Genomic DNA, 72089 nt, shown 5'->3' on the forward strand with positions numbered 1-72089 from the left:
AGCGACCAGGCGATGGTTTGAATCTCCAAAAATTCGTGGGCTTTTTCACATTTTATAGTAAAAAAATCAAAACAAAAGTTTTGGCATTTGGACTTTGATAAATAACCCCCTGAGTGTTACAATCTCTGCCTAATAGAGTTGGATACAAGAGCATCAGAAAAAGAAAAATTGGACACTTTGATGAGCCGATTGATACAATGAAAATTAATAATATAAATATGTTTTTGGATATGTCGGGACGCAGGAGAGCAGAGAGACTGCCGTGTGTCTGGGGATATGTAATCTCTACAAGATGAATTTTCCTTTGAGTTCCCCCCATAGGGGAGTCATTGGCACAGCCGGCATGTTCTAATGTGACATTACAGGCACTTTCCCCCCAGGTATCAGCGATGGATTTCGGTAGCTGCTTCTGATCTGATGATGGGCCAATCATCTCAAATCCTTCATTAAAGGGAACTCGCCTGTGTCTGGCACAGATAATGTTCTGCAGCCTCGATGGACGGGTATTGAGCCCTGCATGGGTCCATATAACATTTTTAAAGGTAACAAACACCTTGTTGCCTGGATACAATAGAAAATAGGTACTGATGTAGGAAAACTTCTACCAGTTAATGTGACAGTGAAGGCTTCTGCTTGCTGCACTGGTGATCCTGACTCCTGAGGCTTATGGGTTCTACTCTATAAATATGCCCAAATAGAACAAATATATACTTTATATAAACCACTTTGAGCACTTCAACTACTCTTGTTACACATTGTTGGCTGCTGAAGGGCCCCAGGCATTTAGGAGCCACCGTGGATTCTTTATCGAGAAAGAATTTAAATATATGAATCAAAGAGCAGGTAATACCTCCCAATCAAATTATAATAAGTAGTAATTGTTATTATTACAACTCCCGGCACCCCAAGACAGGTGTGGGATGATCAGTTACTGGGCCCAACAGCAAATTAACTTTCAGGCCCCAACATATCCAAGGTTATCCTATTTTACCAATATATGTTGAAATTGCTCATTAATTAGGACCTCATGGGGCCCCTATACCTCCTGGGCCCCCTGCAGCCACAGGGTCTGCTTCCTCTCTAATTTTACCCCTGGGGATGATTTGATTAAGGACATTTAAATTAAATTTGAGCAAGTAGGAACTTGGAAGTAATCTAAACAATTCTGCAACTGGTTTTCAATTCTGGTGTACCGGGGTCTATGACCCTGGCAACAAAAAACTACATTTATTGTGAGGCTCCTATTCATCCTTCATCCTGACATGTGAATACTGGTTGCTAGGGTCATTGATTGATTTAACTGGAGAAACTCCACTGTGCATCTAGGGCAGTGGTTCCCAAGCTGTAGGGTTGGCCAGCTAAGAGGCCCAGAGCTGTTGTTTTGGGAAGACATCCTGAAGTCCATTTAGAGTAAGAGTTGGGTGAGAATGCTCTTTGCAATTCTAGATACTCTTGAAAGCCCAGCTTGAAGTGAGATTTGGGATGAACACATCTTAGCTGCCCTGTGTATGGCTGATAGTGTGGACAATAAAAGACGGCCTTTAACCAAAAAACTCTAAAGACCACTGCACTATAGGAAAGCCTTACTTCTTATGCTTCATTGGCTACATGTTGGGTTAATTTTGCAATTAAATATACTAGTAAGCCTAATAATACAAGCTGGTCTTGTCCTATAATGATTATAATGCTCTGATTACTACAGCTATATATGAGGCTCCAATTGCTCCAACTTGGATTAACCTTATGCATATTCTATTTTGGCTACAGCTTGGTCCAGCTCTACCAATGTCCTACTGCTTGGGTTGGCTACAGGTTGCTCAAGGTCGATAAATATGCTAATATTCAAATAAAGAAGAGTTATACTATACCATAAATATGACAATACTTTCAGTAGGCACTGGTTGGTCTAGTCTTGTCAATGTACTACTGCTTTGATATGGCTATAGGTTGCTCAAGGGCCAGGAATTTGTTACTATTTTACTTGTTACTGGTTGGTCTAGCAACCTGTCTATATCCTACTGCTTTGTTTGCCTACAGGTTGGTCAAGGTCCATGAATATGCTAATATGTTTACTAGTGGGTCTAGCCCTGTCAATGTCCTACTGCTCTGATGTGCTACAGGTTGCTCAAAGGCTGTGAAACTGTTACTACTTTTACTAGTTATTGATTGGTCTAGCCCTGTCAATGTCCTATGGCTTTGATTGGCTACAGATTGCTCAAGGGCCATGAATCTGTTACTACTTTTACTAGTTACTGGTTGTTCAAGCCTTGTCAATGCCCTGCTGCTTTGATTGGCTATAGGTTGATCAAGGTCTATAAATATGTTACTATTTTTACTAGGTACTGGTTGGTCTAGCCCTGTCAATGCCCTACTGCTTTAATTGGCTATAGGTTGGTCAAGGGCTATGAATCTGTTACTACTTTTACTAGTTACTTTTTGTTCTAGCCCTGTCAATGTCCTACTACTTTGATTGGCGATACGTTGGTCAAGGTCTATGTTAATATTTTAACTAGTTACTGGTTGATCTAGCCCTGTCAATATCCTACTGCTTTGATTGGCTAGAGGCTGGTCAAGGACCATGAATATATTAATAGGTTGATTGGTTGTCTAGGCATACCTACTTCAGACTTGGTTATACATAGACAGCAGACACAACAATGCCAAACACACACATGCAATAACCACAGTTTCTCATTTCTAAAAAGAGTGACATTTAACAATTACATTTTCTTTCCACCAGTCGGCTAATGGTTTTCCAGAGCAACTGGGCCGCTTTATTCAGGAAGGTACAAAACAAAACATGTCTCTGTAGATCCCTTTGAGATAATCTCAGAATACAGAATTCACAACACCGCCAATGATTCATAAAACTGAACAACTCTCGCGTGTTACTTATAAATACATGTATTAGGATTAATTTGCTCATATACATATGGAGGACCTGTGTCCACATTAAATATTTAAATATATATTGGGGCACCTTTGCTGTTACACGCTGTGCTGTGTTAAAATAAAATAAATATGGGATGCCTTGTGTTAAGCCAGTATGCCCAGTGTGGTTAGAAGGTGGTAGAAGGTTTCACAGGTGCCATCTAAATCCACAGTATATAGTATGAGTTAAGGGTGGACAACATCTTGATGATGTTGTCAGTGGGCCTCCATGGTGGTTACCCAGTTATGATGATCCTTTTGGGGCTTTGATGGTTACTCTTAAAAGAAAAATGTCTCAGTGAAGGCTCAGAATGACAGTAGGTTATATAAGGTGCAAAAATAGGTTGACTTAGATGGCCAAATATAATTGGACAATGTATTTCATGTATCTTAAGGATGTCATCCACCATAATGTAGGATGTAAGGCTGATTCAAGATAATCTCCAGCCTACCAATGGAATTGCACTTGGACAGTTTACATCTCATGTCACATATATTCCTAACCGTGCCTTGCCTTGATAAGCACAGAGTTGCCAGTCAAGACTACACGTAGACATGGAATGGAAAGACAAAGTAGGCATTCTGATTTATACCTCAATTCCACAGATTAACATATAAACACGAGTATGATCACAGACTCAAGCGTTACAGAAAAAATAGACTTCAGCCTGTTATAGTTCATCTACAGGAATCATCTCAGCAGAAACACCTGGAAGTCTCTATCCACCGCCCTTTGATGGTCCACATATTTCCACATGATCTATTATTCATGGATACACATCTTCACTGAATGATGTCCCAAAATGCATGATGCAGAACCCAGTGCACAGCACACGAATATATATATGTAATACATTGTGCTCGTTTTTTTTTTTGGTTGAGGATGATTATACTAGGTGAAGACATGTAGGGCTTCCCCTTTGAGTTCTGCTGCTTGGTCTGGTGCTGGTGTGGCCTTGTTCTCCAGGTACTGAGAAGAGGATCCATACTGTGGTCATCTATTCTCTTTGGAAAAATCTGAAACTGTGTCTCTCAGAGCTTGTCTGGCTGGTGATAAATCAGTGTATGAATTGTGCTGTGTGCAGAGTCCTGTCCTCAATTCTTCCCTGGGCCTGGCAGTGCCAGTACTGCGCTCTTGCTTGTGGAACCTCCCTTGTGGCACCTGCACTCCACTATATCTTGAGTTGATTGTCTTGGTCCGTCTAGTTGAGGATAGATATTGGCCCCTGTAATTAGCCAAGCCTAGAAACCACGCAGGAGGACAAACCCTCTTCAGCCATTCAGAAGATGGCTCCTCTTGTAAGGGTTTGAGGAGTTCTTAGAAGAGCAGGCGCTTAAGGGAAATTCTCATGTAGAGTACATTCAAATGGCAGAAGATTGCTTGATGCTGTGGAAACTAATCCGAGTGGGTGATGTGGGAATGGACATGGCACGGGCCACGCGAGCACGGATTGAATGCTTGTCCTGCCATCGGTGCCATCGCTTCCGGACTGCTGAGCGCACCTACAACAGCGAAAAAATGATAAAAATAGCGATAAGAAAAATAATGTAGCCCCAAGTGCAAAATGTAGGGTTGTTAGGGGGCAGCATAGAGTTTTTTTACCCTATAAAAGCATAAGGCTGCACACTCATGTATTATAAGGGATAATGTACCCCTTACTGTAAATGATAAGGATATTAGAAGTCACTGAGGGGTTGTTCTGTGACCATATAAAGACACAAGGCTGCAGGCTGAGTTATACAGGGAACTCTGAGTATCACTCATGTATTATAAGGGATAATGTACCCCCTACTGTAAATGATAAGGATATTAGAAGTCACTGAGGGGTTGTTCTGTGACCATATAGAGGCACAAGGCTGCAGGCTGAGTTATACAGGGAACTCTGAGTATCACTCATGTATTATAAGGGATAATGTACCCCCTACTGTAAATGATAAGGATATTAGAAGTTACTGAGGGGTTCTCTGATCATATAAAAGCACATGTGATATATAAAAGGCATATAGTATGTCCAATACATGTTTATGGTATTAGAGTACCAGTCTCACAAACAACAACATGGTCGATAAAAATTGAGTGGAGTGGAGTCTTACTGCCTGGAGGGGAATGTTTTATTTGCCTACTGACAAAAGTTTAATTGGCTGCTTGTCTCTTGTTTTCAGTAGCACTTCAGGATGGCACAATGATAAGGCTGCCCAATGTGACATATGAATGTACCCACCTCACTATTAAGGAAGCAGTAGAAAACTGAAACAAAGAAACCCTGTGGAGAAATAAAAAAGAGATTTGATGACAATTTTACTCCACAATTGAACTTTTGCACTAACATGAGAATACCTCAGTCACGCCGACTCTCTTACTTCTTAGACAAAGCCCCCAACACAATTGGTTGTGCAATAAATATGGCTACATTGGCATCGGATCCCAGAACAAACATGGCTTCATAAAAGTAATTTCAAACCAAACCCAAATATTATTATTCCATTCAAGGACCTCTATTGTTGAGCTATTTCTTTCTCCCACCAGAGGTGGAGCTAAAGGAGCTCCCAAATCCTAATTTCTGACTTTCCCCAGACCCCACCCACCTGAAAGGACTGCAGGAAAGAGTTGAAATAGATAAAGACGATACGTGAGATTTCATCCTCCCCGGGCGTCACAAAGAAAAGCATGTAGGTGATCCCAAGCAAAGGCAGGAGCACCAGGGTGGCTTTAACAGCTTTCCTGAAAGGTTTCAAAAGAAATATTAATTGAACCGTTCCACATACATCCAGGGATCCAAATGGCATTGGGAGGTAGAATCAACATGTTGCTAGACTGTACCAATTTGTAGGTTTTACAATCCAATAATTTATCAAATTTGTAAGGGGTAGCCACTCAAGTCCACTTAGATTAATATTTAGCAAAACATCCTATCTAAAGCCTTACGCATTTTGTGCATGAGACTCTTAAGGCTTTGCATAGAACGTTTTGCTGAATATCAAAGTGGGGGACAAGGACATATCTGGACCAAGAGGCTTTGAAAAACGTTTAGAATGCTCAAAATTCTACAAAAAAGCAACAGACCAGCCCAATTATCCCTTTTCATGGCCATTGTTTAGTATTCTATTCCCTGCAAGAAATATGGGATAATCAGTGGACTGCACTGTTGGCTTTTAGGCTGATTGCACAACAATTTGGTGCCTTATACAATGGTGAATGATGGCAGCTCTGTCAATGGCAAGTGCTTAGAGTAACACTTTCAAAAGATAATGGACACCTGAGCGTTATTAATCTCCCGCCCAACTAACACTAGATACAGTTCACAAAAGTCTTTTTTCTTTTCTTCTTAGAAAATAGTATAATATCAGAATTTAAAGTATAGAAATGGGGAAGCTGGAGGGACTAGCATTTATAGACTGGTGTAAAAGTTGGGTCCTTCAGTAGCTCCTTGAGATGGAAAGGGACATGTCCTTCAGCTACAATTTATTTTAATTTAGAACAATGAAAGCATGTGAAGAAGGAGCGTACATAAGGTGGGAAGGGGTGAGTGACAAGTTCAGTGGAGTGATGGCAGTAACTGGGATGGAAACCAAGAAATGTCTTAAGAAGAAAGGAGGCCAAGGATCGGCAACAGCAATGAGAGCCAAAGGACGAGTGAGGAAAAGGCAATGTTGTTGGAGTGAGAGCAAACACAACAGCTTACCTACCTGTACTGTATGGTCTCTGAAGTGGTGGAAGCTCTGAGCTTTGTCATCAGAATCCGTACAATGTTGAATAAAAATATGAAGTTGATCTGAAAGCAAACGGAATAAACCAGTTAGATGTTTGAATATGGTCTTTTTGAGTGCAGGCTCAGCAAGCATGAGGCATGAACATTGGTGGCAATGAATATTTCTCACTTTTTGGTCTTTGGACACGTGTCCAAGGACTCTAGAGGGGGCTCAGCCCCCCAAAAATCTGCTCTAGACATAAATGCTTTTAATCTTTAAAAAATTACATTGATATAAACATAAGAAACATGGTTCCTTGACCATCTGCAAGACTTTCCTCTCATCAGAAGATTCTGATACTAATTAGTCATGCATACAGGCTAGCCAATCACAAGCATGAATGCATCAACAGGCAGGAAGTCCTTCTGCTCCTTAATCTGCTTATTATTTGTTTTCTAGCTCCACTAACAAGAACTGGAGACTCTTCCCTTGCACTTACTTAGGCGCCCCAGCCACACAATAACCATTGCTAGTGGAAACACGTTCTTACCAGCAGCACAAGGATGACAGGTCCTTGGTAGATAAAATCTGTGTAGACTCCCGCTTTCTTCCCAAACCAGCACCTAGGAAAGATAAACACACATCCCATTTGGTGTCTTTCATATGACCCTTTGTGATCCTTTTTGTACTGGATTTTTTTAAAATTTGTGTAACCAGCACAGAAGAGAGCTTAAACCAAATCTGTAGTCAATCATAGGGCTCATCCAGCCTTTGGCCAATCAATGCATTACAAGTGTAATTGGGCTTATTCAACCTATAGCCAATTAAAGAATTCGAATGGTTATTGAGCTTCTCTATCCAACCAGTGAAATAAATAGAATGGTCATTTGGATATCCAACCTTTATTCAATCAAAGCACTAGAATGGCCACAGATCTTACTCAACCTATAGCCAATCAATGATTAGAATATTCATTGAGTGTATCCAAGGATAGTCACACACCTTACTCAACCTTTAGTCAACCAAAACAATAGAATGGCCATGGGGCTTACCCAACTGAGAGCGAGACAAAGTGCTGATAAGGGTTATTTTCGTAGACCGTCCTACTTTCCCACACTCCCTATACTGACTCTCCTTTATAGATCTCTCTCAGTCCCCAGAACAGAACCCAGTTTGCTCTTACTTTTCATTGTCGTAGTAAAGTTTGCCAATGGCCCAAGCCACAATGATGGGAAAGGGGATACCTGTAGAGAAGAGAGATACGAGTAAGGATTAAAGAAGGGTGCAAGATTCTAATAAAGATACAGACATGAAAGAAACTGTAAGATGAGGGATGAGCCAAACCCAGGGAATTTAGGGAAAAAAAATGCTACAGGTCTCCCCGTGACTCACACCAGCCAATACAGATGAACATCCATTTGCGCAGTTTGTCAGTTGAGTAGGTTAGAACAATGGCCGTGTGCAGGTAACAGCCCTCCCCAAACATCCAGAAGAAGTTGGTAACATAAAAATAATTGTGAGCGATGGTGACCAGGCGGCACCAAACCTAACAGAGAGAGACAGGAAAGAGGAATCTATATGAGCAATTATAATGGAACTCATTCTAACATATCTCTGTATGCTGGGACTGGCATGATCTATTTCATTGCCATTTCCTAGATTGCTACTTTGCTGTGCCACCCTGCAGGAAGCAGACTCCAAGGCTGCAGTCATATATCTTAAATCCCCAGCAAAATACATTTCTTGGACCCCCCTTCCAATTGAGTTAGGGTCTGGGGATCACTGAAAAGCTAAACAATTCATGTCACTATGCTGTGCTGCAGCAGTGCCATCCTATCGTCCATAACCCTGTGTGTCACCTTGTAGCCAAAGGCAGATATTTTGTTGTGTTACTGTACTGTACACACCTCAATTCCTCTGTTCAACCGTACTGTACAGAGCTGCATTCCCATGTATCACCCTACTGTACAGAGCTGCATTCCCTTGTACCACCCTACTGTACAGAGCTGCATTCCCATGTACCACCCTACTGTACAGAGCTGCATTCCCATGTGCCACCCTACTGTACAGAGCTGCATTCCCCTGCACCACCCTACTGTAAAGAGCTGCATTACCCTGTACCACCCTACTGTACAGAGCTGCATTCCCATGTACCACCCTACTGTACAGAGCTGCATTCCCATGTACCACCCTACTGTACAGAGCTGCATTCCCCTGTACCACCCTACTGTACAGAGCTGCATTCCCATGTACCACCCTACTCTACAGAGCTGCATTCCCTTGTACCACCCTACTGTACAGAGCTGCATTCCCTTGTACCACCCTACTGTACAGAGCTGCATTTCCATGTGCCACCCTACTGTACAGAGATGCATTCCCCTGCACCACCCTACTGTAGAGAGCTTTTTTTATCCTGTGCCATCCTGCTAGTAAAGGCAGATGCTGCTGTTTGTTACACAGAGCAAATGGACCAGGCTGGGTAATGATGGCAATGCCTTGTGTATATATGCTGGTCAATATGCTCTCTGCAGATAGATCCAGAGGAAGGAGATTGCTGAGTCAGATGGGCTGGTAGGGCTGAGTGCAGTGCCCCAAGCTTATGCTGCAGTGGAGATATCAGCAGCCGTCACTCATCAGACTCTTATTAAACTGCTCCTATCCTTGATTCACCCTAATCACAATGAATAAGTTAACTGTGCTCTTGTGGGAGCAAAAGGCAAGGCTGCTGCCAGGCACTGATATACAGATAAAAAACAGAGTAGGGATCATACTGTACATTCCTTCCACTGCAGTGCAACACAGAAGAAGAGATTTTCATATATTCATATATATATATATATATATATATATATATATATATATATATATATATATATATATATATATATATATATATATATATATATATATATATATATATATATATATATATATATATATATACATTCTGTATATATACTGTATATATATCAGTATCTCCCCTTTCAATGCAAGGGGCACCGACCAATGGAAAGCAGACAGAGGCCATCCCAATACAGAGTGCCAGGGCAATAAAGAATGGTGTATCTGCAGGAGGGAGCAATGGAATACAAATATGTCCCAGGGCCTGTATTCAGGGTGCTACTGGGTGTGTTCCATCTAATACAGTTTTCCCCTCCCACTGCAGGGCGACATATTGACTCTGCTATAGTGTGGCCCCTGCAACACATTACTCACCACATTGCTGTCGTGGGCTTCATGGCTGAGAGTGAGCTGCATCACAAACCAGGTTACATTACGCAGAATAAAAGCCGTGATCAGGTTCCAGTGGATGATATTACGTAGGCACCGGATGCTCCTGAAAAGATGGAAAGTCAGCGTAGGGCTCCTATTGATTATATACCTTGGCTTACTATATACAGGGCTGGCATCAGGGCATACGGGGGCATACAGACAGGGGCCTTATGACAGAGTTGGATTTGTGGGTGTAAAAACTCTGGGGCTTAGGGCGAGTAGGCTGTGTCTGGGTGGTGGTGGAATATAGTTTGCCATTTTTTTTGTAATGTATAGTACAGGTATAGGATCTGTTATCCGGAAACCCATTATCCAGAAAGCTCCGAATTTACGGAAAGGCAATTTCCCATAGACTCCATTTTATCCAAATAATCCGAATTTAAAAAAAATGATTCCCTTTTTCTGTGTAATAATAAAACAGTAGCGTGTACTTGATCCCAACTAAGATATAATTGAACCAGCCTATTGGCTTTATTTAATGTTTACATGATTTTTGAGTAGACTTAAGGTATGGAGATCCAAATTACGGAAAGATCCATTCTCTGGAAAGCCCTGGGTCCCGAGCATTCTGGATAACGGGTCCCATACCTGTAGGGAATTAGTTAGACATGGTTAAATAAAGCCCTCCTGATACTGGGCAGCACTCATGCAAAATTGAGTGCCTGCGTAAAAATGTCACAGCGAGATTAGTCTGCCATTTAAAAAGGCCATGGTGGAAAGATCAGCAGCCAACCCGCCCCCTATCCTTCTCTTCACCCTCTCCTCCTGCAAGTCCTCGGCATATTGACTGGAAGCATGTGACTGACTGCTGCGTTACTGCCTGCTCTAAAATACACAGCTGCCCAGAAATGTCAATTCTAAACAGTGTCGGAATGGGATGCCAGGGGCCCACCAGAAAACCTTAGTCCATGGGCTCATTCTTCAAAACTATTTCTCCTCTTCTTCACCTCACTCAACCTCTGTTCTTCAAGTCTCTTTTCTTTCTATTCTATTATTTATTATTCTATCTATTTAGCCTCTCTGTTCCCATACAGAAGTAGGTATTGACCATGAAACAGGCCAAATGGTTAGAAGCAGGAGGGCCTACTGACACTTGGGCCAACCAGGATTTTTCCTGTTATCCCAGTGGGCCAGTCCGACACTGATTCTAAGAAAGACCAGCAGGATTCTGCAAAATGTGCTATTTTAGGGGTGTGAACCTCCAATGGAAGCTTATAAGGATTTATCGTAATGTACTTCTTTATCTCCCTCCAAAACCTTTCCATCATAATCCTCTGGCAAGAAACATTCATAGGGATATGTGGCCGAAAAAATAAGCCAAGCTGCAACCCACTGTGACAGTAGATACCATAAATATCTAGCTAGGATTACAGATTCCCCTTTAAGTTTAGTTCACTTTCATGAACACTGAGAGGCAAAGCTTGCAAGATACATCAGTGGGTTGACTATGATGCCAAAATGAGTTGTATGACATCATTAGTAATAAGAAAGCCAACATTTTGAGACTGTTCTTTTTTAAGTGAGACTGCCCCCCCCCCCGACTCACACAGACAGTTTTGTATTAATTAAGCCTCTCCACTACTCATTAAGGGTAAGGCCAGACGAGGAGATTCGGGGAGATAGTCGCATAAAAGACGTGGCGATAAGTCGCCAGGCGACAAAATCTCCCCGAATCTCCTCGTCTGGCCTTACCCTTAGGCTGTCAATCACACAATAAGACTGCTCTTTCCCATTGAAACTTTCCTTCATTCCATAAATAAGATTCAATGACCAAAAGGTCTTGTTGGTAAATCTGGTCCTCACTCAGCATGACAGTTCTTTATAATCAATAAATAACTAAATGAGACTATCACCCAGTTATTAACACTATGATCCACTCAATAAGACTTAGTAGGGATATGCACTACTCAATAAATTACCCAATACTCAATAAGCTTGTTTCCTTCCCAATAAGACTATCCTTTACTTATTAGGACTGCCCCCTACTCAATAAGTGCTCCCTAATACTTGATAAGGTTGCCTCTAGTCAATAAACTTGTTTCCAACTCAATACAACTGTTCCCTTTTTAATAAGGCTGTTCCCAGTTTAGTTAGACTAGCCCCAACTACTCAATAAGACTGCTCCTACTCAATAAGCTTGTTTCCTACTCAAAACAACTGTTACCTTTTTAATAAGACTGTTCCCCATTCAATAAGACTGGCCCCTACTATGCAATCAGTCTGCTCCTACTCATTTAGTGTGTTTCATACTCAATAAAATGATCCCTTCTTTATTAATACTGCCCCCTATTCAATAAGACTAGCCCCTATTACTCAATAAGGTTGCCACAGTAAGCTTGCTTCCTACTCAATACAACTGTTCCCTTTTTAATAAGGCTATGATCCTTTCAATTACACTAGCCCCTACTACTCAATAAGACTGATCCTGCACAATAAGCTTGTTTCCTACTCAATACAACTGTTCCATTTTTAATAAGGCTGTTGCCCTTTCCATTACACTAGCCCCTACTACTCAATAAGACTGATCCTACTCAATAAGCTTGTTTCCTACCCAATAAAACCATCACTTCTTGATTAACACTGCCCCCTATTCAATAAGACTAGCCCCTATTACTCAATAAGGTTGCCACAGTAAGCTTATTTCCTACTCAATACAACTGTTCCCTTTTTAATAAGGCTATGGCCCTTTCAATTACACTACCCCCTACTACTCAATAAGACTGATCCTACTCAATAAGCTTGTTTCCTACTCAATACAACTGTTCCCTTTTTAATAAGGCTGTTGCCCTTCCAATTACACTAGCCTCTACTACTCAATAAGACTGATCCTACTCAATAAGCTTGTTTCTTTCCTACTCAATAAAACTGTCCCTTCTTTAATAAGACTTTTCCCTATTTAATTGGAGTGACACCAACTACTCAGTAAAACTGCGTGTACTCAATAAGCTTGTTTCCTACTCAGTAAGACTGTCCCCTACTTAATAAGACTGACTCCTACTCAATATGAAGGACCCCTACACATAAAGCTTGTTTCCTACTCAATAACACCAGCCCTACTCAATAAGCTTGTTCCTTACTCAATAAGACTGGCCTCTACTACTCAATAAGATCATCCTCTACTCAATATGGGGTTCCTTTGCTCATTACACCCAATAAAACCTTCTTTCAGTCATCATACAGTATATGCATCCTATGGTTCCAAGGACATTTACTGGACTACAACTCCCAGCATCCATAGCAGTTACCATCTGAGAAGTCATATACAGGTATTGGCCACTATTCCTTATTTAAGGATTCTACACTTACCTCAACCTCAAGAACAGGATAAAAGCCACCAGGAGAGCACAAAGGGAAATGGAGTGACCCAGGAAGTTAATCACGATGGCTATGTGATAATGAACTTTGGTTTTCTTCTGCAGGGGGAGAGGAAGAAAAAAAAATACAGCTCAATGTTGTGATAACACTTAAAGGGTCATAAACAATTATTGCCCTCTTCATTTTCTCTTATCCTACTGTCTGAGCTTGTAGATTCAGTCTTGCCTAACTGACATTGTCTTTCAGCCTGCCTAGTTGAAACCTTAGTTGCCACCTCCCATGAGACTCCTACTGTGTTACAATCACATAACAAGAAGCAAGGGGAGGACATGGTTTGGCAATGCGTAGAGTTTGGTCACACATCACCGGGTCTCTTCATAGCACTGAAAATTCCTAGGAAATTCCTAAGGGAGTCAGTTAGCATGTCATTATTGCAAAGGACTGAATACTTTTTAGGGGATTTAGTTACACTTTGATCATGTATTTATTTAAAGTCATATTTCATATTACACCAGTGGTTTGGCCCAGATCATCACTTTACCTCTTGCTTTAGAATCTCCTGGCATTGAGCGTAGTCTCCTCTCCCAGCCCAGCTGCCGTTCAGGTGACATTCTCTGTACACATTCCCTGGGAAGAAGAGCAAAGAGACCTAATGATATAGAAAACCCAGAACCAGTTCTGTGACGAGACTTCATTTCACAGGCAAAAAAGGCCCATCGGTCACGCAATGAGGTGATACCATTTGCCTGGACACAGAGGAGACAACGACGATCTCCCACAGTGAAGAACCATAATGGCAAACGTTATCCAAAATTTTTCTTGATCCAGTGACTCTGTAGAGAATTTATTGCTCTAAATGTCTGCTGGGGCAAAGTTACTCAACTGCACTCCCTAGCAATGTCTGTGCTGAATAATGTATTTTACCCATGATTAACTGCATGAGCTTGATTAAAAATAGAGGCTGGAGGACACATTTGGAGAGAACTTTCATCAGGTCTTCATTATTTTTTTGAAGTGGCCCATTGATTATATATCCCACAGGGTCCACTAACTACAGATGATTGCAGGGGAAATTCTGTGCAGGTAGTGGGGGTTTGACCCTCACCAGGAATAAGGTGCAGACAATTTCTAGTATTTGGGCCAGAGATAGAAAAGAGGCATCTCATCTACAAGCGGAGGATTTAAAACAAGATAACCTTGTGTCCATGAGAGGATAAGTGACGTAACTGAGTCCTGTGGAATCTGGTGCAACTTTTCCTTCGGAGTGCTCCCCAACTCATGTAGGCAATGTACCACAGCAGTGGCATAGGCTTCATAGAGTTATAGTAGGCTTACCAATGGGTGGGGAACATTGCTGGTTGATCCTGGTGCGTTGGCAGCCCTACTAGATACTCCATTGGGAGGACTATAACACACACAAGAGTTAAACTCGTTTATCAGCATAATCAAAGTTCTTTTTATGCAATCTTCTCTTCTGCCTAAATCTCTCCTCTTCATTCTCATTAGCGGTGCCCTAATTAGCAGGCTGCAATGAGCTGACAGTGAGATACACATTGCCAAGATTGACCTTGGATCCTCACACCTCCATCAGCAGTGAGGGGAGAGAGTGGGACATGTGAGAGGTCCATGGGAGGTTGGACAAGATCCTGCTACTCACACCTCCATCTCCTATATGACATGGTGATACAGTAACTAACGTAATGAAGAAATGCTGACATGTTGTGCATTCAGGGCTTTTTTTGGCTCTGTTTTTAATACTGGGACAGAAGCATTATGACCTCAGGCTTGTCGTGTACGTAGTAAAATTAAATTCTGATTAATAAAATAAATTACATAGTAAGTAACTTTGCAATATTTAAGGAATATTTACAATTATTACACACATTTAGTGGTAGCTTGATATTGGAACAAAATTTTTCTGTGCTTTCTTCTCTGGTGGTTGTGTAGGAATAAACAATGCCTATAGTAACAGTGGGATAATAGTCTCTGGGAAGGGAGTGTGACTGTGGGATAGTAGGTATAGTAGGGAGAGATGGTGCCTATAGTAACAGTGGGATAATAGTCTCTGGGAAGGGAGTGTGACTGTGGGATAGTAGGTATAGTAGGGAGAGATGGTGCCTATAGTAACAGTGGCTAATAGTCTCTGGGAAGGGAGTGTGACTGTGGGATAGCAGGTATAGTAGGGAGAGATGGTGTCTATAGTAACAGTGGATAATAGTCTCTGGGAAGGGAGTGTGACTGTGGGATAGCAGGTATAGTAGGGAGAGATGGTGCCTATAGTAACAGTGGGATAATAGTCTCTGGGAAGGGAGTGTGATTGTGGGATAGCAGGTATAGTAGGGAGAGATGGTGTCTATAGTAACAGTGGATAATAGTCTCTGGGAAGGGAGTGTGACTGTGGGATAGCAGGTATAGTAGGGAGAGATGGTGCCTATAGTAACAGTGGGATAATAGTCTCTGGGAGGGGAGTGTGACTGTGGGATAGCAGGTATAGTAGGGAGAGATGGTGCCTATGGTAACAGTGGATAATAGTCTCTGGGAAGGGAGTGTGACTGTGGGATAGCAGGTATAGTAGGGAGAGATGGTGTCTATAGTAACAGTGGATAATAGTCTCTGGGAAGGGAGTGTGACTGTGGGATAGCAGGTATAGTAGTGAGAGATGGTGCCTATAGTAACAGTGGGATAATAGTCTCTGGGAAGGGATTATGGAGGTGGGATAGCAGGTATAGTAGGGAGAGATGGTGCCTATAGTAACAGTGGGATAATAGTCTCTGGGAAGGGAGTGTGACTGTGGGATAGCAGGTATAGTAGGGAGAGATGGTGTCTATAGTAACAGTGGATAATAGTCTCTGGGAAGGGAGTGTGACTGTGGGATAGCAGGTATAGTAGGGAGAGATGGTGTCTATAGTAACAGTGGAATAATAGTCTCTGGGAAGGGAATGTGACTGTGGGATAGCAGGTATAGTAGGGAGAGATGGTGCCTATAGTAACAGTGGGATGATAGTCTCTGGGAAGGGAGTGTGACTGTGGGATAGCAGGTATAGTAGGGAGAGATGGTGTCTATAGTAACAGTGGGATAATAGTCTCTGGGAAGGGAGTGTGACTGTGGGATAGCAGGTATAGTAGGGAGAGATGGTGCCTATAGTAACAGTGGGATAATAGTCTCTGGGAAGGGAGTGTGACTGTGGGATAGCAGGTATAGTAGGGAGAGATGGTGCCTATAGTAACAGTGGGATGATAGTCTCTGGGAAGGGAGTGTGACTGTAGAATAGCAGGTATAGTAGGGAGAGATGGTGTCTATAGTAACAGTGGATAATAGTCTCTGGGAAGGGAGTGTGACTGTGGGATAGCAGGTATAGTAGGGAGAGATGGTGTCTATAGTAACAGTGGGATAATAGTCTCTGGGAAGGGAGTGTGACTGTGGGATAGCAGGTATAGTAGGGAGAGATGGTGCCTATAGTAACAGTGGGATAATAGTCTCTGGGAAGGGAGTGTGACTGTGGGATAGCAGGTATAGTAGGGAGAGATGGTGTCTATAGTAACAGTGGGATAATAGTCTCTGGGAAGGGAGTGTGACTGTAGAATAGCAGGTATAGTAGGGAGAGATGGTGTCTATAGTAACAGTGGATAATAGTCTCTGGGAAGGGAGTGTGACTGTGGGATAGCAGGTATAGTAGGGAGAGATGGTGCCTATAGTAACAGTGGGATAATAGTCTCTGGGAAGGGAGTGTGACTGTGGGATAGCAGGTATAGTAGGGAGAGATGGTGCCTATAGTAACAGTGGATAATAGTCTCTGGGAAGGGAGTGTAACTGTGGGATAGCAGGTATAGTAGGGAGAGATGGTGTCTATAGTAACAGTGGGATAATAGTCTCTGGGAAGGGAGTGTGACTGTGGGATAGCAGGTATAGTAGGGAGAGATGGTGTCTATAGTAACAGTGGATAATAGTCTCTGGGAAGGGAGTGTGACTGTGGGATAGCAGGTATAGTAGGGAGAGATGGTGTCTATAGTAACAGTGGGATAATAGTCTCTGGGAAGGGAGTGTGACTGTGGGATAGCAGGTATAGTAGGGAGAGATGGTGCCTATAGTAACAGTGAATAATAGTCTCTGGGAAGGGAGTGTGACTGTGGGATAGCAGGTATAGTAGGGAGAGATGGTGTCTATAGTAACAGTGGATAATAGTCTCTGGGAAGGGAGTGTGACTGTGGGATAGCAGGTATAGTAGGGAGAGATGGTGCCTATAGTAACAGTGGGATAATAGTCTCTGGGAAGGGAGTGTGACTGTGGGATAGCAGGTATAGTAGGGAGAGATGGTGCCTATAGTAACAGTGGATAATAGTCTCTGGGAAGGGAGTGTAACTGTGGGATAGCAGGTATAGTAGGGAGAGATGGTGTCTATAGTAACAGTGGGATAATAGTCTCTGGGAAGGGAGTGTGACTGTGGGATAGCAGGTATAGTAGGGAGAGATGGTGTCTATAGTAACAGTGGATAATAGTCTCTGGGAAGGGAGTGTGACTGTGGGATAGCAGGTATAGTAGGGAGAGATGGTGTCTATAGTAACAGTGGGATAATAGTCTCTGGGAAGGGAGTGTGACTGTGGGATAGCAGGTATAGTAGGGAGAGATGGTGCCTATAGTAACAGTGAATAATAGTCTCTGGGAAGGGAGTGTGACTGTGGGATAGCAGGTATAGTAGGGAGAGATGGTGTCTATAGTAACAGTGGATAATAGTCTCTGGGAAGGGAGTGTGACTGTGGGATAGCAGGTATAGTAGGGAGAGATGGTGCCTATAGTAACAGTGGATAATAGTCTCTGGGAAGGGAGTGTGACTGTGGGATAGCAGGTATAGTAGGGAGAGATGGTGCCTATAGTAACAGTGGATAATAGTCTCTGGGAAGGGAGTGTGACTGTGAGATAGCAGGTATAGTAGGGAGAGATGGTGTCTATAGTAACAGTGGGATGATAGTTTCTGGGAAGGAAGTGTGAGATAGCAGGTATAGTTGGGCATCATTTCATATTGATGTTCCTCAAGCTGTGTCCCATATGCCAAGTTACAGTTATAGTACAATAGTAGTAGTATTTTATATAAATAACATGACTCTTTGAGTCTGTATAGTACAATATCCATTAGTTTTCATATTACTTTGCTAGGAGTCAAGGGCAGGCTTTAAGCAGGGAGCTCCCTATCGTCTGTGCCACTGGTTATAGATCAGCACAAAAAGAGAATTGATTTCCAGCGGGTCCTGTGCTCCATCCCCAGTTATCCTCACTCCCCCCCTCCATCTAAGACCTGCAGGTTCCTACACAAAGAAAAGACAGAGGCAGTGACACCAGCAGATCGAGACCGCAGACTATTTGTGCTCGTTGGAGGGGGAGATTTAGGGGGACAGTGAGTCCTCAGTTTGACTGAAAGGGTGAAGACTCCATTATCCCACGGACGGGCATTATATGTAAAACAGAGCCTGGGAGTCCCACGTGGAGCGATTCTTACAGCACAAGGTCCATTTAATCCAGCGCAGCAGAATATACAGCAGTTTAATTGGATTTTCAGCTTGCCTTGCTTTCTCATTACTTGCAGACAAATCTATTTTGCCAACGGTTTGAGTTTGTGAAATGTGAAGCTGAAGGCGCCTCATTTTCTACCGGGTCAACAGGTCTTTCCGAATATAAAGAACCCAGAAATCCCTTTGAATCACGGCCAGGCAATTTGCACCACCAGATAAAAGCCGAGTGTGGGGGCTATAGAGGGATTGCAATCTGCTCGCTACAGATGTGTCCCCAAAATATTGATCTGTATAACTAATTATTGTGCTGAAAGGGATCCTGTCGTCGAAAAACACGTTTTTTTCAAAACACATCAGTTAATAGTGCTACTCCAGCAGAATTCTGCACTGAAATCCATTTCTCAAAAGAGCAAACAGATTTTTTTATATCCAATTTTGAAATCTGACATGGGGCTAGACATTTTGTCAATTTCCCAGCTGCCCCTGGTCATGTGACTTGTGCCTGCACTTTAGAAGAGAAATGCTTTCTGGTAGGCTGCTGTTTTTCCTTCTCAATGTAACTGAATGTGTCTCAGTGGGACCTGGATTTTACTATTGAGTGCTGTTCTTAGATCTACCAGGCAGCTGTTATCTTGTGTTAGGGAGCTGCTATCTGGTTACCTTCCCATTGTTCTTTTGTTTGGCTGCTGGGGGGGAAAAGGGAGGTGGGTGATATCACTCCAACTTGCAGTACAGCAGTAAAGAGTGATTGAAGCTTATCAGAGCACAAGTCACATGACTGGGGGCAGCTGGGAAATTGACAGATTTCAAAACTGAATATAAAAAAATCTCTTTGCTCCTTTGAGAAATGGATTTCAGTGCAGAATTCTGCTGGAGCAGCACTATTAACTGATTTTGAATTTTTTTTTCCCAAGCTACAGTGCTCTAATATATATATCCCCAGAATCTCTGCCTATTGGTTCTCATAGCTGCACCCCAGAAACCCTCTTGTATTTCCTTGACTCAGTTTATGTTGCTAAAACAGCAATAGCATGGGATCTTGAAATGCAGCTTTCGGAGAAATGTACCTGTTGTGTTGTATTGCACCCCATGGAAGTACTCGGGGCAGGGTCTGGCCACCATCTGTCCAGCTGCAGTACTGGGCCAGCAAGTGCCGATCATATCAATGGAAGCGTTGCAGGTAAAACCTGTAGGAGAAGAGGAAACAATCTCATGTGTATATAGGGGGCAAAATATGTCTTTATATTTAGGATCAAGGAGGCCTCATGGGTTCTTACCTGTGAAGTTAGAATTGTGCTGCAGGGTTTCACATTGGTCCTGGAGAGAGGTGAGGGCAAAACTGATTCCAGCAGCGATCACCTAGAAGAGTAACAAAGGGGTCCTAATTCACATCTGAAGGGAACCGGAAGGCAGAATAAGAGCAAATGAATAGGGGGCAAAATCCAAACCTCAAATCCTCATATTTTATCCTGTAACCCTTCATGGTTAATGTAAACTGAGCAATCAGCCTCAAACAACTCCAAATACCTGACCCTCTTATCATCTGTCCAACTGGTTTGCCCAGATTTGTGTTGAGGTCACAAAGGCCCAGGCCTAGGGTGCAAGATTTAAAGGGCATGTAAAATCCCATTTTTACTTTCTTTAATGAAAAAGAAACCTATCTCCAATATACTTTAATTAAAAAATGTGTACTGTTTTTATAAGAAACCTGACTGTATGCAGTGAAATTCTCCCTTCATTTACTGCTGTGGATAGGAATTGTCAGACGGTCCCTAACTGCTCTGCAGGGAAACAATCATACTTATGAACAGCAGGGGGAGCCCCCGCCTTACTTCCCAGCCATGCAGAACTCAAGCAGCTTTGTTTGTTTCCCTGTAGAGCAGTCGGTGACTGTGTAGAGATTTGTATTGGATTTTATTTTTGCCTTTACATCCCCTTTACTGTTTCCAACTCCAGCTGCAGGGACAAAGATCATGGAGCCAGATTTAAACAGATAAACTGGGATTCTATTTGGAGGATTATTTTGCTGCAGCCACTGGTTCTGCAGAGTTGGAGAAAGTTTGTATTAAACAATACAAAAACTATAAAATCCACATTAGATTACATGACAACACAGGACCCAGTGCAGTCTGTATATTCTGATTATTAATCAGTCTTGCTGTATCGGCTTCTGGCAGATATTATTTGACTTGTGCTGTTTTGATCATTTATAACGATCCCTAAGCAGCCCAGACCACACTGAGCATGTGCACAGTCTTGGTCTTGCAAAGATGTATAACAAAGTTACAAGATGACAGCCCCCTGTGGCCAACTTTGAAAGCATAAATCATTTGTTTGATTAGGCTTGTGGTGCAGTTAGTTCATGTTTATGTTTAGTATACAAAATACAGCATTTCTAGCCTTATTCTATTTTACACTATATTCCCCCTTGAAGGGCAGCATGCCACCCAACCATAATCTGAGGAGCACTGGGGACACATATTCCCATACGCATAATTCCCAGTACTCCGGTGCATGGAGGGTGTGTGCTTGTGAGGGTGTCAGGCACAGGGACCCAGTGGCCTAGGAATGCCCAAGGCCAAAATCCAGGCCTTGCTCCACTCATTTGGGGAGGTTGGCAAAAGAGCAGATTTTTCCCCTGATATGCGCACCTTGGGAGGCGAGGGCCACATCAACTAGATGATCAACACCTGCCCCCATACATGGGAAGATGATACCAAATCAGTCTAAAGGGCTTGAATCGTCATGTTAAATGTGGCCACCTTAATTCTGACTCTTGCTCTGAAATCTCACCCATAATCTGATGAGGCCCATCCCACTTGGATCCACACGGTTAAATTTGGACTATGGGGAGACTGTTATACAATATGCATTAAGAGGTGCAAACGCATTCTTATCCTGATTGACACCTTCAACCTGGGAGTCTGACAATGGATACGACGTTGGCTGCCGACCCTACAGTTAGAGAGCAAGTACGGGGGAAGCTGAATTAATATATACTGCTAGTGATGAAGTGGGGTACAGGGGTTCCTATTTAAGTGCAAGAAGAAAAAACACAATAGCTGAAGTATCATTTCTATAGTTGATTGAAGCTGCTCAGATGCTTCCAACAGAAGGTGACAATCACGGTGGGGGGGGGGATCTAAACAGTCGCAGGGAGAGCGGGAGATAAAGACAACGAACACAATGAGATTCAGCAGGTTTGACAGCAAATTGCCGGTGTGATGTCAACGAAGGAATCATTTCCAGGGAATTAATGGCGAGCGCATTGTTATAGGTTGTCTATAGGCAGGAGGCGTTGGCGGAGCTGAAACTGCTGACGATTTCAAGCTGAAATGATTCCATTATTATCCGCAATCATATTGTTACCCTTAAAGTATGGCTCATGATTATATACTGGCCTTAAAGGGGTTGTTCACCTTCAAATTCTCTTTTAGTAGGATGTAGAGATTAATTGGTTTTCAATTTTTATCTCTTGTGGTTTTTGAGTTATTTAGCTTTTTATTCAGCAGCTCTCCAGTTTGTTATTTCAGCCATCTGGTTGCTAGGGCCCAAAGTAGGGATGCACCGAACCCAGGATTCGGCCTTTATCGGCAGGATTTGGATTCGGCTGAATCCGTCTGCCCAGCTGAACCGAATACGATATTTTGACGCAAAACAAGCAAGTAAAAAATGTTTTCCCCTTCCCACCCCTAATTTGCATATGCAAATTAGGATTAGCATTCGATTTGGTATTCGGCCGAATCCAAAATAGTGGATTCAGATGGTGCATTCCTAGTCCAAACTACCCTAGCAAAGAAGCATTGACTTAAATAAGACATTGCAATGCGAATACGAAAGGAAAGAGTAATAAAAATTAGCAATGACAATACACTTGTAGCTTTACAGAACATTTGTTTGTTTTTTAAGATGGGGTCAGTGACCCCCATTTGAAAATTGGAAAGAGTCAGGAGAAGGGAAAATAATTAAAAAAAACTAGATGAAAAGTTGCTTAGAATTAGCAATTCTATAACAGAATAAAACATAACTTAAAGGTGAATCATCCCTTTCAAGTATTTCCTCTTCCTTGTTGATCGTAAGCTCCTATGGTGCAGGGACCTCATTTGAACTGTGCGTTGTTCTGGTTATCTTATTGGATTCTGTTACTAGACCGGCCTCAAGCCATGTTTCATCGCATTACCCCCATGTTTTACTGAACAGCCATTTTTTCATACTTTTTTTTTAGGGTTATCAAGAGGGGGGATCAACGTATAAACATTATACTGTAATTAATCGCCCAAATATTTGTTACATTGGACACCTATCCCAGAAGTTGGATGTTCAACCAAAAGTGGGGCCAGATGCCTCCCTCCTGCCTGACAGTTTCCCCCTACTGTCAGTCCTGTGGCTGCTTTGTTTATATTGTTTCACTGCAGCAGGACTGGGTGACTTGCAGCAGGAGGGTCTCATTAGATGGGATATTAAAGTGCAGCCCATATTGGTATCTGAGTGTCTTATTAAATGATATTCTGTGTATCCTACGGCTCTGAGTGTTGTCACAACCTCCGCTCTGCTTGTCCCCGCGTAGCTTTCCCCTGTGTTCTCTGACACTAACGGCTTCTAGAGGGATTCAGAGGATCACAATACTGTGACATCCATCTCCGTTACTCCATTAAGCCTTATTATTTATGGCTCTAATTGAGCTCACAGACAACAGGAGGACGGGGCCCGAGTAATAAGTTGCCGTCTCCTTCCCAACAGCACAATGTATTGCATCTCGGTGTGTGTGTATCAAGCCATGAGTTAAGCACATAATTAACCAGTTAGTAATATCTCCCTGTATTTAATTATATGTCATTAGCACTGAGCCCATTGCAAGTCGGTTATGGGCTGGAGTGCAGCGATGGGCGAATTTGTCCCGTCAATTTTGACTCCCGCAACCGGCGTCCAAATAATGTTGACGCGTGACAGTTTTGACGCTAGCGACTATTCCAATGCGCGTCCAAATTTTCGCTGGCCCATTTTCAGCGCAGCTCGGAATCGGAATCTCGGAAATTCGCAGCTGAATTTATTCGCCCATCACTAGGAGGCAGCATATTCAGATGATTACTTCGCTTGTTTAACCTCAGGTTACTGAAATCTTGCTGGACTAAAACTCTCAGCAAACCTCAAAACATTATCGGTTATCACTAAGGCAGTTGGGGGTTATGCTGTAGCCTCGGTGTAATATTATAGTGGGGTGAGCCAAAAACGGACAGTAATAGAATGCTACAGCCATAAAATGTGTAGAAATCCCACAGTTTGCTCATAGGCTTTATGAAGGGGATGCCAGAAAACTCTACTAGTGTATGCATTCCCCTGTACTAAGCATGATTCAGCAGGAACAGCCCCTTTAGTTTGTGTATAGCCTATATAGTGTGATACAGCATAGGTATTGTCCCATACTAAGCTCAGTTCAACAGGAATAGCCCCTTTCATTTTCTTGTAGAATGTACAGAGAGATCCTATACAACTATGGCAGCATAGGTATTCCCTGTACTAAGCACAATTCAGCAGGAACAGCCCCTAAGTTTGCTCATAGTCTGTACAAAGAGACCCAATAAAACTATGGCTGCATAGGTATTCCCTGTACTAAGCACAATTCAGCAGGAACAGCCCCTAAGTTTGCTCATAGTCTGTACAGAGAGATCCCATAAAACTATGGCAGCATAGGTATTCCTCTGTACTAAGCACAATTCAGCAGGAACAGCCCCTAAGTTTGCTCATAGTCTGTACAAAGAGACCCAATAAAACTATGGCTGCATAGGTATTCCCTGTACTAAACACAATTCAGCAGGAACAGTCCCCTAAATTTGCTGATAGAGATCCCATAAAATTATTAATATATATACATATATAACACTGGATTATGTGGTGTGTGCCATGCCAAGCAGCAAGGGTTAATCTCAGCCATCGGCATCATGCATGGATTCAGCATCCTATTCCAAATCTGCCAATCACTTCCATAGATATCCACTCGCACGCAATAGGGGCCCGTGACGCGTCTCCTCTCATCAGATCCAGTGACGCCAAAGAAACACAATTTGCCTTTTATTCTCAGACAGAGATAGATGAGCAGATTTGCGCTGTATGAATATGGATGTGCTGCCACTGAGGTGCTGTTGTTGGACTGAAATCCCAGCCGCTGGGAAGTTTAACCACATGTACTGGGGCACAAGCTGCCCCCCAATATTAGAGACCACCCCATAGGCAAAATGTACAGTATATAATGTGTGTATGGGTGAATGTCTATGTGGTTTCTGTAACTACAGTAAATGAAGGGCCCTGTATAGACTTTCCATATAAATATATATCATGTGTCACTTTCGGACGATTGTTGTCGTCACATAAAACCCCCATAACTTATGTTTATCGCTGCCGAAAGCTCCCAATATGGATTCCAGCACATAAAAAAGCCAGGCTGTAATTACCTTAGGTACAGAGCACAATAGAACCAGTCACAGTGGGTTTTGCTCTATGGCCGCCCCCGCAAGCAAATAACAATCTTTAGTTAACACTTAACTTGTTCCCCAGTCCAGTAACTCGTTCACTCATGGGCTTCTGTATAGAACTAAGGATTTTATCATTTATACAGGTATCCGATCCATTATCCGGAAACCCATTATCCAGAAAGCTCAGAATAAAGCAAAGGCCATCTAGCATAGACTCCATTTTATTTCTATATAATCCAAATGTTTAAAAATAATTTCCTTTTTCTGTGTAATAATAAAACAGTAACTTGTACTTGATCCCAACTAAGATATAATTAATCCTTATTGGAGGCAAAACCAGCCTATTAGGTTTATTTAATTTTTACAGGATTTTCTAGTAGACTTAAGGTATAAAGATCCAAATTACAGAAACATCCATTATCCGGAAAACCCTGGTCCTGAGCATTCTGGATAACAGGTCCCATACCTGTATATAGAAGCCATGAATAACCTGTCAAATATATAGTGAATAAAATACCCCCTATTGTAAAATATAAGGATATTATAAGTCACCGAGGAGTTCCATGACCGTATTAAACGACTTTATTTATTATAATACACAAGTTTTAGTTAGTCGCGTGACAAAAATGACATCACTACTCACCGTTTATAACTGATGACATCACTAGTCACCATTTATAAGGATATAATTTACAAGAGATTCATGGCTTTTGTGTATTATACCCCTATAAACCGTGTTTAGGGAAGCCATTGCCGGTGCATTTTAATCACTTGGGTCACATGACTCACCAAAATGTGTGTATTTTATATGATAAATATGACAAAGGGTGCAAGGTTTTCTACTGGTCTAATAACCCCTAACAGTAGTGTCTACTGGTCAGCTCTGTCACCGGAGCATCTGATTGGTTGCTATAAGTTACTAGACCCAGGTAGTGATGGGCGAATTTTGCGTGTTTAGATTCGCCTCGTTTTTGATGCCGGCATCCGTTTTTTGCTGTGGTTTCATAAATATATTCGTGGGAATACGCTGCAAATTTGTGCCTGGCGAGTATATTCCCACATCAGTGCCCTCCCCCACGGGCCCCCTAACCCAGCCATAACCCCCTCTGTCCCACCAGCGTGTACCTGAGCGTGTCAGTTCCTCATGCAGTCGGGCGCATGTGGGGGTCAGTAGCTAGGGTTGCCACCTTTTCTGGAAAAAAATACCGGCCGTCCTATATTCTTGCAGTTTTTTCCTATCAATAATATTGGCATCAACCATCATTTTCACCGGGCCAGGTGGCAACCCTATGCACAGCTAACTGCTGTCTTTGTGGAGCGGGTCTGGGCCTATAAGTGCTGAGGCCCACCAGGTTTTTTCCCAGCGTCCCACCGGCCCAGTCCGACCCTGAATGCTGGAAAACCTACAGAACTGGTGGTTCTCTGTCTGGAAAACACTGTAGTGGGCATTGGGCGTGGGTTGGTTGATGCATTTTTCCATTGAATAAAATGTGCTGCTGGAGGAAACTCCCCTTTAAGGTGGCCATAGACATAGAGGTCCGATGACGCCAAATGAGCGGATCTCTCCCCGATATGCCCACATTGAAGTGAGCGATATTGGGCTGATCCGATTGTGGGCCCTAGGGTCCAACGATCGGTTCATGATGGATCCGATACGGGCGGTGGGATCGTGGGACCTCATAGACGTACAGATGCGGCTGCGAACCAACAGGATTTTTTAACCTGCCCGATTGAGATCTGCCCGACTTTCGGACAGATATCGATCAGGGAAGCCCATTGGATGGCCCCACACAAGGGCCGCTAAGCTGATGACTCGGTCTGTATGGGGGCCTTGTCTCAAGCCCAGTCTCAAGCCCAGTGTTGGACTGGCCCAGGTGTCAGTGGTCTTCTTGCTTCTGACCATTTGGCCTATTTCATGGTCATTCTCTGTTTCTTTATGGGAACAAAGTGGCTTAATAATAGAAGAATAGAATATAGTATGTATGGAAAGAGACTAGGAGAATAAAGAGATTGAGTGAGGAGAGGAGTTATAATAGCTTGGAAAGTGGGCCCTCAGCCTTAGGTTTTCTGGTGGGGCATCCCAGTCCGGCACTGCTCAAGCCTAAGTGCAAAGAACAGATTTTGGGTGGCTATCTCCTTTAAGCTTTAGTCCTGGCACTTGGAGACAATAAGCTACAGCTGTCCAGGGTGCTCTGCATCTGAGGTACCTACTGGGTGGCTTAAACAGGCAGCTTCGGACTGAGGGGTCCAGGGCCCGCCGGAGCTGCCTCTTCTCTCTGGGCCCCACACACAGGGCAGGGTGGAGCTCAGAAGGACCAGGGCCCACCGGGTTTTTTCCTGGTGTCCTGCTGATCAATCCAACCCTGTACACAGGTCCATATCGTGTATACAAGGACCTTTATGTGCATTCAGCAGGGGGATCAAATACCTTGTCTGCTATAAAGCTGAAGGGAAGTGTTTTACTCTTTTAACTCTGAGCAGAGAAGAAAGTCTGAGGGCTGGCATGCTAACTCCTTCACCCCTGCTCCAGCTGACAGTTAGAAAGCTCAGGAGTCAGATACAGTGACTAGGCAGCATGCTGAGGATTCCGCAGCACGGAGAGCTGGAGCAATCAGTCGTACCTTTAAAATTGGGCCCAATGCCACGCAGAGAACACGCCAGCTCCCATCTGGAAAGACCTGGGTGTCTGCCAGCACCTACTGCATCTTAACAAGGGAGGTGGTGGGGGGGAATCATCTACTCAAACCCCCAAGGGCTCCGGTGCAGATAAACAGAGTATTTTATCAACTCTCTTTTCCTTAAAGATGAAGCCGGTTCCTTATTGTGCCGTAATTGTGATATATATTTAATTAAGCCAATGTAACAAGAGGACTGTTCCGGCCGCAGGCTTTTAAGCGTAAAAATAGAGGGAGGACTCTCCCAGGCGGTACGGACGCAAAAAAGATCAGGAATGATCTGTGCCTTTAACGAGGGGTTTTGTGTTCTAGCAGCTATCTGGTTGCTAGGGTTCACTATACCTTAGCAACCAGGCAGTGGTGTGAATGAGTGATAAAAAGTAACAATAACATTAGATCCTCACAGAGCAATATTTTTTGGCTGCCGGGGTCAGTGACCCTCATTTGAAAGCTGGCAAAAGGCAAAAGAGGAAAGCAAATAATATATTACAGAATAAAGACCAAAGGAAAAGTTGCTAAGAATAAAGCTTTGCCCTCAGACCCACCCTGATGCCCATTTTTAAAACCATTTTTAGAGCAGGATGCAACGTTTGAAACAGGTCTTGTAACCCACGGCAACCTAGCAAATGTTTTTTTATTATATTCTCCCAATGGTCTGACCAGACTTGAATCAACGTATAACTTAAAATGTTCTATAGATTGAGCCGAGTTACGCCTCAAAGTATATGTTCCATTCTAACATTTCGGAAAATTCTTCCATATAGCAGCAGTCTGTATTTCAGGGACAATGGCCTTTTATTTGTTTGTTCTGTTGCAGCAATTTGAAAGCACTTACATTATGTTCCAGTACAGTGGCAGCCTATAATTAACCCAGCAGCACCGCTAAGGAAAGTGGTGCATTTAAAATAAATATTGAGGTCCCCTCTCTGTGTCTGAATAACAAGCACTAAACATGCTCCCTGAAACAGGCACATCTTTACTTTATTGTGGACGGACCCAATCTATGTGCCGTTTATATACTGTATGGAATGAACCGTAGCATCAACGAGAACTGCACTGAAAGCAGAAACCTGGGGATGCTGTAGTCAACAGCATAGAGGCTTTTAGGTTGGATAGCCCTGCCCTCCTTTAGAGAACTGTATTATGTGCAGTCCTGCAGTAACATGGCTTATTTGTGTTCATAGACTCTACAGAAAGATGCCATTAAACTATGCCTACATAAATATCCTCTATACTAAGCATAATTCTGCAGGAACAGTCCCTAAGTTTGCTCATAGTCTGTACAGAGAGATCCCATGAAACTATGGCAGCATAGGTATTCCCCTGTACTAAGCACAATTCAGCAGGAACAGTCCCTAAATTTGTTCATAGTCTGTACAGAGAGATCCCATAAAACTATGGCAGCATAGGTATTCCCTGTACTAAGCACAATTCAGCAGGAACAGTCCCTAAATTTGCTCATAGTCTGTACAGAGAGATCCCATAAAACTATGGCAGCATAGGTATTCCCTGTACTAAGCACAATTCAGCAGGAACAGTCCCTAAATTTGTTCATAGTCTGTACAGAGAGATCCCATAAAACTATGGCAGCATAGGTATTCCCTGTACTAAGCACAATTCAGCAGGAACAGTCCCCTAAGTTTGCTCATAGTCTGTACAGAGAGGTCCCATAAAACTATAGCAGCATAGGTATTCCCTGTACTAAGCACAATTCAGCAGGAACAACCACTAAGTTTGCTCATAGTCTGTACAGAGAGATCCCATAAAACTATGGCAGCATAGTTATTCCCTGTACTAAGCACAATTCAGCAGGAACAACCTCTTAGTTTGCTCATAGTCTGTATAGAGAGATCCCATAAAACTATGGCAGCATAGTTATTCCCTGTACTAAGCACAATTCAGCAGGAACAACCCCTAAGTTTGCTCATAGTCTGTACAGAGAGATCCCATAAAACTATGGCAGCATAGGTATTCCCTGTACTAAGCACAATTCTGCAGGAACAGTCCCTAAATGTGCTCATAGTCTGTACAGAGAGATCCCATGAAACTATAGCAGCATAGGTATTCCCTGTACTAAGCACAATTCAGCAGGAACAGTCCCTAAATTTGCTCATAGTCTGTACAGAGAGATCCCATAAAACTATGGCAGCATAGGTATTCCCTGTACTAAGCACAATTCAGCAGGAACAGTCCCTAAATTTGCTCATAGTCTGTACAGAGAGATCCCATAAAACTATGGCAGCATAGGTATTCCCCTGTACTAAGCACAATTCAGCAGGAACAGTCCCCTATGTTTGCTCATAGTCTGTACAGAGAGGTCCCATAAAACTATAGCAGCATAGGTATTCCCTGTACTAAACACAATTCAGCAGGAACAACCCCTAAGTTTGCTCATAGTCTGTACAGAGAGATCCCATAAAACTATGGCAGCATAGGTATTCCCTGTACTAAGCACAATTCAGCATGAACAGCCCCTAAGTTTGCTCATAGTCTGTACAGAGAGGTCCCATTAAACTATGGCAGCATAGGTATTCCCTGTACTAAGCACAATTCAGCAGGAACAACCTCTTAGTTTGCTCATAGTCTGTATAGAGAGATCCCATAAAACTATGGCAGCATAGTTATTCCCTGTACTAAGCACAATTCAGCAGGAACAGTCCCCTAAGTTTGCTCATAGTCTGTACAGAGAGATCCCATAAAACTATGGCAGCATAGGTATTCCCCTGTACTAAGCACAATTCAGCAGGAACAACCCCCTAAATGTGCTCATAGTCTGTACAGAGAGATCCCATAAAACTATGGCAGCAAAGGTATTCCCTGTACTAAGCCCAATTCAGCAGGAACAGCCCCTAAATTTGCTCATAGTCTGTACAGAGAGATCCCATAAAACTATGGCAGCATAGGTATTCCCTGTACTAAGCACAATTCAGCAGGAACAGCCCCCTAAGTTTACTCATAGTTTGTATACAGAGATCCCATAAAACTATGGCAGCATCGGTATTCCCTGTACTAAACTCAATCCAGTAAGAACAGCCCCCTAAGTTTGCTCATAGATATTCCCCTGTACTAAGCACAATTCAGCAGGAACAACCCCCTAAATTTGCTCATAGTCTGTACAGAGAGATCCCATAAAACTATGGCAGCATAGGTATTCCCTGTACTAAGCACAATTCAGCAGGAACAGTCCCCTAAGTTTGCTCATAGTCTGTACACAGAGATCCCATAAAACTATGGCAGCATAGGTATCCCCTGTACTAAGCACAATTCAGCAGGAACAGTCCCTAAGTTTGCTCATAGTCTGTACAGAGAGATCCCATAAAACTATGGCAGCATAGGTATTCCCTGTACTAAGCACATTTCAACAGGAACAGTCCCCTAAGTTTGCTCATAGTCTGTACAGAGAGATCCCATAAAACTATTGCAGCATAGGTATTCCCTGTACTAAGCACAATTCAGCAGGAACAGTCCCCTAAGTTTTCTCAAAGCCTGTATAGAAAGAAAAAAATTACTCTAATTACACTTATATATATAAGAACAAGCAGAACAAAAATGATATTTTCCTGACTCAGACTGTGTTTTTTTTGCAGTTCAACTCTTTTCTGTAATTTCCATGATCAATTGTATTTGTCCGATTCTGTGGGATACGGCACATGAATGAACGATCAATAGCACAAAGCTGTGTGTGTAAGCTGTATTCATGGAACGCCGATGGGGCCCAGTGCAGTCTCATTTAGCTAATCAGATCACGGCAGAGGAAAGGTAGCGCTCCTTCTCTTATGTCTGTGTAACCCATCACGTGGCACCCGACTGAACAGGACTGACAGATAGATTGGTTGGACCCTTAGCAGACACATTTGGAGGAAGGATTAGAGGAGGAACTATAACTCTCAACACATTCACTTTCCCAAAAACATCTTGGGCACCAGTGGCTGTTAAGGTGGCCATACACAGAGAGATCCTCTAGTTGTTTTCAAATGGGCTGATCTCTCCCTGATATGTCCACCTTGAGGTGGGCGATCATAGGGGGGGGCAGCAATTGCTCTCTCTGCACTAGCGGAGCCAAAATTCCTATTTAAAAAACAGAATTTTGGCTCTTAAAGTAAATGGACTACCTCATGGCAGCAGCTCCCCTGTGTGTACCAAAACCCTTATGGCCACAGACTATGTTTCTAGGTAAACCCAGGCCATACGATTTGGCACCACAGCTCATAGGATCCTTGGACCAAGGCCCTGCCTATGTGAATATTAGACTGGGGATGGGACAGGCTTTCCAACTGACACCGGCCCTTTTCTCATAAAAATAGGAATGTATAAGTTTCATTTTAACAAGACTGTTAGCCGTCAGCATGTTCCGTTATATGACTCTGGATTTACTGCCCCGTCGTGCCATTAAACCAGGCGCAGTTTTAGATGCAGAAAGGGACATAAAATGAGTGATTTAGATGTTTCACTCAGCTCCGCCAGAGAGGCTTATCGTTTTATTTTTGATTTTGTGATGTGTACAGCTGGAGCCAACGATAAGATCTTCAGGTTTAGGAAGGCCTTAACTTTAAGGAGGAGATAAATAAATGTTCTGTAGTTGTGTTGTGCTACACATGTTTTGGTGGACTATAAATTCCCAGAACACAAACCATGATGGGGACCGGAGTTCAAGTGCAATTGGCAAACTCGCAAAGAATCGCCCCTGTGTAAGGTGCACGTCTTTCTGTGTTCTCCAAGGACAAAACCTGCATTGGACTGGACCTCCAAGGCTCCACCAGTTAACTTGACATAGACAACCCAGTCGTACACCAACCACTTAAAGACATTGCTAATTGTAAGTGTGGTCATATATATAGACATATATATATATATATATGAGTGCACAATTCAGTCTCAGCTAGACCCACCATGCTATCTCCTGGACTTCACCTACAACCTCTAGGTCCTCTATCTCTATTATGATACCACATTCCCTAGGCATAACTGGGTATTAACTGATTAACACAGGACCCACATTCTGATATAACCTCCCCCCTGCCTTATACCACAGACAATGCTGCCCCAAAGAACTCACCTCCTGAGGATAAAGACATTATGGACCAGCTCTACCATTACTCTGCCGTCTCTCCTAGACAGGACCTATGTACTTGCTTTCTATTAATACACAGGTCAGACACAACAAGCACTAAATTGTTAATAAAAAGGGCTCCTACGGAAGCTCCAGAGAGGACTGTGGGTTAATGAGTGGTGGCTCTGGAGATTAGGGCTGTGATGGATCATGCACAAGCAGCAGATGTTCCAACGATTAAGGGGGATAATGCAAATTTGCTAAGGGGCAGCTGCAGAGAGGCCTCCCACGTGTACAGCTCATGGATATGAAACCCCTGCTGACATATCATATCTCCCTGTTATTATTTGCTGTATTAATAGCTGCTCCCGTATTAATCCTTTCACCCGCAGCCAGGTCTGTGTATATGGGCCTAGCCCACTTGCCCACTGATATTGCTGTCTTTGGCTTTCCCCATGACTAAATGTAGGCGGTTTCTACAGGTTCTATGTGCTTATTCCAAGAGGACTAGTGGTAGTTTTAAAAGTTTCTGTAAGGATAAGATAGAAATGTACAGCCTCTGACCACCATCCGTTTATGAACTATAACTCACAAACTCCACAAGTGTTTTGCTATCAAAAGTAATAGGACAACATTTGGACAGATGCAAGAGGGACTTGCCTGAGAAAATCATTCATCCACTGTGTGATTAAGGGCTCCCATGCCAAGAACCAGACATCCTAGGTCCAAGTCACACTTAAAGGGATGCTAAGGACCAGAGGCATGTATTCAAGTGACATGGCCACCTACCCCAAATAACTGGCAATCTACCCCAATCTTGCTTAAGTATGCAGTGGCCCACATGCATCAAAAGGCTAGGGTGCAACAGCATCAAGGTGTACCCCAGCTCATTGAGACTGTGGCAAGGGTTGTCACCTCTTCAAAGGGATTGCACTTGATTGCACCTTCTTGATCATGCCATCCCCAATGTCACTATACACCCTGCAAAGTCATCAACCTGCACCCTTTGTCCAAGTGTTGGCCCCAGCAAGGTGGCAACCCTACTGCAGTCAGCATGTTGGGGCCAACACTTGGACAAAGGGGACATGTTGATGCCTTTGCAGGGTGTGTAGTGACATTGGGGATGGGGCATGACTGTAGGCACAGGGGTCTCAGTGCAAATGCGGTGCCCTAGGCCCGTAGTGGTCTCGTTTTTCAGTGCTTTCATTCTCTAGATTGCAGGAGACTAATCATAACGATGGGTTGACATCGGTGACTGCACTGGTTTAGCACCTCCAGTAGTTCAGCAACTCAATGTTTCCACTCTGGCCCCCTATCCAATTGCTGTTTCATCCATTTTTTAAAGGGCAAATAAAGATTTACAGTGACAAGCATGGCATTTATCCCCCCACTTTGCTCAGAGCAAGGTCAGGCAGATCACTTACAGAAATGCAGCGTCATTTTAAGCTTTCTTGCTTCTCAAAAGAAGTCCAATTTCACCATCAAATCAGGCCCTGAGCCCCTTTAGACACAAACAGAGCAAAGCTCTTCCTATATTTACTCTGGTCATTTTTAATTCTTAATTCTTTCCAGGCTTGATGCCAACACCTAGGGGCTTATGCACAAATGAGGAGTAAAGTAATAGAGGAGTAAGGAAGCTTAATGGCATAGTATTGGGGTAACTGGATCTCATAATCCACTGTATTGTCTATCAATATCTGGGAGACCAAAGCTGGTAGGATGTGCTGCTCTAGATTTCTTCATTATTTACATGGTGTTTTTATTGTGCTCTATTTGTGACATTAGCAGATCCAATAGCTAGCGAGCGAAATATATCATATATCCTTCCATGTTGTACCTCTGAATTAATATCCACATGCACATCCACATTGCATGTCACGGGCACATTAAAGAGCTAAGGGAGAAACAAGTATTCCAGGGAAGCTCATCTGCATAATGACATAGGAGTGATGATAATGAGCTCTGAGTGCAGCGGTGCATTAGCTTATGAACTCCAGTGTTTCACAGGAATATAGGAAAGTGTAATGCATTAGAGAAACATTCATTATTAAAAGAGGTGACTCCTCAGTTAACAGAGCAAAATAAATTCATTGTCTCCAGCTGCTTAGTTTCTTGCTATGCTCCCTGGTTATTTTTTAGAGGGGTTGGAGGCAGAGTAGAAGGGCTTTTTGGACAAAGTATGTTTGAGCAGCAACATTCAACTTGTTGGGAGTTGTACTGGCAGTTGGTTACCATAACTCCCTACGATACCTGCATTATTCCATTGTTACTATAGGCAAAACTCTCCCTACTATACCTGTTATCCCATAGTCACACTCCCTGCCCAGAGACTATTATCCACTGTTACTATAGGCACCATCTCTCCCTACTATACCTGTTATCCCACAGTCACACTCCCTTCCCAGAGACTATTATCCACTGTTACTATAGGCACCATCTCTCCCTACTATACCTGCTATCCCACAGTCACACTCCCTTCCCAGAGACTATTATCCACTGTTACTATAGGTACCATCTCTCCCTACTATACCTGTTATCCCATAGTCACACTCCCTGCCCAGAGACTATTATCCACTGTTACTATAGGTACCATCTCTCCCTACTATACCTGCTATCCCACAGTCACACTCCCTTCCCAGAGACTATTATCCACTGTTACTATAGGTACCATCTCTCCCTACTATACCTGTTATCCCATAGTCACACTCCCTGCCCAGAGACTATTATCCACTGTTACTATAGGTACCATCTCTCCCTACTATACCTGCTATCCCACAGTCACACTCCCTTCCCAGAGACTATTATCCACTGTTACTATAGACACCATCTCTCCCTACTATACCTGTTATCCCATAGTCACACTCCCTGCCAAGAGACTATTATCCCACTGTTACTATAGGCACCATCTCTCCCTACTACACCTGCTATCCCACAGTCACACTCCCTTCCCAGAGACTATTATCCACTGTTACTATAGACACCATCTCTCCCTACTATACCTGCTATCCCACAGTCACACTCCCTTCCCAGAGACTATTATCCACTGTTACTATAGGCACCATCTCTCCCTACTATACCTGTTATCCCATAGTCACACTCCCTGCCCAGAGACTATTATCCCACTGTTACTATAGGCAATATCTCTCCTTACTATACCTGCTATCCCACAGTCACACTCCCTTCCCAGAGACTATTATCCACTGTTACTATAGACACATCTCTCCCTACTATACCTGCTATCCCACAGTCACGCTCCCTTCCTAGAGACTAGTATCCACTGTTACTATAGGCACCATCTCTCCCTACTATACCTGCTATCCCACAGTCACATTCCCTTCCCAGAGACTATTATCCACTGTTACTATAGGCACCATCTCTCCCTACTATACCTGCTATCCCACAGTCACACTCCCTCCCCAATCCCAACATTGTTGTTATAAGGAATTATTTGCTTTTGCCCATACTTGTAGTAAAGAAGAAAATATGTTTAACTAAATAATTCTTTTGAACACACATTTCAAAAACCCCTTTTGTAATTAAATTATTAACCCAACTCATTCACATTTCCCATTCAGCTGACAAACAGCAAATGACAAAATCCTCTCTGATGAAATGTCCTCAGAAAATGACCAGAAAAGCTTACACTCTATTGAGAAGTGTTCTTACATGTAGTGAAAGCCAAGTAGCTTCAGGGTTTACAATTGAAAGTACAACACTTTCACCCAGGGAGTGTATAATTTTAGTGATACTCAATGCAGGGAAATGGACTGGTTCAGAACCTTTTATATGTGTAATAGGAGTCAGTAGCATCACTAGTCTTATCCAGGGCTGCAGAAGGAACATTAAATGAAAAGCCACACAGATAAGAGCCTGTAATAGCTATGTGTGCTGACCAAGTGCCCATAATGGCTCGGTGCTTTAATAGAGCTTTCCAGTGATGCGCCGTCACATTCTAAAAAAGCCAATGCACTTATTTTTGTTTAAAACAGTATCAAGCTCATCATCCCATAAGTGATATACAATGCAGATAAATGTTCTCACTGAACAAGCTAGAAATGTATTACAGCGTATGTAGGTTAATAGGGGGAGAACTTGAGAGGATAGGGATTTCTGTAAGAATCCTCAGTAAATGCAGATGAGCCGAGAAGATGGGAGAAAAATGCAGTAAAAACATAAAAGAGCTTGAGCAGGAATTCAGGAACCATGAAGATGCCCCATTCTGACTCAGGAACCACAAACGAGTGACAGAATTGGCAATAATTGATTTGTGGTGAGCAACATGACGTTTATAATGGCGACATGAAAATTCCCTACAGGTTGTGCGGTTGGTCTTTACCTTAATCTGCGGCTACAGGGAAGCTTTAACTCCTGGATTTGGTCATGGAAATAAAGATCAAAATTAATGTTATTAGAATATATGACCTCTCACCAATGATTTCAACCTGCGGTCACTTCAGAAGTCATATATATATATATTTCAACGTACCCCAGCAAATGCATTTTACTATCAGTTTTTCCACAAGCCACTAGTCCTGACAAACTCCATGTCTTGGTATTTAAAGGTTGAGTTGTCCACCTTCCCCTTGCATACATTTCAGCTCAAATATTTCATCTAAATTGCACCTGCAACCTGGTAGGGCAGGGTCACCCAATGGGGCAAAACCGATTCTGACCTCTCAGCTCTTAAGAAACAGAGTCAGACTGGGCCGGTAGGACACCAGGAAAAAGCCCAGTTGGCCATGGCTCTTGTGGGCCCCACAGGCCTATACCCGCTCCTTGCCCAAATCTGCGACTGCTTCCCCTGACCTTCCTGTCTTGCCCCAGTCACCAAAAGAAGAAAGGTACACACATATGAGCAAGGGAGGGAGGGGCAGTCAGGCTGAAGGTAGGTTGTGGCAGGGGCGTGGGGCTCAGAGGGGGGCCCCTGAGACAGCAGCCCTGGTGGGTCCTGGGCCCCCCCAGTCTGACTCTGTCGAGGAACAACAACTAGAACTGAACATCTGAAGTCCTACAAGTTGGATAACACTGATATGAAGCAGCTCTGTGGTTATCTCGCTCTATACATGACATTTTGCCCTTACCATTTAGCTCTTTCTCATAGCCAGGATTTCCCAGAATTCCCTTTTGTACAGAAAAAAAATAAATAAATGCAGCTGGAGTTAATGAATGTAACCTTATCAAAATGTCATTTTCTTCATTCGTTCCATCCCCCAGGGCCCTATGGAATACGCATGCCATCTGTAACACAACTCTTTGAAACATGCTCAACCCTCATCATACCTTCATCGTCTTGGCCAGTGCCCAAATGCACAGTCGTCATTCCAGCCACTGCCTAGTTGCTAGGGTCATTGGGACCCAAACAACCAATTAGTTTAACCTCCACTAACCAATTAAAACAGCAAATATAGAATTATAGCCCATTGCATATTGTATTACATTGCCAGCATCATGTAAATGTTAATTTAAGGTGAATATGCCCTTTAACTCACAGACTTAAAGGCTTTTCATTTCTCAAGGTCTTTAGTTCATTCAATCCATCTTCTTAATTGCCTTTATTTCCTGGCATCCGTAACCCATCCTTCTACTGGAACTGCCAATTCCTCAGCAACTTTAGCAGCGCCACTTCCTTGTCTCTACTGCTCTGTTATCTCTTGCCCGAAGGCTTCATGGGGGCCACCATGAGTTAAATTAAACGAGTTTGCATATGAATTTGGAAACAGCTAGTGGGATAAATGCAAACTTATTGATGGAAATGGTAAGTGGTTGCATTTTGGAGCACAGAAACTCATATTGCATTTTGCTAAGTTATTTTATATACAGTATATATGTAAGCAATGATCCCAATAACAGTGGGAGCCAAATGGTAGATTTTGATCTATCAGTAGTTTTTGAACTAATGACTAGTAGATTGGAAAATACTGCAGCTGGTGCTCAGTTTGAGATCCTTTCGGAGAGGAAGTCAATTTGCTCTTCTGCATTAACCTGGAAGCCCAGCAGTAAGGGTAAGAGTTAGGCATAATGTCCATTTGTTCTCCTCGATACACCTGAAAGACCAGTTTGATGGACATTTAGGGCAAGATTTAGGGATGATGCTATTTGCTCTCCTAGATACACATGAAAAACATCTTGATGGTCATTTAGGGCAAGATTTAGGGATAATGTTTATTTGCTCTCCTAGATACACATGAAAAACATCTTGATGGTGAATTGTTGCAAGTTTTAGAGATAATGCCTATTTGCTCTCCTTGATACACCTAAAAGACCAGCTGATGGTCAGGGGCCTGGGGTCCGCCTGAAGGACTGTAATGGCAAGTTACACCTGGTAGCTCAGCTTAACATTAAGTTAGGGCAAGGTTTGCTCCTCTAGATAATTTTGGAATTATGACTGAATAGCTGATACACCAATAACTTCCTTATCAGGAAATTGTTATGCTGCAAGCCATATTCTTCTTCTGCTAACATAATACTTGCAAACACATTATTAGTCATATCTTCTTCTACTCCTATTTAAACAATCTCCAAAATTTTGTAAATCCTTTCCTCTGTGGATGACTACACCATTTACTATATTGTTTTTGGACCATCAATCAAGAATCCTACTGAAGCCCTCTACTATGCTAACATCTTCATAACCCTCAAGCTCCAAGATCATTTCCATCTATGCAATTGTATTTGAGCCCTAGCTCCTGTTTTTGGTGTGAACATACAAATGTGTCACAGGCACTAGACAACTCACAACCCCTTGTATCAGCAGGCTTCTCACTTACTCCTGTAAGTATCTCACACCAGTAGGATTCATCCTCCCCTCATAAAAGCAAACGTGTTTCATTTGCACCTTCACCCCCTAACAGATTTTACAACAACCCTCTGAACATTAACTTAGCATGAGATGATGGCACCAGCCATGACACCAGTCAAATAAAGGAGGTAAAGTAAAATTAAAGAAGGAAAGATGAATGGAGTTAAAAGAAGAAAAATATAAAACCAAAACAACTTTGGGACTAGCCCTACTTCGAATCTACCCTAGTCTCCCAGGCAGATAATAAATATACCAGATGGGAGGATTCTCAGTATTAGCCCTTAGCCAGGATATAATACATGACAGCAGAGCACTTTGAAAGCCCATAAAACATCTGGTGTTGGTATTCCGAGAATAGAGCCTAAGCCAATATATATTAGGTTACTCTCAGCATACGGCCTCATTAACACTACAGACTAGGAGCCAACTCAGTTGGACCAATTCCAGCAGCACACAAATCAGATTGTACTGGATCTGAATGCAATTGCATGTGGAACTCAAGTCAAGTCAAAAACATGTGCAAATTATGATTTTGGATGCAAATCTCCATGTCATAGTTCCAAGGTACTTAAACCATGCTGTTAGTTGTGTCAAGATGTTAAGATGGGTGCAGGTTGTATCTAGCATTTTCAGAGTGACAGTTGAGTGACTTCTGAAGCACTCACTCAAGGTGGCATTTGCATCCAATTGACTGGGTGTAAGTTTGGTACATTTACAGAGGAAACTCTTTGTGGGAACCCAGACCCAGGGTGGTAGTAGCTCCAAGGTTGCATTGCGTCAGGAGACACAGTTGGGCATCATTTATGAGAAGAGGCAAGATGGCCACATTCTAGTTCCTTAATGAATTGCAGTTCATAGAAAAGCCCATCGTGGGCTTTGATTTTTATAGTAAAATTCTTAGATTTAAAATAACCTTCACCTACTCAGCAGGGATATCTTTTGCCAACCTTATTTATGCAAAGAAGGATTTCCCAACCCATGGTCCTTCATCACTTGTTGCTTCTTCATCATCATAACAAAAGAGGAGAATGTGGTCAAGTGCACAAGATGCCACCAAGAGCTCTGGCACAACTAAAAAAGCTAAACATGGCATTATACAGTCATGGTTTCAACAGGAACAGCTTCTTGTAGGCTAGACACAGTTCTGCAGGAACAGCCCTCTGAATTTACTCAACTGAGAAACAGCATGTGACTGCCTACTCAACTGAGAAACAGCATGTGACTGCCTACTCAACTGAGAAACAGCATGTGACTGCCTAGGTATTTCCTAGTACTACCCCACTCATAAACGGGATATAATTACTCTATTTCATCCCCTGGATAATTTCACACAATCAGGTAATTAACATTAATTGAAGGCTATTGGAAACCACATCCCTTTGAAAAATGAACCTCAGTTAAGCATTATTTAAAAACAGGCAGTCGCTCTAATGATAAATAATAATCAGACAAGCTATTTGCCTAGACCTCATTAACTCCGCTCCCTCATGTCTCCCCTACTGTCTCTACGGCAGTTTCATCAGCAGAGATGGCAAATATTTGAGAAGCGCTTCAGTAGATACAGATAGCAGCAGTGCCTGCAGTCATTGATATTGGTTCAGAAAAGGAAATTAGCACTTGAAAACGGTCAGGATATTTTTATACCTGTACTGTGATGAAAGAAATCCGTAAATATAGGGTATAACCTAATGCTAAAAGGGGTCGTGTCTTTACATATTCATCCCCCTTTTAATAATCTCATTTAATCTGAAACATATGTTAGTGCTGTATTAATTGCTTTGGCATTAGAGATTTCCAATGTTTATTAATGTTGAAGGGTAATGGAACACAGTGTACTTTCAAGTAGCTTATAAATGTGGTGCCATATTGACCCCTATTGAATAGCCTTAAACTTGCTTAAAAGCGTCTTTGCCAGTGTTTGCCTGTTGACATTTTTCGGCTGTTTTGGTGCCTGAGATATCAATAGGCAAATTGTCCAACAACTATTATAACCAAATTAAGCTGGCACTCATGGTCTACCATTTAGTCAAGAGTAGTATCAATACCAAGTATTGTAATGACCAATGAAATGAAAAATGAAAGAAACCAACCAGTAAAGGATTAGTCTCTTGTAATTTTTATTTACATTGGTCGTTCAGATGGTAAATGGGCCTTCTATATGGGTTTATTCAGCCTATGACTATGTGCAATAGAAGTACGATCCTTTATGTATGTAACCACTTCACGGTTATGTGTTAATAATGTGTTAACCAATCAGTAAAGGATTAGTCTCACAATTTTTCTTTTCATTGGTCAATCAGGCTGAAAATGGGTAGTTTGTTCAGCCTATGACTATGTACAATACAAGTGGGAAATGCGTAAGGCTGTGTTTCTTTTATGTGTTAATAATGTGTTGACCGACCAGTAAAGGACTGTCTCTCACAATTTGTATTTTCATTGGCCAATCAGGCTGCAAATGGGTATTCTGCATGAGTTCATTCAGCCTATGACTATGTACAATACAAGTGTGAAATGCGTAAGGCTGTGTTTCTTTTATGTGTTAATAATGTGTTGACCAACCAGTAAAGGATTGGTCTCTCACAATTTGTATTTTCATTGGCCGATCAGGCTGCAAATGGGTCTTCTGTATGAGTTTATTCAGCCTGTGACTATTTACAATACAAGTGTGAAGCGCGTAAGGCTGTGTTCCTTTATGTGTTAATAATATGTTGAATCCAAAAAACAATTCTTACTCAGCTGCTGCAGTCTATAAAGGCCTGTCAAAAAAGGGCCAAAAAGATGCTGGAATATAGCCCCCAACTCAAAAGGGCACCCAAGTCAAAAATCCAAAGATATATTCCAAATCAATTCTCTCAAAGTTAAAAAGTCACTCTTTATTCAGCATAAATATTAAAAACTAGGCATACAGACCAATTGATACTCCGCCTTACGCGTTTCGCACCCACTGGCACTTAATCTTATGCCTATGAATAAGTGCCTGTGGGTGCGAAACGCGTAAGGCGGAGTATCAATTGGTCTGTATGCCTACTTTTTAATATTTATGCTGAATAAAGAGTGACTTTTTAACTTTGAGAGAATTGATTTGGAATATATCTTTGGATTTTTAATAATATGTTGACCAACCAGTAAAGGATTAGTGCCTTTGTATTTTCATTGGTCAATCAGGCTTCAAAAGGATATTCTGCATGAGTTTATTCAGCCTATGACACATGTACAATAGAAGTGTGAAACGCGTAAGACTGCATTCCTTTTTTACATGTTAATAAATTACTTTGTTTTGATAGTAAGTCTGACCACGTCCTCGACTTGGTTTATATTCTTGGTCATTACCGTTTGCTGAAGGTCTGGTGCCTAGAAAGGGGCAGCCTTAGCAACGCAACAGGCAGGAAAGGAAAAGGTTTTCTGTCAGAAGTTATGGTGGTCAACTCCATTCTGGATGGAGCGCGAAATGGGACAAGGTTTATTTGGACAAATATATGATATTATAGAAGAAGGTGTGGAATACTTCCTGTTTAGGGATGTAGCGAACTGTTCGCCGGCGAACTTGTTCGCGCGAACTTCGACCGTTCGCGTCCGCCTAATGTTCGCGAACGTTTGGGAACGTTCGCATTTTGAGTTCGCGTTCGATTCGAATACAAATCGTTCGACCATTCGACCGCTAAAATCGAACTATTTCCATTCTTTCGAACGATTTCCATTCGTTCGAACGATTTCCATTCGTTCGAACGATTAAAATCCTTCGAACGTTCGATTCGAATGAAAAATCCTTCGAACGTTCGAATCGAACGATTTTAGCGGGTGTTCGAAGTTCGCGAACTGTTCGCGAACGTTCGCATTTTTTGCCGGTGTTCGCGAACGGCGTTCGCGAACACCAAATCGGCAGTTCGCTACATCCCTATTCCTGTTTTGAGGGATTATCCCAGGGGTTATTTATGGTAAAAAAGCCGTCTGGAGATGAGGTGCTATATTATCCTGGATTATCTTTTATCGTCTACAGAGAAATGAGCCCAAGTGTGTCTGGGAAAAAATGACAGTAGAAGGTGGGTTAACGGTGCCACCAGTCCTTCCATACTTTCTTTTTAATGCCAGTATCCCTTGAGCCGTCCAGGAATATTCTAATTCTCCTACCCTGTACATAGTAAACTTATGCATAGGACCTGTGCAATAATGCAATCTTTGCGTCTCCGTTATTTGAATTTAATACAGCCATTCACTTTGAACTCGGTTTAATAAAATGACATCCCAAATAAGAAGCACAACGAGAAAATCTGCTTACCCAGCTTGTAAAAAAAGCCTACATCTAATGTGCTATTAAGAATGAAAGGTTCCACACATTTATCTACAGGGAAGGTCACGTCTGCTAAGAAGAAAGGTGAATATGGAGCCTCGGGCAGCAATATCCCGTTGGGCAGAAAATTGCTTCCAGCATTATATAGAATATCTCAGTTCTTTAGTTACATGCCCTCCCTGCAGAATGTGCAGAATATATGAACCAGTCACCGGGTCCGGTTGTAGACCACTTAGCAAAGTCAGCAGTCAGAACTACTGAATGTTATAGGCATCAGCTTGCTGAATGTATCCTGATCCATGGAAAGCATCAATATAAGAATGGGAGGCCACATGCTGATGGTGTTATTAAGCAGCTTGTACACAGAGCAATGTGGCTGGGCAATTGGTCAACAGCTTAGACCATTGAGCAGTAGTTGTTGAACTTCTCCAGTTCTAGCCCACCCTCTGAGGTCTAACCTTTAGATTAAAACAAAAAATGGAAGAGGAACTCCAGCAGGATAATTGCAAATGATTTATTCCAGGTTGTGGTTACACGACATGTTTTGGGTCAAGTGTACACTTGATAAAGGGTCTTGACCCGAAACGTGTTGTGTAACCACAACCTGGAATAAAGAATTTGCAGTTATCCTGCTGGAGTTCCTCTTCCATTTTTTGTTTTGATTTACTGGTACAGCGGAGTTGATGAACAGCACAGTCGAAGTCGAACACAACACTTTAATCATATTGTAAAGACCACCAACAACGTCTTTTATAGATCTAACCTTTACACAGGGGCCCCACTCAGCTCTTAATTATTTTATTGATATAGGAAGGCATTGGTGCAGCCATTGAGCCAGGCCAACATGTTGACAACCACTGAGCACTGTCCCATTTGAAGTCCCGGGACTATTTGCACTTCTGTTTTCTCCTTAATGCTCTCAAGTACTCTAACAAGGGAAACCCTAACAAGGGAACGGAACAAAGACCTTTCCAACTCAACATTTTTAAACTACAGAACCTGGTATAATTTGGGGTGATTTAAAAATTGCATAACAGGGTGCAAAGGCCAAAAAAGTGAGCCATGTTTTCTTTTGACGCTTGTGCACTGCTTTGCACTTTTTTGTGCTCCAAAATTAGGGATGCACCGAATCCACTATTTTGGATTCGGCCGAACCCCCTGAATCCTTTGCGAAAGATTTGGCCGAATACCGAACCAAATCCTAATTTGCATATGCAAAATATGGGTGGAAGGGGAAACATTTTTTAATTCCTTGTTTTGTGACAAAAAGTCACATGATTTCCTCCCAGTCCCTAATTTGCATATGCAAATTAGGATTCGGTTTTGGTTCGGCCAGGCAGAAGGATTCAGCCGAATCCGAATCCTGCCAAAAAAGGCTGAATCCTTGCCGAATCCCGAACCAAATCCTGGATTTGGTGCATCCCTATCCAAAATGGAAAGTAGAGACCTGCAACTTGTACGTCATTTGGACATGCATTGATGGGCACAGGCTGCAATGGACAGTATTGGATAGGAATAGTAGGACACTAGTGCAGTAATGTAACTAGACGGGGGTGAGCCCTGGTGCGGGAAGTGCAGCCAGCTGGTGGTGCATTTTAGCAAGTGCTTATGGAATAAATATTAGGGAGCACACTTTTGCACCAGGTCTTAGGAAATAACCCCCAGTGTGTCGATGGTTGAAAACCGCCTAAAGGAAACCTGAAACAACCATCAGGTCCAGACGTCTGGTTTTAATCCCCAGGGTTCCCTGGAATTCTTGTAAAATGCTAAGGAGCACATATAGACTCAAGCGCCTTGTGAATAGGGTTAAACCTTGTGTGTGTAAATGAGCCCTGTATTAAGTCACCAGGCCACAAGTCACAGGTTCTCAGCAAAATGGTCTTCACTTAGAGTTAATGCATTCCATAGTGAACACTGTCATTGATTTTAGAAGTCACCTTGGAGTTCCTTAACCAATGCAACAAAGCTTGTTGGCTCCTCAGAGACTATCAGTATCCTTAGTACAGAGCAGGGAGAACAATTTGCCATGTATTTTCACAGTATCCCATATTGCAATCGCTGTGAATTAACATCTATTGTTGGGCCTATTGATTGACAGTTATTTATACCCAGGCTCGTGGCTTATTATATGGAACTGTGTTTTATTGTCTCAGTGATTATTATAGGAAGGTATACTTACAGTTACAGCGCTGTGTGTGGGTCCCAGTGAGGGAATAAGGCTATATTAAGCATCTTGTACTGCATGACTACCATTAACCTGATTGCCGTTTCCAATACTGAGGGGGCTTCAAGGGGTTGTTCACTATTAAAATAACTTTTAGTATGATGTAGATATTGATATTCTGAGCAATTTTTGTGCTTTTTTAGTTATTTAGCTTTTTTGTTCAGCAGCTCTGCAGTCTGCAATTTTAGCAGCTCTCTGGTTGCTAGGGTCTTGTTTACCTTTGCAACCAGGCACTGGTTTAAACGAAAGCCTGGGATATGACTAGGAGAGGGGCTGAGTAGTAACACTAATAATAAAATTGGCATCTTACAGAGCAATAGATTTGCTGGGGTCAGTGACCCCCCATTTGAAAGTTGGAAAGACATAGAACTGGACGGCAAATAATTTGAAAACTATATAAAAAAAATGAAGACAAATTGCAAGTTTGCTAGGAATAGGACATACTAAAAGTGGATAACCGTTCATTTAAACTTCCCTGACTACTATAAGGAAAATGTAGAAAAAGGACATATTATATTGACCGGGACTGCTGTCTCAGGGCCCCCTCCAGTTCCCCCACCCCTGCTGCAAAGCCCCCTCTGGGCCCCTGACCCTGCCACCTAACACTCGCCCACCATTCTTTGTGCACCTTTTTTTAATTGGGCAATGGGTAACTGGGGCAGTGGTGACAGGTTTGGGCTGGGACTGGGTCTGGGCTCACGAGAGCTGGAGCCAACTGAATTTCTTACTGGAGTCTGGGCCAGCGGGCCCACAAAAGTCGGGGCCCACAGGGTCCAACCCTGATAAAGATATTGAATCCCTCTGCATTGGATCTGCTCCAGTTCTGTCTCAATAAATATCCCCCGGTGAGTCCAACACTCTGCAGTATTGGCTTACTCACACATTATTAGGAGTTGCCCCTCCAAGGAGACTGGGTGGGTGGGATACTTTATCAAAGACTGTGAAGAGGAGGGAATGAATAAAAATAAATGTAACCTTATTGACCAATGGGCTGCAAAGTTCTAAGTTCAAGAAATAGTTTAATTTAACCCTCTCCGAAAATCCAACTTGCACCCAATTGTTTTTAAAGAGCAAGAGCCATTGAATCTGCATTGACTCATTGGGTGCAAATGCAGTAGATGCAGTTTGGGAGAGTGGCTTCAATGACATTAGGATTATGAAAAGAAATGCAGGATTATGGGTAAAAAACATGGCTTTTTCCATCTGAAAATGCACTTTGCAGACTGTACAGGTATGGGACCTTTACAAAGAACTTTGTTGAAACGATATCCACCTGTGTTGCTGCTCTCTTTCCTTTTTCCAGCCAGACCAATGTAATACCTAAGATAAAGAGGGATAGGATGGAGCACACATTCTGCAGGCTCTGCTGCTACTTTATTTGATCACAACGTGATTCGGATCGCATTTATCCACTTGAAAAAGGATCCATGTGATCCGTAACATGTTGTGATCAAATAAAGTAGCAGCCGAGCCTGCAGATTGTGTGCTCCATCCTATCCCTCTTTATCTTAAGTATTATATCTTTAGGGTGGTCCGGACCAACCGGGGCTGCCGCATCATGGGGGCTTTCCATCATTAAAATGGAGTCTATAGAAGATGGCCTTCCTGTAATAATTTGTTTCTGGATAACAGATCCCATACCTGTACTTACATTGCAAAATGGCCCCTTACATTTTACCCATGAATTAAATTGTAATTAAACTACCACAAGCCACTGTGCGAAATCTTTGCCCGAGTGCAGGAACATTCTGACCCTCACATGGATGAAACATTGGGGTACAATGATATGCCCCTTGATTGTCTCAATTGGTGAATGGTGGGTGTATATAGAGGGGCTCCTCTGAAATTTCTAGGGCCCATTTGAGAACATAATTTCCATGGATCATTCTAGCTAGTGCTGCCACCTGTCCAGAGCCAAAAAACAAATACACAATCACAAGGGATTTATGGCTGGTGCTTTGCCATATGTACCATGTTAACCCCAAGGCTGTGCCTGCTCATAGGACTATTAATGGCTACAATGTCCAAATCTGCTATGATACATATCCTCCGTCCTGGTGGAAAAGAACTTACTCGGAAAGCATTGAAGTGAAGGGTTAATTGAATAGTTTGTCCCTTAACATACTCATGAGGGAAGAACAAGTTGCCCTCACATCCCCCCATGGCTTTCTTATTCATGGGGACAACTAATTAGGAGGAGGCATTCCTTTTTGATTAGGCAGAAAATCTATCACCCAGCAAAGTATTCCTACGAGGGTTCTGAGTCGGGACAGATAATGTCAGGAGAGGGGCAGAGGGATCGCAAGGGCTAACGCTTACCAGATTGTAATTGTTTAACTGTTTGGAAGCATCAGGACCAGGAATGTCACCTCCTACAATTAAACGACTAAAGCTGGCCATAGATGCAAAGATCCGATTGTACGAAACATCGTACGATCGGACTTCCCCATCTCCCGACCTGCCACTAACCATTCCGATCAAATAACGTACAAAAGAACAGCTCAGCCGATGTTCTGCCCCTGACAGAAATCGTACGAAAGTTACATCTGACAAAACTGGTGACAGTCTCCCACTGAATATCGTACCCAGGGGTGCTTCGCCAATGAGACGAGTTGAGGCTGTCCCCTCAGGCGGCAGCACCCCACTAGGTACCAGGGGCAGCAAAAATGCTGCTCCTGGTACTTTAAGAGTGAATTCCCGGGGGAGGGGGGGGGCAGCAGCAATTGCTGCTGCCTCAGGCGGCAGAGGGGCCAGGATCGCCCCTGATCGTACCATCGACAAGACACGCAGAGATATTATCGGCAGCCGACAGAAATCTTTTCACCTGTCCAATCGACCAAACGACCGAAATTCGCCGGACGAAAAATGACGGGACTCTCCACACACGACCCAAAAATCTTACTAATCCTCGATTCGTACGATCAGATCTTTGCGTCTATGGCCAGCTTAAGTCATTGGCTTTTATTGGGCATGAATGGCGGAATTTTAGTCTGTAGTTCTAGAATCCAAGTATATACAAAAAGGGCCACTTTCTTGTACATTTGCAGAAATTTATGAGGCCACCAGGGCTTACTCCAAGGGCCCCCAAAACCCCAACTGGGGCACCCACCGCCAGCCCCTTCCTTTCACCATTGGACACACCTTATACTTTCACAGTGATCGGGGAGCGACAGCGGATGGCAGATGGGGATCGGGTCTGGCTCATGGCGGCCGGGCCCATTGGGTTTTTCCCTGTTGTCTCGCCAGTCCAGTCTGATCCTGTACATTTGTGAAAATATTATGAGACTAATTTATAACAATATTTTTCTATTTACAAGCACTAATTAAAAAAATATATATACTGAATACAAAGACATTTTTATAGGGTTGGAACTATGGGTAGGCAGCAAGGGACAGTAGTTACTTTACACAGGGTGGGTTTCAGAACAGAACCACATACAGTACAAAACTACTTTTTTTAGCCTTCCCAGATGATATCCGAGATAACCCTGATCCGATATCGAGAGCAGACATCATCTTTTGGCCCCACCCACAGATCAATAGACTGCCAATGTGGTTGAGATTCTGTCTATAAGACCCTTTTAGGATCACTCCAATTATCATGTACCCTCAAGGTACTAGTGCCATATTGTTATTGATTCCAGTGCCCAATCAGACCCTTGGATGAACCATGTAACACAATAAAACAGCACACAACCCAACCAGTCGCATGAAAGTCATAGACTCTCACTCCCCTTAATGCAAAACTAAAAACTGTGCCGCGGCACTTCAATCCCAGGTGCATAAAAGAGTTTAAAAATGATAGATTCCCGTTTATTTCTGAAGCACACAGTCTTTATTTTAATTGGTGAGTGGTATATTTTTATTTCCAGGCCTCTGATACTCATTGGGAGTGTATGGAGCTAAGGCAAAACCCTGGGACATTAGAGATGATTGATACTAATAGAAATACTTGCGATGCAATGCAGGAGCCAGCGGTGCCAGCCTTGTCTGTGTGCCATTTGCTTACACTGCATTTCTGCCGCACTCAAAGAGACAGTGCCAGCTTGCACATCATATTAATATGCAGTCGTGAACATAAAGCATCATGGGAAATTACACATTAATGCCGCATTATAGGAGTCATTATCAGTTCCAGGTGCATGCAAAATATCATCTATGAACATGCTACTCATACTTAGCACCCTGTGTCCAGAGGCATTTACTTTAGTGCCTTATGAATGTTACTTGCTCTCCATTTACTATCAGGTGTAAGTCTTTTACCATCATGGCACAGCTATCTTCCCCACTATATCAATGAGAAGTGTCCCAACTTATCTGTGGCCCGTAGCATATCCAGAACTGCAGAGCTCCAAACTGGTCCAAACTAGTCCTGCTCACCAGTTGCCGAGATCCAAGCTGGGACTTAAAGTGATGTGGCCAAAGATGGTGGGCAGCTCTACTGTTCTGGATGATTATTGGGCATAGTTAACCCGGGGCAAGTGTCATCTCCAGGGCTGTGTGCTGGTACTAAAATTAAAAATTTGCAGAGGGAGTAACTATTTGCACCTTGTAGTAAACAGAGAGCAAGCAAGTAAGGGGAGACATATATTGGGCCTTTGAGACTAGTATACAGTTTTTAGGTGCTGAAAGGCATGACTGTAAACACAAGGTTCTGTAATAGATGTTACAGGGTACAGGGCTCCCTTGATATTAAGGGCAGAATGGCCTGGGCACTGAGGTCAGGGATACTGTACATTCACTTTAATATTTGAATGTGAATCAAGCAAAAGACAAAATACACCCGTTCCACTAACTCAGTCCTCTGAGGCTTTGTAGGGTCACTGTGTAAGGAAAGTGGGGTTATTTAGTCTCTCTCACTCTTCCAGGTTTCCTCTCTGCATTGTGGGATACTTACCATGCCAACAGCATAGATCAACATTTGAACAGGCAGGGAAGGGGGGGGGAGCAGTACTAAAAATATTTTCTCTTCCGCAACAGTGACCTTGCAGAGTCTACAAAGGAGGAGTTAGTGTATTTATGGTCCATGATGTTATTAATAATATTAATACTATGTTGACAGGAATATATTGTACCTTTGGATGCTCTTTATTTACAGCCATAAGGAAAGGGCAGCAGAACTAAGTGATGCTAAAAATGAGCAAAAGAAAAATGCATGACCCAGAAAACCTCTGTCATTAAGATAATAAGACAAGCTGGCCAACCGGTGACAGTCTGCCCTACAGAGCAAGGCACACAAGTCAGTGCCAACGGAGAACAGTGATATCAAAGTACATTGTGACTTACATGACTATGATAAAGCAATAACGCCCATGCAATGACTTGAGCCTTATGTTAGAGCTCAGAAAGACACGCTACAAAATGCTTTCTACCTTGTTCTGCCATCTTTCCTTTCCTTTTCCATTCTGTCTTGTTTTCTTCTTCTTATTCCTATTAAGCCCATTTTCTACTGCCACTTTTATGTCTTTAGGCATCCTTTACCAACTATGGGCAAAATTCAGGACAATGTTTAGTTTTTTATGTCTTTTGTCAGAATCTTAATGTCATTGCACCTCTCAAATCTATAATTTACTTGTAGGCACCGTTTACTGATTTCTCTTGGCCTGCACAGAAAACGACCCATACATGTATTAATACAGCCTTTGTATTAAAAGTCACAAAAGCACCTTCACCACAACATAGAAATACCAAGACATATGATAAAGCAGGTTAATACGGTTGAATAATTACCAACAATGGTTTAATAAGGTTTAACAAGTACCAAGTATGGTCATTCCTGTTGATAAATAGGTCAATAATGAGAATAATGGGAAGAAAAAGGCCTCTTTGGCTCTTCAGAAATAAGTCTTTGATGGCCTCCTCAAATGTCAATGTTGACTTGTTTGCCAGTAGGTGTTGAGATATGTTCAATGAGCTAATTCAATGGAGCTAAAATAGAATTCTATAGAGAATTTCAATAATTCGAAGTATTTGATGAATAAATAAAAATGGCCTAGCATCATTATCATAGGACTTTACTATCTTCTACTCCCTGATTCTTTGAATCCTACACATGCAGTATAAAGATGCTGTCCTTTCAAACAATGGTTATGATAGTACTCTTGAGACCACTTCCATGTTATGGGAAGCGTTAGCTTGACTTATTTGGTACTACACTGCATGCTTCAGACAAGATATTCTCCTTATACATCACTAAGCACACTGCCTTCAGCAGGAACCCTTCAACAACATTACAATCTTACAAGCCTGTGTCAAGCTCTCCTTTGCTTTATGTACTTTATGTACATGGGCAATGAGCCTCAATTCAAGTCCACTGAGTACATATTTATTTGCAGAAATCAGCACAACAGAAAATAGCTTTGATCAGCAAAAACATGAGAGATTCAGATCACGTGTAAGTCCATCATTTGAACACAGCGGGTATGTTATTATACACAGGGTACAGTACTGAATTTGCTGAATTTTTCAACAAGCAATCTGACATTCTCTGCTGTGTTGTGTCTGCTCATAATTCTTGTTATTGTTTATTCATAATGCTTCAAGCATTTGTTGTAGCACCATACAATTATAGTGGATCTGTCACAAAGCACCAACAACAGTAGCATTGTAGAATAGTAGCGGGGCAAGGAAACCTATTGTAAAGCATGAATCACTAGTATGAGCCCAATGAACTATATTTTAAAGCATGAAGAGCTTCTCATAGCACCAAATCATAGTAGAAGCACAATTAAATGTATCATAAAACATGAAACACTTCTCATAGCACCAGGTCATAGGAGCCCAAGAGAGTCTATCGTAAAGCACGAGGAGCGTCTCAAAGCTGAAGCAAGCAGTCTTCCTTTGTTCCTCAAGCCTCTCCATAAAGCTAATGTTGTTTGGAGGGATCGGCATCTCTCCCTATAGTATAACAACCAGGAAAATACCAAACACTAAATGCAGGTGTAGCAGGGAGATCCCCTACTCAATTTAACGTTTTGGGGGTGTGCCCCTTTGTCAGACAGCGTCTCAAAGGCAAGCCCAAAGGAATCTATCATAAAGTATGAAAAATGTGACAATTGTAGGAGCCCAATTTAATCTATCATAAAGTATTAAGAACATGACAATAGTAGGGACACAGTGGAATCTATCATAAAGTATGAAGAATGTGACAATTGTAGGCTCTCATTGGAATCTATCATGTATGAAGAACTTGACAATAGTAGGGGCACATTAGAATCTATCATAAAGTACAAGGAACATGATAATAATAGAAGCCTAATGAACTTTATCATAAAGAAAAAGAATGTGACAATAGTAGGGGCACATTGGAATCTGTCTTAAAGTATGAAGAACATGATTATTAAAGGCACTCAATGGAATCTATCATAAAGAATGAAGAATATGACAATAGTTGGGGCACATTGGAATCTATCATAAAATATGAAGAACATGACAATAGTAGGGACACATTGGAATCTATCATAAAGTATGAAGAATGTGACAATTATAGGTGCTCAATGGAATCTATCATAAAGTATGAAGAACATGATTATTGTAGGGACACATTAGAATCGATCATAAAGTATGAAGAACGTGACGTTAGTAGGAGGCCAACCTAATTTATCACAAAGTATGAAGAAAATGACAATACTAGAGACACAGAGTCTATCATAAAGTATGAAGAACATGACAATAGTAGGGGCACCTTGGAATTTATCATAAAGAATGAAGAACATGACAATAGTAAGGGTACATTGGAATCTATCACAAAGTATGAAGAACATGACAATAGTAGAGACACAACAGAATCTATCATAAAGTATGAAGAAAATGACGTTAATAGGAGCCCAACGGAATCTATCATAAAGTATGAAGAACATGACAATAGTAGGGGCATATTGGAATCTATCATAAAGTATGAAGAACATGAAACTGTATAATAAAGCGTGAAGAGCTTCTCAATGTGTCACATAGTACTAGGGGCAGATGGAAATCTATGATAGAACCTAAAGCTCCTCTCATAGCACCACATAATAGTAGAACTGGGGAACCTACCACAAAGGATAAAGTATAATGTAATAGTAGCAGCATGAAGGAATCTATAGTAAACGCTGAAGCACAAGAGAACATGTTATAAAGCACCTAGTACTTCTAGCAGAAATCTAACTTACCACGAGAGCACAGTAATGGGAATTCTCCTGTAAATAAACTTTTATTTTAATAAAATGAAGTCTGTTACAGCTGCCCCAAGCCAGCCGCAGAAAAAAGGCACAAGGCAAAGCTTTAATCCACCACAAACTGAGGAGTTAAACACTTTTCAAATTAGGTTATTAGCAAACAGATGTTTTCTGTAATTAGACTGACAATATCTCTCCAGCAGAGACAGCGGAAAGACCCATTCGCCTGCATCACATAATTCTACAGTGATGGTGAGAATATTCTTCAACTGTCTGAGCAGTCTATATATATATATATATATTTATATATATATATATATATATATATATATATATATATATATATATATATATATATATATATATATATAATACACAAAAGCCATGAATATCCTGTAAATTATATCCTTATAAACGGTGAGTAGTGATGTCATCAGTTATAAACGGTGAGTAGTGATGTCATTTCTGTCACATGACTCACTAAAATTTGTGTATTATAATAAATAAAGTACCCCCAGTTGTAAAATATGAGGATATTAGAAGTTACCTCGGAGTTCCATGACCTGTATAAAAACACTCGGCCTTCGGCCTCGTACTTTTATATGGTCATGAAACTCCTCAGTAACTAATAATATCCTTATATTTTACAAGAGGGGGTACTTTATTCACTATATATTATCCAGTTCGGTTTTCCTTTTTTTTAATTCTTAAATGCATTCAACTACAAAACCAAATGACTTCCAGGCCATCTCCACCAGATTTCCATCAGTTTTAATACACTTGGCCTGGTACATAATCTATGGATTACAGAGTAGGTATATCCTACTGAATGTATTCATGTGGAGGGGAATGAGAGAAGTTTAGTGCACTGAAGGGATTAGCAACACACAACCACCTTACTCCAGAGATGGTGCCTATAGTAACAGTGGATAATAGTCTATGGGAAAGGAGCGTGACTGTGGGATAACAGGTATAGTAGGGAGAGATGGTGTCTATAGTAACAGTGGGATAATAGTCTCTGGGAAGGGAGTGTGACTGTGGGATAGCAGGTATAGTAGGGAGAGATGGTGCCTATAGTAACAGTGGATAATAGTCTCTGGGAAGGGAGTGTGACTGTGGGATAGCAGGTATAGTAGGGAGAGATGGTGCCTATAGTAACAGTGGATAATAGTCTCTGGGAAGGGAGTGTGACTGTGGGATAACAGGTATAGTAGGGAGAGATGGTGTCTATAGTAACAGTGGGATAATAGTCTCTGGTAAGGGAGAGTGACTGTGGGATAGCAGGTATAGTAGGGAGAGATGGTGTCTATAGTAACAGTGGATAATAGTCTCTGGGAAGGGAGTGTGACTGTGGGATAGTAAGTATAGTAGGGAGAGATGGTGCCTATAGTAACAGTGGATAATAGTCTCTAGGAAGGGAGTGTGACTGTGGGATAGCAGGTATAGTAGGGAGAGATGGTGTCTATAGTAACAGTGGGATAATAGTCTCTGGGAAGGGAGTGTGACTGTGGGATAGCAGGTATAGTAGGGAGAGATGGTGCCTATAGTAACAGTGGATAATAGTCTCTGGGAAGGGAGTGTGACTGTGGGATAGCAGGTATAGTAGGGAGAGATGGTGTCTATAGTAACAGTAGATAATAGTCTCTGGGAAGGGAGTGTGACTGTGGGATAGCAGGTATAGTAGGGAGAGATGGTGCCTATAGTAACAGTGGGATAATAGTCTCTTGGAATGGAGAATGGCGATGGTATAGCAGGTATAGTAGGAAGGGATGGTGCATATAGCAAAAAATGTGTATAGTAACCTCAATAGGGATACTGTGGGATATCATATATAACAGCAGTTCTTTAAATCAGTCCTTCAATAACTATAATTATATTTTACGCTCCCCACAAAATCTGTTAAATCATATTGGATTTTCAATGGATCAGTTCTCCGAACAGCCTTTATTAAATTTTTCTTATCATTTCTGAGATACCTTGTGTTTCTTAATGTGCCGCCACAGTCTTACAGTTAATGACCTTCACTCCTCTGAACAAAAAAAAAAATAAAAGTAGTATCTCAGCATATGGGAAGCCCAGTTACATTTCAGACAATGACTCCTGCAATTAGCCAGGAACAGACAGTGTAAGTTATTGGGTTGCACCTGGATAAAAAAGGCTGCAGGAGCTCAGTCACATAACCACTTGCTCTCAGATGTATAACTAGTAGTTGGCTGCACTGCACCCAGTTAATGTATATGGAAGGCAATTAGAAATATTGGCTTTTATCTAATTGCCTTGTGTTCTTTTGTACAGATTGTATCTGTGCAGAATCTAAGTAGCACCTGTGACTGGAGCCCTTTGTTCTTTCCAGTGGAGCACAGTTACTAAGGGTAACAGCCAGCATTGGACTGGGGTCCCGGGGCCCCCCAGCGCAACCCCCTATGGGCCCCCCGCTCTTACCTATCCCATCAAGGGCAAGGACCGGGGAGAAGAAGGAAGGTTGGGCCAGCAACCGGGCCAGGGAAGGAGGTAGGTAGAGAGGCAGTACTTCATGTAGGCAGTGGGTCTGGGCCAGTTGGGCCCATGAGAGCCGGGGCCCACCAGGTTAGTTCTCGTTGCCCCGCCAGCCCAGTCCAACTCTGGTGACTACACAGGAGAGCTATTTACTCCACCTATTGCCTAAACTGGGTTGTAATTGCTTTTCTTTACTGGAGAACAAATAGAGTTGCTAGGAGTTGTGCATCTGGCAACACACAGTCACACCCTTTCCCCCAACGTGCCATGGATGCCGAGTGTGCCAGATGCATTTTTCTATATGATGCACAAGATCAACAGAGGTCTCCCAAAATAGTGGTGTAGCTTTATTATACATATCATTATCATGAACACATATCGATAAAGCGGCAACATATTCCACAGCGTTGTACAGTAGGAGATGGTACCCATCAAACATACAATTTACATACAAAAGTTTATCACTTCTTTAACACATCCTGAATCTGCCCATTCCCAAACCTTGTGTTTCATGCTCCCTTCTCCATTTAGATTGTAAGCTCTAATTAACAGGGGCCTTTCTACCCCCTGTATAAATCAGAATCTGTATTATACGCAGAGTGGGTGGGGTTTGTGTGTTATACACAGAGCAGGAGTGGGAGCTTCAGAATTATACACAGAACAGGGGATAGTATATATGTTATTATGTTATTCACAGGGCAGGGTGTGTGTGTTTATTATACACAGAACAAGGGTATTATTCCCAGGGCAGGGGGAGTATATATTATACACAGAGCAGGGTGTATCTGTATTATACACAGAGCAGGGGTAAATCTGTATTATACACAGAGCAGGGGTATATCTGTATTATACACAGAGTAGGGGTGTATCTGTATTATACACAGAGCAGGGGTATATCTATATTATACACAGAGTAGGGGTATATCTGTATTATACACAGAGTAGGGGTATATCTATATTATACACAGAGTAGGGATATATCTGTATTATACACAGAGTAGGGGTATATCTGTATTATACACAGAGTAGGGATATATCTGTATTATAGACAGAGTAGGGGTATATCTGTATTATACACAGAGTAGGGGTATATCTATATTATACACAGAGTAGGGATATATCTGTATTATACACAGAGTAGGGGTATATCTGTATTATACACAGAGCAGGGGTATATCTGTATTATACACAGAGCAGAGGTATATCTGTATTATACACAGAGCAGGTGTATATCTGTATTATACACAGAGCAGGGGTATATCTGTATTATAGACAGAGCAGGGGTATATCTGTATTCTACACAGAGCAGGAACATATCTGTATTATACACAGAGCAGGTGAGGTGTCTCTATCATAATGACATGCAATAAAATAGTAACATATAAATATTATTGGAATTGTTAAGAGTTTTCTGGTTGGAACTGAGAATTCCCAGTACAAGGAATGAAAGGAAAGTGGGCTAGGGGTGCTTGCATGGAGCCCTGGGGATATAATAGCAAAACTTTAGGGGCTAAAATGAATTACATGGAGGAGTTTATGAGTGAAGAAATAGAGTGTAAGGCTGTGAAGGAATGCTGGGAGCTGTAGTATAACAGTCAGAGGCAGCAGATCAGACAGCCCTAATAATCAATAGGAGAGCAAACTTTCCTTCTAAATACAATTTCCCCCCTATGAGACCCCACAAAGGGCTCAGGTTGGTGGCACCTGCTTGTACTGCTCTGTACTGTATAGAAACCATTCCAAATGCTCTTTTTTTAGTTATGGACATTTTGGGGCTCAGTAGACATTACACCTGCCTCGCACACAAGGTACCAACCCACAGAGACCATCACAGTCCTCTGCCCTATCACCTCTATGGCATCACAGACAACTTCAGATTCTAATTACTAGAATTCCAGATTTTCCTCATATAAAAAAAAGTTCATTCATTTCCCTTAATTATACCCAATAAAACAAGTGTTGCCTCTTTGGCTTAACTCCTTGTATCGTGGGCTTTCAAAGGGTTAATCCTATCACATGGCAAGGGTGCAGTCAGCTGGATCTGCCTGTGCTCCTGGGCTGATCATTGATACAATGCAAGACACACACACACACATACGGTTCCTACCTGCACCAGTAGTAGACATGGAGTTTTGGCCAACAACATCCTGCTATTGAGAGGTTGATGGCAGCAGCCGGCTTCACAGATGGTGCCCAGTCAAATCTCAGAGGAGGAGGCAGTGATGCTCCCCTGGGACACTGGATGCTTTTTTAATCCATGGACAGAGTCAAGAGTGGCAGCCAGATCCAAACTCGGGGCATGGGGAGGGTTGCGGAGAGGCAGGCAGAGGTGCAGGTGTGTTGGTGCAGGGGTTGGCAGAGGATGGGATAAGTGGATGGGTATCTAAAAGAGTCAGGCACTGTGGGTGGGCTGGTTGATGTTGCAGGTGGATGTATTAGTTTCTATCCCCTTCCCTTGGATTCCCTATGAGTCTCTCTTCTCAGTCTTTTCCCTTGTTCCCAGCAATGTTCCCAGCAATGTTTCTTTGACCTTCTGTCTAACCTCCCTCTTCTACATAACTCAATATCTCTAGTCTCTCTTCCATCTCCCTCTCCTGTGCCTTTTTCCCTTCCCCTACTGTCTACCTCTCTTCTTTCATCAGTTTTCCCCTCTCCTTTCTTTTGTGCATCTATTCCTCTGCCTCTTCTCTCTTTGCAACCCTCCCCTCCTCCTCTCTGCCTCCTTCTCCCTCCCTCTGTCTCCTACTCTCCCAAGGAACGGAGCCAGTCTTCTTCTCTCCTCCTTCTGCCGGCTCTTCCTTCTCTAATTCTCACCCTTCAGGATGATAAAATACCTAAAATGAAGAAAAAAAGACAAAAATAACTTGCCATTAGCCCAAAGTTTTGATGGGGGGGGGGCGATCATTTGGCTATACACCATTAGAGCACCATGAATTCATCCATTAATCCCTTTAACAGGACTGGAAAGTTGATCATTGATCATTTTTTTATGTACTACTCTCGATACTCTCCTGCTTTCTATCCTTGTCCCCTGCCTCCAAATCCCTCAGTTCTGGCTTTTATACAGAGAGCTGACAATTTCCACAACTTTATCTTATATTGAACATTTTTTACTAGACCCCTTTAAATCAAATTTTGGAAAAACATTGTTTACAAAGCGCTGATGTATTCCACAGAGGTTACACATCAGTGTCTGTTCCACTGGAGCTTACAATCTAAGCATCACATTTTCATAGATAATGTTATAAAACCCTGTTATAGTGTTATAGGTCGCTCTAAGATGTTCAAAATTGCACCTTTTAGGACTAATTCATGAAACACTTGTACTCATGGGGATTTCGGCTGTGAACGGCTCCCTGAACCTTGTGCCGGACTAAAAAACTGCTCCAAGGTGCAGATCTTCGGGCAAGGGATCCCTGTACCCATTGGACCTTGTATCCTGAATCCTAATAATGTACAAGCTAGGTGGTATCCCATGTCTAATCCACCTCATGCCCCTTATGAATACAGCAATGCCAGTTGGAGGTAGCACTGTATTCACAGCTCCATTCTTTGGTGCAAAGTGCAAAACAAAGCCATGGTGTTTTTGCTTATTTCTGTGCCCCAAAAAAGTGGACACAAAACCTAGAATGTATCCCCCAAATATATGATCGGACAGTATCCTCTTTATTCTCCTGTCTGGAATTCAGAGCCTGGCCAAGCAGACTGTCTTGCTGGAACCAGACTTCACATATCCAAAGTAGGCAGGTGGCAGCCCTAGTGGGAAAAAGTGAAATTATAGCAATTTATCTTTTCTATCTCAGTCCGGCTTTTTATGTCATGAAATACAATCCCTTCCCTTCTAGGTATAGCCTTGTGGCATGTTCTGGCCCAACAACGTCACCAGGCAAAGGGCATCGCATCTCTATGATCGATTCTCGGAATCTGGATGATTTAACTCCACGTGTACATTTAAGGCTCCTGTGCCAGCACTTATCAATAGAATTTGTCAATATTTCCCTTTTTGTTTCTAACCAGCCCCCCCCCCCCGTGGCCCCTGTGAACATGGATGAGAAGGTCTCGTGCTCCAGGAACGGATTTCTCTGGATAAAATCTATTTGCCTGAGTGATTCTGCTACTTGTTCAGCTAACGGCTGCATTTCATGCCTGGGGGTTTATCAGCTTTAGCCTTTATCCACTGATGGTCATTTAATCTACCCGAATGTTTCTGCTGCTCCACCTGTGCCTGTCCCAGTTGCACCAGATTTGCTACTATTTGTAGTAGTGGAGGCCGGGGCAAAATGCTGCATAGAGAGCCTATACAAACCGACCTGTAACTGTTTGGCTGTTAAACTACAAGTCACTGCATCCTGTGATTGCCTTTTAATTCAAATGTTTGGGAGATGTTTGTCTCCGTCATTTCTGGTTCTTGAAGGAGTCCTCCACTCAAACCAGATATAAGGTAAATTCAGTGGTTAGCAACTTTTAGTGCTTATTTATTAAGTCTGTGCACTGCTGATTCTGACTTCCGAAATCATGTCAGGAGCCAGCTGGATGAGACCTGACTCCTGCTAAAATCTGAGCAGGGTGAGGATCCCTTTAATGCCATATATATATATATTAACCCTTAAGCTGACACCAGCAGCTGTGTGAGCAGGATTTGGCTTGCACCCTGCATTCTCCTTCTGTGCACTAAGTGATGCCCCTGTGGAAGGCTGGGTGGTCTAGTTGAACACAGACAGCCTCTTCTTGCTCAGATCATGTGCTGGATGCCTGCGAGTGTTTTATTGTCCCTGGCATCGCTGCAGGAGATTACACAGCCAGACGTCCCCGCACTGCAGAGGAATGACTGCAAAGTGACAGCGAAGAGCGATGCCAACGTTGCTTGTGCTACTGCTCATGAACAGGGGGGTGTTTGAATTGAACTACCACCAGCGCAAACACAACTCCCTCCTTCTTTCCTTCCCAGTGTCTGTATCTAGAATCCCCCTCATTCCTCTGCATCCCTCAGTCTCTAGTTCTCTCCCACACATGCGGTCTCTCTCTCTCTCTCTCTCTCTCTCTCTCTCTCTCTCTCTCTCCCTCACTACAGTAATGTAAAGCCATCGCTGCTCTACTTTCCTATTAGTGACACTTCTCATTGTCATAATTAATAGAGTGTCAGTGTTGGATTGGGGTGTCCAGGGCCTGGATCAGCGGGGGTCGCGGGGCCTTCAGTTTTTTTCCCTGTGTCCTACTGGCCCAGTCCAACCCTGTACTTAAGTGATGTAAGTATTATGGCAGTTCCCACAGCACATATCCATGGGATGTTTAGGCGACTGACTGTACCAGAGGAGTAGAACATTTTTTGCACACATGACTTTAGTGCCATCTCTTTTATCTCTGCTCCCCCAATTTCTGTACCTGCTTTTTCCCTCTTTTACCCCCCACCTCTCTGTGTCAAACTCACCCATCATTGTCTCTGTCAGCAACACAATCCCCCCTGCCTCCTCCATACTGAGCCCCTTCTCTCACTCTCCGCTCGGCTCACACGCTCTTTATCTCTGTCAATTAATTCTTTCAGTAGAGACAAACTAGTCATCCCTCTTTCTACACATTTCCACCCCCTCGCCCTGCGCCCATTAGCACCCCCACCACACACTTTTCCCCGTTTAAAGGGAAATATTACATTTTTACTGGCATTTTATAAGAGTTGTATCTATTTCTGTACTACTCTGAATTACACGAGTACTTTATACTGCTGCTAATGCTTATCATTCCTAGTATTTCTAGAGGCCCAAGTCATCTAAAAAATATATATCCTTAAGGGTCTTTTACCTTTATTTTGGTGCTGACCCCCTCCAGGCCATCCTCTTGCTTTCCTGAGCTTCCCTGTGAATGGCACCAACTATACTGGCCAGTTATGCGGCTCCCCAGCATGTTTGACACTATTCAGCCTTGTTGTGTAACAGGAGCCTATGTCATTTCATTGCCTTCATTTGCTACTGACCTTGTATTTTTCTCATAGAACAAAGCAAATAAATGTACCTATGTGGATTTCAAGATCCGGGTTGCACAAATAATTTGCACCTTAAAAGCAGATTCCTCTAAAATCGTCCTTGCTACTTAATATGACATTACTTACTATGTAAGTGGGAGAGATTGTAAGAAAAAAGTCAGTTTCACAATGGATTCAGTCATTTTTCCTTATCTCTCCCTACTATACCTGCTATCCCACAGTCACACTCCCTTCCCAGAGACTATTATCCACTGTTACTATAGGCACCATCTCTCCCTACTATACCTGCTATCCCACAGTCTCACTCCCTTCCCAGAGACTATTATCCACTGTTACTATAGGCACCATCTCTCCCTACTATACCTGCTATCCCACAGACACACTCCCTTCCCAGAGACTATTATCCACTGTTACTATAGGCACCATCTCTCCCTACTATACCTGCTATCCCACAGTCTCACTCCCTTCCCAGAGACTATTATCCACTGTTACTATAGACACCATCTCTCCCTACTATACCTGCTATCCCACAGTCACACTCCCTTCCCAGAGACTATTATCCACTGTTACTATAGGCACCATCTCTCCCTACTATACCTGCTATCCCACAGTCACACTCCCTTCCCAGAGACTATTATCCCACTGTTACTATAGACACCATCTCTCCCTACTATACCTGCTATCCCACAGTCTCACTCCCTTCCCAGAGACTATTATCCACTGTTACTATAGGCACCATCTCTCCCTACTATACCTGCTATCCCACAGTCACACTCCCTTCCCAGAGACTATTATCCACTGTTACTATAGACACCATCTCTCCCTACTATACCTGTTATGCCACAGCCACACTCCCTTCCCAGAGACTATTATCCCACTTTTACTATAGGCACTTACTCACCATTGCATATTTTAATCATATACCAATTACAGAATGTTTCTTTATGCCAGTAATAGCTCCTTCTTATTTCTCCCTCGCTTCTTCTAGGAGGACTTGGAAAGCAGCAGGTACATTTCAGCAAATCAGCAGCTAATTTTAAAACAGTACAAGTAGTGTGGTCCACAGTCGTCCTGACAGCAATGAGTATAGTGACCTTAAAGAACAGAGTGAGGATTAAGAAAGAGCTGCAGGATTGTAGAGTGGCATCATTGAGTGTAGAAGGCAGGTAGGTAGGCCTGAGCAATGTAGCAGCATAAGGAGTGTGTTGTAGATCACTAAGCCCAGTCGTGTGTAAGTGCAAAGTGTGTAAAGTGCAAGGATTGTGTGCTGGTGTGCGTGTGCATTGAGTGTGCAGACACTGATACGTAAACACTGAAGATATTTACATCACCTGCACGTGTCACAGGCGGGGAGAAAGTGTCATCTTGAATATAAAGCCGGGATCTGCAGCTGGAGCGGCGCTTGGTATGATGGAACGCAAGTCCTACAAGGCTGGGAGGAATGAAATGATTGGGGAAAGTGCCGATGAAAAAGAGAGAAGGGAGGGGGCAGTTACAGAAAAGAATTGCTGGGACAGCTGCTGTTGCTATTTTGTGACTACTGTTTCAGTGGCCCCTTCCTGGTATTAGTGACGGGTCAGAAGGGCAGGGTGTCAGGGGCGAGAGGGGTAGGGGCTGCATTCAGGATTGTTATACGGCACGAATGCCAATTACACAGAGGAGCAACACAGGAAAGTGATATAGCAATGTCACAGGGAGTTGCAGGGAGTAGTGTGTCACAGGGAGTTACAGTAAGTGCATTACTATGTTGCAGGGAGTTACAGTGAGAGCAATGCAGGGAGCACATAACAATGCCACAGGGGTACAGTGAGGACATTAGCAGTGGGAGGACCCAGCAATACTTTATCAGTCAGAAATAAAAGCAACCAGACAAATGAGCATATCTGGTGCATGTGTGGCCGGTGCATGTGTGGTCGGTGCATGTGTATTCGGTGCATGTGTCCTTGTTCTATGCTTAAATCTATTTTTGAGTAGCACTGACCTATTGAGGGGGAAGGGTTCAGAATTTTGGATTTATACCTCCCAACTTCTCTTCATCCTACTCCCTTCTGAAAAGGGTTGGGAGGTGAATTTGGAGCGGATTTGGAAGCAGGTTGGGGAACCTTCTATTTCCCATTTTTCAGTATTCTGGATTTTTGGAGACTGGATAAGGGGGTCCAATGCCTGTAACAGACCCCTTATACATAAGGATTCTCCAGCTTGTATGCCTTTGAGATGGGCCACATCCCTTCCACAATGTCTTGGGCCCCAACACCTTTAACATGGGCCCTGCATATTGCGGAATCAAGAGATGAGCAGGAGGGGTTGCACTGGAGCTGCCTGTAATGACCCTGAATCCAACACCTTCCAAACTGAGTGATAGGAACAGAGTTGCAGGGGATTGGGATCAATGGCCACTCAGCATGATAGCCCTTAAATCCCCTTTTTTCGTTTCCCATAATCCACCCCCGGCTGCACTAATCTAACGCTCCTGAGAGCAAACTCAGGAATAAGGGAGGGTGGGAAACGCGCTTCATGCAGCCTGAGAACCCATGCGTCAGTGACCCTCTGGCAGCAGAACTGTTAAGGCTGGAAGCTTTTCTGCTGATTGAAGGTAATCCTGACATTTTACTCGTTACACAAGCACCCTACATGTGTCTGGGGGGGGACGGCAGCCTGAGAGTTCATTTAAGGATTCCTCGCTCTTTCAACTGGGTGATGGCAATTTTACACCTCGCTTGTTATAAACTCAGTATATATATATATTTAATATTGCAACTGTCCCACTGCGCCCCCTATTTGAACAAACACTTTAAAGGGATCCTGTCATCGGAAAACATGTTTTTTTTCAAAACGCATCCGTTAATAGTGCTACTCCAGCAGAATTCTGCACTGAAATCCATTTCTCAAAAGAGCAAACTGATTTTTTTATATTCAATTTTGAAGTCTGACATGGGGCTAGACATTTTGTCAATTTTCCAGCTGCCCATGGTCATGTGACTTGTGCCTGCACTTTAGGAGAGAAATGCTTTCTGGCAGGCTGATGTTTTTCCTTCTCAATGTAACTGAATGTGTCTCAGTGGGACCTGGATTTTATTATTGAGTGTTGTTCTTAGATCTACCAGGCAGCTGTTATCTTGTGTTAGGGAGCTGCTATCTGGTTACCTTCCCATTGTTCTGTTGTTAGGCTGCTGGGGGGAAAGGGAGGGGGGTGATATCACTCCAACTTGCAGTACAACAGTAAAGAGTGATTGAAGTTTATCAGAGCACAAGTCACATGACTTGGGGCAGCTGGGAAATTGACAAAATGTCTAGCCCCATGTCAGATTTCAAAATTAAATATAAAAAAATCTGTTTGCTCTTTTGAGAAATGGATTTCAGTGCAGAATTCTGCTGGAGCAGCACTATTAACTGATTCATTTTGAAATTTTTTTTTTTCCCATGACAGTATCCCTTTAATGTTCTCTATTCCGACTCCTGAAACTGTGTAGCAGAAGCCAGCTTATTAACAGACCTGAAGGAGAGCGGTTGTCTGCTACATTGTTTCAGGAGTCAGAACCTGAAAAAAATGGACCAATACTGCCTTCAATTGCAATTTTTAGATTTTGCCCCATGTTGCTTTTCTGAGGCGTTACCCCCACCGTCACTTTTTCTCATGGGGCAACACGATGTTGTTTTCAGAAGCGGCTTATGTTACTTCTTCTAATACCATAACACATGCACTGATCCTGCAAAGCTGCAATAAATCGGATTTATAAATACCGATCAAAAGTGACCATTTATGTTGTGTTGCCATTCACGGCTGAGTGAGACTTTTACGTTTTTTTTAAGGGCAGAGACAAACGTGGAGATTCGGGGGGATTCAGTCGCCCGGCGACAATTCGCCTCTTCTTTGGGCGACTAATCTCCCCGAACTGCCTGAGTTTTCCTGAAGTCGCCCAAAGTTGTTTCACGAGGAAACTTCGGGCGACTTCGGAAAATGAAGTGCTCTGAGTGCCATCCCGCCGGCCTTTTAGATTCTAGCTGGCTGGAAGGCATTATGGGGAGATTAGTCGCCCGAAGAAAAGGTGATTGTTGCCGATCTCCATGAATCTCTGAGTGTGTCTCTGCCCTTAGAAGTGGGATTTAACCTTTAACTCTCAGTTTGACCCATTGTGAATCCTTAAGCTTCAATTGCCTTGTCTTGACTTATTTCTACAATGTCCTTTTTTAAGCTTAATCATTCTCTTGCTGTCATATTCCCTTCTGCTGGGAGGCAAGACTCTGAATCCACCACCTCTTTAACACAAAACTCCTTTTTCCCTTCCCTTGGGTCTCAGTTGTTTGTTCAATTCCCTTTATCGCCAATATGTTTCTCTGCTGTACTTTTTTGAATCCTTTAATCCCCTTGTCTCTCAAGCTTATCCCTTAGGTATCACTGAGCCACGCTCCTCATAATAAGAAGCTGGAATCCTGTGCCACAGCAATGCTTTGGTCCTGTCCCCCGATGACTGACATCTTTATACTCGCCTTGGGGAAGAGACGAGTTGTGTCACCTTTGAGCTGTGCAGAAATCAGGTCTCCCTGAGGGAGAGGAGATGTGAATTGTGTGTTTTATTGAACTCTCTATATTTATAGTTAGAGACACTGGGAGTCGCTGGATGGAGGGATCTGTAGGAGCAAATTGAGGGAATAAAACAACCCTTTTCTCTGAAGCATCAGCCTCTGGCAGCATCGGGATTAAAGGTAATAAGAATAACTGGCTGCAGGCTGACCCTCGACTCCTAATAGACCCTGCAGAGAAATGCAGTTTTAATCTAAATAGAACAAAATGCTCTGACTTTCATGGTAATAACAGAACAGCCCTCTCAAATTTGAATATTTGCTTTCTGATCATGGTCTGTCTTATTCCCCCACTTACTCACAGACAGAAGCAATGGGAGTTCTGCTATCCCACAGTCACACTCCCTTCCCACAGACTATTATCCACTGTTACTATAGACACCATCTCTCCCTACTATACCTGCTATCCCACAGTCACACTCCCTTCCCAGAGAATATTATCCCACTGTTACTATAGACACCATCTCTCCCTACTATACCTGCTATCCCACAGTCACACTCCCTTCCCAGAGACTATTATCCACTGTTACTATAGGCACCATCTCTCCCTACTATACCTGCTATCCCACAGTCACACTCCCTTCCCAGAGACTATTATCCCACTGTTACTATAGGCACCATCTCTCCCTACTATACCTGCTATCCCACAGTCACACTCCCTTCCCAGAGACTATTATCCACTGTTACTATAGACACCATCTCTCCCTACTATACCTGCTATCCCACAGTCACACTCCCTTCCCAGAGACTATTATCCACTGTTACTATAGACACCATCTCTCCCTACTATACCTGCTATCCCACAGTCACACTCCCTTCCCAGAGACTATTATCCACTGTTACTATAGACACCATCTCTCCCTACTATACCTGCTATCCCACAGTCACACTCCCTTCCCAGAGACTATTATCAACTGTTACTATAGGCACCATCTCTCCCTACTATACCTGCTATCCCACAGTCACACTCCCTTCCCAGAGACTATTATCTCACTGTTACTATAGACACCATCTCTCCCTACTATACCTGCTATCCCACAGTCACACTCCTTTCCCAGAGACTATTATCCCACTGTTACTATTGACACCATCTCTCCCTACTATACCTGCTATCCCACAGTCACACTCCCTTCCCAGAGACTATTATCCACTGTTACTATAGGCACCATCTCTTCCTACTATACCTGCTATCCCACAGTCACACTCCCTTCCCAGAGACTATTATCCACTGTTACTATAGGCACCATCTCTCCCTACTATACCTGCTATCCCACAGACACACTCCCTTCCCAGAGACTATTATCCCACTGTTACTATAGACACCATCTCTCCCTACTATACCTGCTATCCCACAGTCACACTCCCTTCCCAGAGACTATTATCCCACTGTTACTATTGACACCATCTCTCCCTACTATACCTGCTATCCCACAGTCACACTCCCTTCCCAGAGACTATTATCCACTGTTACTATAGGCACCATCTCTTCCTACTATACCTGCTATCCCACAGTCACACTCCCTTCCCAGAGACTATTATCCACTGTTACTATAGGCACCATCTCTCCCTACTATACCTGCTATCCCACAGTCACACTCCCTTCCCAGAGACTATTATCCACTGTTACTATAGACACCATCTCTCCCTACTATACCTGCTATCCCACAGTCACACTTCCTTCCCAGAGACTATTATCCACTGTTACTATAGACACCATCTCTCCCTACTATACCTGCTATCCCACAGTCACACTCCCTTCCCAGAGACTATTATCCACTGTTACTATAGGCACCATCTCTCCCTACTATACCTGCTATCCCACAGACACACTCCCTTCCCAGAGACTATTATCCCACTGTTACTATAGACACCATCTCTCCCTACTATACCTGCTATCCCACAGTCACACTCCCTTCCCAGAGACTATTATCCACTGTTACTATAGGCACCATCTCTCCCTACTATACCTGCTATCCCACAGTCACACTCCCTTCCCAGAGACTATTATCTACTGTTACTATAGGCACCATCTCTCCTACTATACTCATTTTCTCTTAGAAGAGGAAAAAGTATGGCAGCTTGCATTATTATTCAAAATCAATATAGGCCAGGTTCTTTATGCAGCTATAATGTGGTGCAATGTAGTGGTGGAGGAGAAAGGGGACCCCCTCTGCCCTTTGGGAAACACTGCAGTAATGGGTGTACTCTACTAATTGTTGTACTACAGGACAATTTTAAAAACAAGTTCTACACAAATCCACAACGACTACTTTTGAGGCTCCACAAGCTGCCCAGGTAATGAGATGCTTGCCAAACATAGCAAGGTCAATGAGACCATAAATCAAGCAATGAACTACAGGGAGGGAGAGTCCTCCTCTTTTCATCTCTGGGCAGAAATAAATACAACATACCGAAAGAGAGGTGGCTTAATTGGACAGTGACCCAGACGTGGAATACCATCATCTGGGTGGACATGTGAGATGTTAATGAGATAGAACTCCATTACACAGTAGTTATCCACCACCAGGGTAGAAATGCAGAAGCTTCTCTTCAGCTTTTAGGGAATCAGACATAGCCAATACATATTGTTAAAAGGTTCCATCACAAATCCAGCTGCTAACTGAACCACTTGGAGGGGATATTTATATATTCCTTACAAAGCTCAAAATGACAAAAAGCTTTGCTTCATAAATCATTCAAGTCTGAATAATGTAAACCAGAACCCTTTTTTCAACAAATTACAGTACACGAAAAAGACTCTCTTAAAAGGGAAAAATAGACGCTCTTTGTAATTAGGTTGTACTTTATTTCTTACAAATTTCCTTAAACATAATTCTTGGTGGGAAGGTTTAACTATTTGATTATCTGTGAGCAGCCATGGTTGATCTGTTGAAGAAGACTGAACAAATGACTCTTAATTATGTAGTAGCCCCAACAAAAGACCAATAACCCCCCTTAATATTTTTTAAAACCATAAATGGTCACTGTGATGTTCATGTAAACCTTGCACTGTACTTCCCAGCTCTCCAAAGTAGGTGGCCTTTGTAGGCCATTGGGAAAATCAAGCACTGGACCCCATGAATTATATATCTAGCCGCCTTGGGCTGTTGAGTTATTACTCTCTAGCATCACCTGAGAACATACTGGAAGCTGTAGTTAACATCTAGGCTTTGTAACCTGGGCTATCAATTTCCAAACAACCAACAACAGCCAGAGGCCACATTTGGACAACCTTAATATTAACTGTCACTGTTGATTTCTCTCCTTAATATCCCAGAAGCCATTTCTTTCCCTACTCCTGGTGCCTGATAAATCCGAGATGCACAGTCCCATCAACTGGCCATAGGATATAAGATGAAATTGCTATTAACAACAGAGATAAATCCATCTACCATGTATCAATGTCAGTTTAGGCAAATTACATGAGTTGGTCTACTCAAGGCTGGGCAGACTCTGCATCACACACCTTTCTGTCAAAAAAAAAAACCTCGGACTGTCATGGGAGAGCTCGTTTTCAACTCTAATCAATAAGCACAAATTTGACCCATGTCAGTTGTTTTCTGTCTTTGATTCACATACTTTTTCCTTCGTCTATGGTTTCACCTTCAGCCAATAAACCCCAAGGCTTTGAAGGCTATTTCAAGAACAAGATGGATGATATTCAGAGAGGGAGAGATAAATGTCCTTTCAAGAACCTTTTCCCAACTCTTCTTTAATCTTGAAACCTTGTGTATGGTGATTGCATGGAAGTACCTCTGTCTTGCCCCCACATATGATCCCCTGCCATTGTAAAACAGGACCTTTTCTGGCCATTATCTACCCTTTGATCTCAGAAATATCTACTTTCTTTAGATAAAGTAAGATCAAAAAACACGACTGTTCTTACAATTTCTCTTATCTTGGATGTCCCCACCCTCACTCTACCCCTATATTTTATGCTATGACCATAGGCCTTGAATGCCTATGTGCCGAATTGCTCCTTTGGGCATCACTGTGAGATGGTACAGGATGATGCTCCTGTGACAAGATATGAGGGCTTTTTTTTACTACTGCTGAAAGTGCACGAGTACAAAGAGGCTCAAAACTGTGCTTGAGTATCTGGCACAAGGTCAGCATCAGACTGGGGGTCCAGAGTCCACCAGGGATACTATCTCAGCCCCCCCCCACCACCTACACAGGCCAGGTCCTCCACAAGTTAACGATGCAACGATGCAACCCCACCAGAACCTACCTTTATTTTTACCTTTTCGAGGAAGACAGGGCGAGCGTTATTACTCTCAGACGGGTGAGGAGGGTTCTGGGCCAGCTGGACCAACAATGTGGGTGTCCCTAGTATTTGTTTTCTCCAAAGTGACTAGAAAGAATAGGACCCACCTGTATGGATGGTGTAGGATATTGGTGGGTAAGCTTAGGATAGAACTGCAGTATAAGATCTTGTAGGTGTTCTTACTTACAACTGTTTCCAGGTAATTGGTTATAATCATTCACTTGGACTCCTTTCATTGACAAGAGTAGATAGTCATCTGGAGCTTAGTACAGTGAGGAACCCAGAGGAGTCAAGATCGAGGTAGTGAGAAAATTCAGTGGATCCAAAAGAATTCACTGGCACACAGGTACTGCTAGGATAAACCTTGCTAATTTATTAAGTGAATTGCAGCA

General features: G+C 42.7%; 1 protein-coding gene across 1 annotated transcript; it reads right to left on the reverse strand.

The window, feature by feature from the left end:
- Positions 1–4293: 4293 nt before the first annotated feature.
- On the reverse strand, positions 4294–59018 carry crhr1.2.S (corticotropin releasing hormone receptor 1, gene 2 S homeolog). Its single transcript, NM_001085580.1, is given in 13 exon segments — positions 4294–4434; positions 5154–5195; positions 5518–5653; positions 6619–6704; positions 7172–7244; positions 7805–7865; positions 8014–8167; positions 9838–9958; positions 13201–13307; positions 13751–13836; positions 19782–19901; positions 19992–20073; positions 58980–59018. Coding segments are annotated over 13 exon segments (1248 nt in total).
- Between the last annotated feature and the right edge of the window lie 13071 nt (positions 59019–72089).

The sequence above is a fragment of the Xenopus laevis genome, chromosome 9_10S, assembly GCF_017654675.1.
Source record: "Xenopus laevis strain J_2021 chromosome 9_10S, Xenopus_laevis_v10.1, whole genome shotgun sequence".
NCBI classification, from domain to species: Eukaryota; Metazoa; Chordata; class Amphibia; order Anura; family Pipidae; genus Xenopus; species Xenopus laevis.